General features: G+C 50.5%; 1 gene segment (V, D, J or C); it reads right to left on the bottom strand.

The window, feature by feature from the left end:
* Nucleotides 1–20,527: 20,527 nt before the first annotated feature.
* On the bottom strand, nt 20,528–49,239 carry LOC148093966 (immunoglobulin heavy variable 1-3-like). The segment is given in 4 exon segments: nt 20,528–20,647; nt 21,403–21,411; nt 48,800–49,110; nt 49,194–49,239. Coding segments are annotated over 4 exon segments (486 nt in total).
* Nucleotides 49,240–71,808: the final 22,569 nt, after the last annotated feature.

Below are 71,808 nucleotides of genomic sequence, written 5' to 3'. Positions count from 1 at the left end.
CCTGCTCCTGGACGTCCTTGTGGTCAGGGCCCCTGAGCACCCTGGTGGCCGCAGCCTCTCCTGCAGGGAGGTTTGTGTCTGGGCTCCCAGTGACCTCCCCTCACTGTGCCCTTTGCACAGAAATACATGGCCGAGTCCTCAGATTTCAGGTTGGTCATTTTAAGAGAGACTGTGCTTGTAGGGTTGTCCCTGGAGATTGTGAATCTTCCTTGGACTGAGGGCGCATACCACTGATTTTTTCCAGTTGCCACCCATTCCCGGCCCCTTTCCTGGAGCCTGGAGGACCCAGATCATGCTGTAGTTTGTGAAGGTGAATTCAGAGGCTTTGCAGGAGAGGTTCAGAGACACCCTGGGATGCACCAAGCCTCCCCCAGACTCCACCAGCTGGACCTGGCACAGGCCACCTGCAAACACAGAGACACAGACTGAGAACTGCCCGTGTGGCCCAGTCCCCCTGAGCCTCCTGCACAGGGACGCACCTTGGACAGTGATGAGAAGGGCAGCCCAGGTGAGTGCAGACCCCATGGTGTGGACACGGAGGAGGGGCTCACAGTTGAGGGCTCCTGTCCAGGACCTTCAGGTACAGGAGTTGGGCAGCTTTTCCTGGGCAGGGCAGGGGCCACATTTGCATGACTTTCCCTGGGACCTGTCTGAGCTGCTAGCAGGGCTCCTCCCTCCCCATTTAAATCTGGGATCGCAGGTGGACAACAATGCCTGGGCCAGGGCTCAGGGGCACAGAGCTGGTCTGATCTTTCTAGTCGCTTGTCTGTGAATCGTGAGTGACACACTCCACCCAGATGGAAGGTGGGATCTTAAGGTTCTCCAGTGAAGGATGCACCTAAAATCCTGCAGGAGACGTCCTGGGACAGGCCTGTGGGGATGTCAGTGCCCCCTCATGGCCACTATGAGCCCCTAGTCTGACGCTCTGGTGTCTGAACCAGCTTCCTGAGACAAGGCAGGTGTGTCTGCCACAGGGATGTCATTCCTGGCGGTCTGACACGGTGGCAGCCCCCGTCCTGCCTCCTGCACACTGGAGATTCTCTGCAAGGACAGGCTGGCCTCAGGGCTCCCACCTGGAGTCAGGAGGAGCATAACCGTCCTCAGTGCCAGGGCCCTAGAGCCAGGTCCTCAGCCTGCAGGCAAGAGGAGCCTTCCCCCGACCTCTTTTCTCAGTCTAGTGTTGTCAGTGATGTCGGGGTTCAGAGGGAGGTTACTGACCATGGTTCCCAGCTTAGATTTTCCCACAGGAAAGGGAACTTCAACCCTGACAGGAGACCCTCCCTCCCAGCCTCCCCCTGTCCTTTCCCTGAGGACGGTCACTGTGCTCAGAGGTGCTGGGCTCTCCCCAGAACATTCCCGTCCTTAATGTAATGAACACATTCTCCCATCCGACACATAATACGGAAATGCACTCTCTGCGCAGGCTTGTCATTTAATCCCCTTGATGGGACACTTGGTGTCACAAATGATTTTACTTTTATTCAAGTTCAATTCATCACTATTTTCTTCCATGGGTCAAATTTTGGGTGTTTTTACAGCAACCACCTGAGAAATTGCTGAGCTCCCACTGTCCAGGCTGATTTTCTGCAGCAGCCACAGGGACTGGAGCAAGTTCTGGGACCAGAGTGGAGGCCGCAGGGAAGCTCCCCATAGATCTGGACGTGACTTTGGAGCTGGGTGAGGGGAGAATGCTGGGCTTGTTTTGATCACATGACAGAAATATGCCTGATTCTCATGGACAGAGTGTTACTGGACACATGGGTTTAGAGTCTCTTCCAGTGAAGACCCAGAAGGAAGCCCAGGGCAGGATGGAGACAGCTTATATCATCCCAGGAAATCCCTGAGTAATTCTGAACAGGAGCTGCTTAGAAAGAGAGACGTTACTGATGCTGCAGGCAGAGATCCAGAGACATAAGGAACCTGTCATTGCAAACTGGTGGAAATGGGATCCCCTGTTACCTACAGGCACACCCTCACAGTGTCACTAGGTGAGAAGTTCAGAGGTACAGGGGATCAGCAGTTGACCACATTGAGGTCATTACTCACATTGTGTCTCCATGGGTCACTCAGCTGCATAATTCATTGGGGTCCCATTTATGAATCAATTCTTAGAGGGAAGAGGGTACCGCCCTCCCTTTAGGAGCCCTTGTGATGGTGTGTCTGTAAGAGGGGCCATCATTTCATCGACCAGGGCCAGTGCCTCAGCACTTCACCATCACCATCACCATCATAATCATCACCATCATCACCATCATCACCATCACCATCATCATCACCAGCATCATCATCACCATCACCATCATAATCATCACCATCATCACCATCACCAACATCATCATCACCATCATCACCATCATCATCATCATCATCATCACCATCACCATCACCATCATCACCATAATAATCACCATCATCACCATCATCACCATCGTCACCACTTGCTTTCTGGGTGTAAGGGACTCAAGTAGCCAGGCCCTAGCTCTTGATGGGTGATGCTGACATGTCAGGGTTCATCCCTCTCACTTTCCCTGCACACGTGTGAAATCTGAAGATCAAGTGGGGAGACCCCTTGTGTCCTGCAGGTGGAACCTTGAAATCACACAAGCCCCTATTGTGATTCGGACCCTCGCTGTCCCCATTCCTGTCCCACATTGAAAACCAGAACCAGTGTCCTCCCCAGGCCGATGCAACCATTTCCGACCTGCTGAACAGCCTGTACTCTCTCAGCAGCATCCCCATGAACTGACAAGCCTTTGACTCGTCCCTCTGTGTGTGTGACGTCATCAGCCTAGACAACCATTCCCCAGGAGGGTGGGTCCCTCTGCCTCTGCCTGGTGTTACCTACTCTGGATGGTGTGAGCATGATGTCAAGTAAATGACCGTCACCTCCACGCTCTTTCTTCTCTAGCTTTGGGGTCACATGCCTCTGGTGCCCGCTGTCCAGCCCCCACGTGTCCAGCTGCTGGCTGAGACCCTGAGGTGTGCAGAGCTGAGCTGCACTGTGGAGTCAGCAGAGCCCCGTTTTGGATTTAGGTGACAGTGGTCAGAAGATTTGATGACTAATAGTCATTTGAATCCAAGAGTGTCTGAAAGAGACTCTCTGCCTGTTGTCCATGTGAGAAAGTCGTCTCTGTTTACAAGAGACTTTTCTAACTGAGAGACCTCAGAGGAAAGTGCAGAATCAGGAATACACAGAGGTTCCTGAGGGAAACTGTGCCCTGAAGAGGAAACCACCCAGGAAACAGCCCAAACCGCCCACTGCACCTGCTGTTGGGAGGGTCCTTGTGCTCAGGGACCCTGAGCACCCTCGTGGCTTCAGCCCCTCCTGCAGGGAGGTTTGTGTCTGGCTCACACTCACCTCCCCTCGCTGTGTGTCTTCTTTTGCACAGAAATACACGGCCGAGTCCTCAGATTTCAGGCTGTTCATTTGCAGATACAGCGTGTTCTTGGCATTGTCTCTGGAGATGGTGAATCGGCCCTTCACAGACTCTGCATAGTATGTGCTACTTCCATCAGGATTAATGCTTGACACCCACTCCAGCCCCTTCCCTGGAATCTGGCGGACCCAGTGCATGTTATAGCTACTGAAGGTGAATCCAGAGGCTGCACAGGAGAGTCTCAGAGACCCCCAGGCTTCACCACGGCTCCCCCAGACTCCACCAGCTGCACCTCCCCCTGGACACCTGCAAACACAAGACGTCCTGGTCAGGAAACTCTCACACATCCACTGTTACTCTCACTTATGTCCACTCACACACTCAGTGTCTCTTGTTCTCCATAAATTACCTCTTAATATAGCAACAAGGAAAACCCAGCTGAGCCCAAGCCCCATGGTGAGTGGTCTGTGTTCTGTCCTGATCAGGGAATGAGAACAGCTGGGCACCCGGGGGCTGGGCTCCTGTCCCAGAGCTGCAGGGTCGGGGCTGGGCTGGTTTTTATGAGCAGAGAGGGCCTTATTTGCATGGCTTCCTACTATATAGGGACCTCAGGGTTTAACCTACAGAGAAGGCAGTGTCTTCGTGTGGGTGAGAGTGTCCTGTGGCCTTGGGATGGCCATGGGAGATTTTAATTTACTAAATAAAGAATCCAAAGGGTTAATTGAAGTCCAACAGACCATATGTGGTACCAGTGAGCCTAGTATCTGGCCTGGGCTCCTCGACACTGGCCCGTATTGCTCTTATAAACCATCTCCATCTGCCCAGTGAAGGTGCCGAAGCCCATGTATATAACGAAACCATGGATGAAAGACTGTCTTCTGGTGTTAGCCACACTTCAGAGCTGGAGACAAGCACCTTCCTGGGAAAGAGATCTCACGCTGCAGGTCTTGGAGAGTGGACTCCGTGTACGTGGTGTGTTGGTTTCCTTGGTCCTGAACATCTCTGGCTTCCTGACCTTCAAGGAGACAAACAAGACTGAGTGTTGAGAAGATGCTTTTCTATCCTGGGGACCCAGAGACACTGAGTTGTTAGAGAGATTTATGGAGATCATGGAGGGACTGTGGTTTTTCAAGAACCAAAGGGACATTTACAGGGTGGCCTCTCTGCCTAGATAGTTATGAATATCCTTCTAGAAAATAATAAAATCAATAATTAGTGAAATAAATTTAAGTCAGGAAACCTATGATCAGTGAGCTTGCTCAAACTACAGGTTAATTACTCATGTATGAGATGGAGGCCTTTGCAGTTTACATTCAGTCAATGTCATGGTGATAGGAGTTAAGTTGATAAGAGCCAGGTGTTGGCCAGTTTGGTTATTACTATTCTGAGAGTTTATTGTGAAAAGAGGACAGATGTGTCTTTTTATAGTGTTTAGATAACTGTTTTGTTGAATCTACATGTAATAAAAATATTCGCAGCGGGGCTGGTGTGGTTCAGGTGTTGAGTGTCCACCTATGAACCAGTTCATGGTTTGATTCTTGACCGGACCACATGTCCGGGTCGCAGACTTGATTCCCAGTAGGGGGCGTCTAGGAGGCAGCCCATCAATGACTCTCTCTCATTGTTGGTGTTTCTTTCTCTCTCTCTCTGTTTCCCTTAGTCCTTCTGAAATCAATAAAAATAGGTTAAAATATATTTTCAAGGCATAGACATAAAAACTAAACTTTAGGCATGCCCCTAACGTCCTCGTGTGGGACATGAGCTCAGTGCATCCTCAGCACTCAGGGTTCATGAGAGCCCGTTTTTCTCCAAGGGCCACAGGGGTCTAGAGACACCTCCATTCATCCAGCTGCCTGTTGGGTTGTTTTCATCGTGAGCACTATGGACCCTGCTGTTCAGAGGACATCCCCTAGGTTCACTGGCCGTAGAAGCCCTCCCTTGGGTCCTCATGTCAGGAATGAGACATCAGCCCCTTGGGGAGTAGTGATAACAGACACTGTTTAATAGCAATAGCACACCCATGAGCAAGAGAGTCACCGGAGGAACCACGATGATGGTGTGTCTGTAAGAGAGATGATCATTTCATTGTGCAGGGCCCCTTTCCCCGGCTATCATCTTCATCATCACCATCATCTTCATCATCATCATCACCATCATCATCATCACCATCATCATATCACCACTTGTTTTCTGGGTCTTAAGGGGCATAAGTAGTCAGGCCCTATCTCTTGATGGGTGATGCTGACATGTCAGGGTTCAACCCTCTTCCATCTCCTGCACACGTGTGAAATATGAAGAGAAAGTGGGGGACCACTTGTGTCCTGCAGATGGGACATTGAAACCAACACATGCACCCTGTGAATAGGACCCACTTGGTCCCCACACCTGAACCACAGGGAAAACCTGAACCAGTGTCATCACCTGGCTGATCCAACCATTTCCTGCTGAACAGCCCGTATTCTCTCAGCAGCACCCCCATGAAGTGATAAACCTTTGACTTGTCCCTCTGTGTGTGTGACATCATCAGCCTAGGCAACCATTCCCCAGGAGTGTGGGTCCCTCTGCCTCTGCCTGGTGTCACCTACTCTTGGTGGTGTGAGCATGATGCCAAGTCAATGACCATCACCTCCCCAGTCTGTCCTCTCTAGCTTTGGGGCCACATCCCTCGGTGCCCTCTCTCCAGCAACCAGGCTTCCTGCTTCTGTCTGGTCGGGACCCTGAGCTGTGTGGAGCTGAGCTGCAGGGTGCAGTCAGCAGAGCCTCCTGTTAGATTTAGGTGACTTGGGTAGAAGATTTGATGATTAATTGTCATTTGGACACAAGAGTGTCTGAGACTCTGCCTGTTGTCCCCCTGAGAAACTTGGTTATCTTTACTGCAGACTTCACAGCCGTCTGGGCTCACACAGCCTTCCCCTCACTGTGTCCCTCCCACAGTAATGCACAGCTGGGTCACTCGCCTTCAGTATCCTCCACTGCAGGTGCCTGGTGCTGATGGAGTTGTCTGTGGAGATGCTGACCTGGCGTCAGAAGGATGGGCTGTATCTTGTGTGCGAGTCACTAGGACAGATCATTCCCATCCACTCCAGGCCCTTCCCAGGTGACTGGCCCACCCAGCTGACCCAGCAGCTGGTGAAGCTGTACCCAGAAGCCCTGCAGGAGATCCTCAGAGACTCCCCAGGTCTTCTCCTCTCTGATCCAGATGGCACCAGCTGCACCTGGGGGCAGACACCTGTGTGGGAGAGCACGACTCAGGTCGGGGCTGCCTCCTGCCCTCTCTCCTCTGTGACCCCAACACGTGGCCTGTGACTCACCTGGGAGGACAACCAGGAGCAAAGCGAGGATAATGGCCCAGCCCATCCTGTACAAGGACAGTGAGGGTTAGAGCTGGAACCTAGCTGGGTGGGGAGGGACACTGCACTGTGGAGGGGGACCCAAGATTTAAACTGATGGTGCCCCAACATGGGTTTGCATATTAACTCCCCTGCCCTCTAGGTGATACTTTTGATGGTTGATGACCCAGAAATTCCAGGACTTGGGGAGAGGTGCTCGTCTGAGCCTCCCCATAGGGAAGGCGACACTCTCACCCAGATGTGGTCCTGGCAGAAGGAAACCCCCATTAGAATCTAGGTGAATTCTGGTTGGGATGGATTCACACCTCCCAGGTGGACGTGGTCTGAAGTGATCACAGAGACGCCAACCTGTGGTGGATATTTCACGGCCTGGGGCCCAGGGGACAGGCAGGACTGATGTGTTTCATAATCGGCTGAGGCTCTCAGTGGGAGGAGTGCTGAAGGAAACCTCCATTCTCACAGATATTCATGAACAAGAAGGCAGCCTGAGTTCAGGGATGTTCCATGGAGATTTTCTCTAGGAGAGACAGGGGCCACTCTGAATAGAACAAGGACATGTTAGAATCAGGGTGGGGGAGCATGGTGGGGTCAGTGGATGGAAAAGTACTAAGGGACCAGCAGGGGTGAGAGGACTGGTCAATCCTCCTGACAGGCTTCTTGCTGAAGACAGGCCAGGGTGATTCCCCACCACCTGGGGTGTTGCTGGGTGGGGAACCCAATGAGGCCTCAAGGGTGATCATATACTAAGTGCAGGGATTTCTAGCCAAACCAACCTCACAGGGTTCTTGCTAATATTGGGCTGTGCAAAGATGGACCTTAATGAGTAGAGGTTGCAGCCTAGTTGGGTAGAGATTCCCAGGAGCCTGACTGAAGCTTGGTCAACGAGGGGCCCTTTCCATCACTTTCAATATTTCCTGCCTGTGTCTTCTGACCTGAAATGTTTCTCTTGAGAAACGTGCTGACAGTCCAATGGGAGCTGCCTTGTAGGGAAGTAACTGCTTTTCTCTTCCCTGTTTTAAAATTCTCTCCTTGTCTTTAACCTTTGCCATTGTAATTGTGAGGTGTCCTGGTGTGAACCTATTTGGGTTTGTCTTCTTGGGACTGTGTGTGCTTCTTGGACTTTTGTGTCTATTCCCTTTACTTAGTTGGGCTAGTTCTTGTCATTATTTCATCAACTAGGTTCTCAATCACTTGCTCTCTATCTTCTCCTGCTGGAATGCCTATGATGTGGATGTTGTTTTATTTAATGTTTCCCAAAGTTCACTTAAACTCTGTCATTGTTTTTAAATCTTTATCTTTTTGCTTCTGTGATTGTACGTTTTTCTACCTTCTCATTCAAATTCCTAATTAAATCCTCTGCTGCATCCAACGTTCTTCATATTCCTGCCAGCGTTTTCTTTTTTTTATAAATCCTTACCTGAAGTTATTTTCTCCATTGCTTTTCAGAGATAGTGGAAGAGAGAGAGGGAGAGAGAGATGGAAAGTTCTATGTGAATGAGACACAGCAATAGGATGTCTCCCACAGATACCCCTGACCTGAGATTGAGACTGCAACACAGGCAAAATCCCTTGATCGGGAGTTCAACCCGAAACGCTTCAGTCCCCAGGGAGAGATTAACCCAACAACATTTCTCAGCTGGGTGCTATGTGGGTGCCCAGTCTCAGCACTGGTGCTATAGCCTGTGGCCCAATCTTAGGTAACGGCTTCAGACCTCTCAGGGGAAGATTCCGCAGCTGAGACATCCCTTGGTAACCTCGGGGTCCCACTTGTGGGAGCAGGGCCAACCCCTTTCTCCTGTCAGCACATCTTCCCAGTTATGAGGTGGCTCCTTTTCCCAGTCCTTGGTTTAAAAGCTCCACTTCATAGAAACTGTAGGTGGTAATTCATGGTGGTTGATTACCAAATTTATTTGTAATTTCCACTGGGTTGTGGGAACTACTGAGAGTAAGATCCATCTAGAGCACCTTCACCTTCACCCCTCCCTCTGCATTTCTCTTCTGACAAACAGGAAACGTCACCTGTGCTGCATGTGAGAATATTGCTACTAATGTAAAAAAGCTGTTAAAATGCAGAGACTTCAGTGGTAGCCAGAGTGTCATTGTTTGAGGGAGACTCTTGGAGAGACAGCTGTGTGGAGAGGAAGCCCTGACCTCTCCGAGGAATCAGCCGAAAACACCGCCTGCAGATGCTTTTGAAGTGGAAATACAGACTTGTTGGGTCCTTAGTGATCCTTAGTTTCCTGAGAGTCTCTTGTAGCGCAGTCCTCAGTCTCCTTCAGGGAGTTTTGTTTCTGGCTCACACTGACCTCCCCTCACTGTGTGTTGTACAGTAATACACGGCCGAGTCCTCAGCTCTCAGGCTGTTCATTTGCAGATACACCGTGTTCTTGGCGTTGTTCCTGGAGATGGTGAATCGGCCCTTCACAGAGTCTGCATAGTTTGTGGTACTTCCATCAGGATTAATTCGACTAACCCACTCCAGCCCCTTCCCTGGAGCCTGGCGAACCCAGTGCATCCAGTGGCTACTGAAGGTGAATCCAGAGGCTGCACAGGAGAGTCCCAGAGACCCCCGAGGCTTCACCACGGCTCCCCCAGACTCCACCAGCTGCACCTCACCCTGGACACCTGCAAACACAAAGACGTCCTGGTCAGGAAACTATCACATATCCACTGTTTTTCTCACACACGGCCACCCATACACTCAGTGTCTCTTGTCACCCATAAATTACCTCTTCAAATAGCAAGAAGGAAAACCCAGCTGAGCCCAAGCCCTATGGTGAATGGTCTGTGTTCTGTCCTGATCAGGGAATGAGAACAGCTGGGGATCCCGGGGCTGGGCTCCTGTCCCAGAGCTGCAGGGTTGGGCCTGGTCTGGTTTTTATGACCAGAGGGGGCCCTATTTGCATGTCACCCTACTATATAGGGAGCTCTGGAGTGAGCCTGCAGAGAGTCAGTGCCTCAGTGCAGGTGAGAGGGTTCTAGGGTATTTGTTTGCCACGGAGCTTTTCACTCACTAAACACAGAATTATACGAGGTTTGGGGTTTGTTGATGAGACCACACCTGGTAACAGTGACCCAGGCTCAAGGCTCTGATCCTGCCACTGGCTCCCATTGCTCCCCTAAACCTACTCCTGACACAGCTGCACCTGCTCCGTGAGGGAGCAGAACCCCTTGTATATGTTGAGAGCCTCAATGAGCCCCCCTGTATTCCAGTGTTACCCAACTTTAGGGCTGTATCCCGCTGTGGCCCCAGAGTCCTCCCTGCCATGGAGAAGGTTGTGCATCACCTGTGAGGTGGTCGTAGGTCATCTAAGGAGAGTCAGGTTCACTGAGATCTGGGAGGTACAACTGAAGTCTCTGTTGGGCACAGAAGTCTATCAAGTGACACAAGAAATCTGAGTGATGAGGGGAACCTGAGTGACACAGGATGACAGGACCTCTGCTCTTGATACCATTGGGCACCTCCTGTCCCTCAACAATCCCCAAGTTCACTGGCCTTAGAAGCCCTTCCCTGGGATCTCATGTCAGGAATCAGACAACATCCTATTGGGAGTAGTCATAACACACTAGCCAGTAGCCATAGCACACCCATGAGTAACAGGGTCCATGCTGGTCAGGAGTGACCTCCCCCTTTCCCTCTCCCTGGGAGGCGGGGGCTGAATTAGGTGGCTTCCCTTTCCATGGTTGGAGGGGTGTCCATGGTGGGGCCATGGTGACAGGTGGGTGTCCTGTAAGATCCTATCAACTCAAGTCCTGGAGGGAGGATCTGGGTCAGCCTCTGAGCCCAACCTCAGGAAACCCAGATATGAACAGAGATGGCACTGGAGACACTAGAGCAGCATTGGATGGACCACCTCACGTCACTGAGCTTTGATCTCTTGACCTCTGACCCAGCAGAGTAGCCTTCCTTGCTTGGGGCTGCAGTCTCAGTCTGAATATTAATGCATTAAATTGGACTTTACAATGTTAAGTACTTGAGAGTTTAGACAGTATGTTTCATTAGATTAGGCTCCTAGAAAATTTAACATGAAATATAATCCAATAGAAATGATCACAGGAAAGGGCGTGATAGAGATGCACACGGGAGGTTCCTGAGAGAGCTACCGGAGGCAATTAAGTCCAGAGGTTGCACATGGTCACTGGGGACAAGGCTGTCAGGAGGCTGTGCAGAGGGAGACAGAGCAGAGGGGGAGCCATCTCTGGTGACCTGAGATTTGGTCTCTAATGGGACCTGGAGCCGGGCAGGCCCAGCGTACAGCAGAGCTCGTTAAACAGAATCCAGAGACTGTGGCATGAGGGAGAGGGTCTGCTGGGGCTTCACAGGTCATCGGCCTGACTTTTGCAGCTGCACCAGGAACAAGACACCTTGGAACTAAGAACATTGGACCTTGTCAATCATGAGCATTGCCAACCACCCAGTGTCTCCTGTCTGACATCTGAGACCATCACCCTGGGGGCTGTCACCAGACACAGGAGGGGACCCAGCAGGAGGGGTCATCTTCTTCTAGACCAAGGCCCTGCCTTCCCCAGAGACCTCAGCCCTGTGTGAGGAGAGAGCTGTGAGCCCCACAGCCTAGGGGAGCTTTTACCCTGGAGCCTGAAGGGACATTTGCATGTGGGGCAGCCTCTTCCTTATAAGTGGGGGGACTGAGGTCACTGCCCCATGTCCTTCTTGGTCCTGAGCACATTTCTTCCTCTGGACCCAATGGCATTGGTCAGTTATGGGAGAGTCCTTGGGTTATAAGGCTCTGTGGATCCAGATGAATGGATGGCCGCATCTTTCAAAGTTTAAAATTCGATGCTGGACTAGATGAATGGTTCACACTCCTTTAATCTCATGCCTAGTTTGGTTTGTTGATAATATGGATGAACATTTTATACAAACTTCTTTAAAGGTCGAAATACACCCATTAAGTAGACACAACCTTGCCATATTGGATAATCATAATTTCATACAAAATAAAATTTTTATATCAGTTTTGATGTAAAATAATTGGAAAGTAAATAAATAATTTGTGAAAAAAATTTAAGCCAGGACACCTATGAACCGTGTGGCTGTGTGAATTTAAGGTGAATTATTCATCTATGAGATGGAGACCTTGGCAGTTAAAATTCAGTCAATGCCATGGTGATTGGAGTGAAATTGATCCCATGGCCTGTATTTTGGCAAGTTCAGTTATTACCATTTAGAGTGTTTGTTGTAAAAAGGGGACAGCTCTACATTTCCATAGCATTTGGATAATTGTTTTGTACCATCTACATGCAATAAAAGCATATTAAAGTATATTTTCAGAGTATGGACATAAAAACTGAACACTGACATTCTTCTAACCCCCTTCCTCATGTGGGACATGAGCTCAGAGGATCCTGAGCACCCAGAGGTCCTCAGAGCACGTTTTCCTCCAAGTCTCACAGAGTTTTAGAGACCCCTCCTCTCATTCAGCTGCCTGTCAGGTCCCTTCCAGCAGGAGCACCTTGGACCCTGTTGTTCACAGGACGTCCCCTCTGAGTTATTTCCATCCACTGGCCCCTCCCGCTGCTCCTTGGCGGTCAATCCACACAGGTCTCAGCTGCATCCCAGGTGAGCCCTGTTTCTCTCCTGTGGCTATGACCCTATTGCAAGAGCCTTGGACAGAATCTCCTTTCCAATTTAGCGACTGTCAGAAGAGCTTTTCTGTAGTAACAGAGAGAATACAGTGAAAGGGGCTTCAGACTCAATACTCCACAGGCAGCAGACAGGCTGAGGGACGTGCTCTGCTCCAACCCCTGCACCTTCAGGAGGGGGGATCCGAGAGCAGAGCCCAGGCCCGGGGTTGGGGTCTGAGCCCCAGAAGGCTGACCCCAAGCCCTGTGTGGAGTGGAGGTTGCTCAGGGGGATGTCACGGTTGTCTCAGGATGGTGATTTCTTCCTAAACTCCATTGATCTCCTGGGAATGGAAATGTCTCTAACTATCCTACGCCTGCTTCTCAGCTGTACTTTAGGGGGTAAGCTGCCGTCTAGTATCCCAGGTCTACAGGTGGAGAGAATATTTTCACAGGATGAATCCCCCCAAATTGCCACCCATACCTGACTTAGAGATGGGATTTTCAGACGATGATTTTAGGGGGGATTTAGGACCTGAGTTCAGGCTTTTATGAGTCTGCATTTCGGGGGATGTAGGTTTGTGATGAAGGTAAGTGTCCTGAGGGATGGATGTGAGTCTGGGGAAGGTTGAGGGGAGCTGTGGTTGTCTGGCTCAGGCTAGCAGCCTGTGGAGGTTCTATGGAAAATGGGACCTTGTCAGGTTTAAATAATTTATAAATCGTGACTCTGGAGAAGATCCAGGAGCAAGTGTCAGAGGAAGAGGAAACCCCAGAGGACAACAGGGCCCAGGGATGCACCTGCACCTGCTCCTAGGCTGGATGTTCTTCCCTCTGTCTCCTGAGCACCCCCTGGTGTCCTGAGGGTCCCCTCCAGTCCAGCCCCCCCACTTCCTCAGGATGTTTTGTGTCTGGCTCACACTGACCTCCCCTCACTGTGTCCCTCGCACAGTAATACACGGCCGTGTCCTCGGCTATCAGGCTGTTCAGTGTGAAATAAACTTGGCTCTTGGAGTTTTCCTTGGTGATGCTGAGTCTGGATTTCAGGGTTGGATTGTAGTTTGTGCTTCCATCACCCCATATGGCTCCAACCCACTCCAGGCCTTTTCCTGGAGCCTGGCGGGCCCAGTGCACAGCATAGCTGGTTAGGGAGAACCCAGAGACCGTGCAGGTGAGGGAGAGGGTCTGCGAGGGCTTCACCAGTCCTGGGCCCGACTCCTGCAGCTGCACCTCGGACAGAACACCTGGGGACAAAGAACATAAGTCTCTGTCAGTCATGTGCAGTCACAACCCCCCATAGACCCGTGTCTGACATCAGAGACCCTCACCTTGGGGGGCTGTCACCAGGCACAGGAGGAGACCCAGCAGGCTCATCTTCTTCTAGATCAAGTCCCTGCCTCCCCTAGAGACCTCAGCCCTGTGTGAGGAGAGAGCTGTGAGCCCCACAGCCCAGTAGGATTTACCCTGGAGCCTGAAGGGACATTTGCATGTGGGGCAGCCTTTTTCTTATAAGTGGAGGGACTGAGGTCATTGCACCATGTCCTTCTTGGTCCTGAGAACATTTCTTCCTCTCGACCCAATGCCATTGGTCAGTTATGGGAGAGTCCTTGGGTTATAAGGCTCTGTGGATCCAGGTGATTGGATGGGTCTATCTTTCAATGTTTAAAATTAGATGCTGGACTAGATGAATGGATCACACTCCTTTATTCTCATGGATCATTCGGTTTGTTAATAACATGGATGAACATTTTATACAAACTTCTTTAAAGGTCGAAATACACCCATTAAGTAGACACAACCTTGCCATATTGGATAATCTTAATTTCATACAAAATAAAATTTTTATATCAGTTTTGATGTAAAAATAATTGGAAAGTAAATAACAGTCCTTTCCTTGACCTGGCTGACATCTCAGGTGACAGTGCAGCTTCCGCCTCTGTCTCAGTCCAGGGAACAGGCCACGCTGGTCAGGACCTGCCTCCCATGAGTCCAGAGCAGGTCATGCAGCAGAGGCAGGTCTCAGACTCTCCTTTCCCTCCTCTCTTCTCACCTCTCCCAGGGCAGTGCAGCCCCGCCCCACAGGTGAGCGCTCGGGAAGGTCTCTCAGGTCCTTGACCACAAAGAGGCTCTGAGGCTCTAAACTCATCCCCCAGAGAGACAAGGGCATTTACTCTGCACCAGCCTGGGCTCTGAGATGGGTGTGGACCACGTGACCTGCTCCTGGTCACAGAGGGTCATTGTGGAACCTGCCACCCCTGCCTTCACGTGAGACCCAGGGAGGAAGGTGTCTGGCGGCTGATTTGCTGGGAAGGGACTGTGAGCTCATGATGGCTCAGAATACAGATGGAGGGAAGGTCAAGAGCAAAGTGATTGTCTTTTCCTAAATCACTGAACTGAGTTTCATCTACTGAAGGAGATGTGAGGGGAGACGGCTTTGCACCTCCTAGAAGAGACCTGATCCTAGGTGTTAACCACAAGGTGGTGGTGAAATTCCAGAGTCGTCCCTGACCTCACACCTTACAGCTAAGGGACGATTTAGGTCCACACCTCTGAGGGCTGCTCCAGGCAGGACATCTGACTCAGGACCCTCAGAATCCTCTAGAAGCTGCAATAGTGGAAGCAAAAGCTGACCCATGACCTTTGGTACAAGGAGAGGGTCTCAGACAGAAGAAACTCAGTCACTGTGAGAACAAGACCCCAAGACTCCTCGTTTGTTGTATCTGCTGGTGTATGTCCCTGGTTGCTGCCCACCCCAAATGCATGAACATCTCCCTGCCCTTATTATTGCAATAGTTAGGTGGACACAGGGCTTTACCCCAGGCTTGGATGCTGGACATCTGACAGCTTTCAGGGTTCACCCTGTTTCTTCCACCTCAGCCCCCATCTGGACACCCTGAAAAGAAAGCCTGGTGATCTCTCCTCTGCTCCTGGAGGAGAGTCAATCCACACAAGCCCCTGCTCCACACAAGGACCCCACCAGGCCTCACTCCCTGACACAGCACACCCTGAGCCAGTCCCCTTTCCTGCTCTCTGAGGACATTGCTCCTGGTTGATGGCCCTGCCGGGATCTCCAGAGTTCTATATTATGTCGAAACTCAGGGTCCTCTTGTCCCCTGGTGACTGTAGCATCATCACACTCATCGTCTGTAGCCACTATGTGTGGGAGGCCCTCCTGGTGTGCAGAGAGCCCAGGGCATTGTCACTGTGTGCAGGGAGCTGGGACTATGACCCCCAAGGCCTGTCACCTTCTTTGAGAATGACCAGCTGTTTGGTGCTGAGTCTTCTGTTCTGTGTCCCGACCATGACTCTGGACAAGATCGAGGAGAAAATGTCAGAAGCAGAGAAAGCTGCTGAGTCGACAGGGACCCAGGACTTCCCTTCCCCTGCACCTGCTCCTGGGCTGGGTGCTCTGATCTCTGTCCCCTGAGCGCCCCTTGGTGTCCTCAAAACTCTTGCACCCCGGCCCCCCTCACTCCCTCAGGGAGGTTGGTGTCTGGCTCTCGCTGACCTCCCCTCACTCTGTCCCTCACACAGTGTTACAGGGGAAGGTAGGGCCCCTCGTAGTTGTCCCCGAGACCCGTCCCACCACCTTCGCTTTTTTGGATTTGTTCTTCTTACTCTTCTGGGTGGGTGTTTTCTGGTTCCTCATGTTCCAAATTGCTGATGGGATTCCCAGTGTCCTCTGCTCTGCCCCCGATTCCCGTAAATTATTCTTCCTCTCCGTCCTGTGGCCTTCCCTTCTGACTGGTGCTTTATTATGTGACCGATGGTCTCACTAGTTTCCTTAATGGTCTCACTGAGGTCCCGGAGCATCCTTATAACCACTGTCCTGAACTCTCTCCAGGGCTTGCTTGGCTCTATCTCATTTAGTTCCTCTTCTGAAGATTTCTTCTGTTCTTTCCTTTGTGACATGTTTCTTTGCCTCTGCATTTTGGCTGCTTCTGGGTGTTTGTTTCTATGTATTAAGTAGAGCGGCTGTGTCTCCTGGAATTGGTAGAGTGCCTCTGTGCAGTAGGTGTCCTGTAGGCCCAGGGGCCCAGCCTCCCCAGTCCCCTGAGTTGGGCCTTCTAGGTGCTCCCCTTTGTGGGCCGTGTGCACTGTCCTGCTGTAGTTGAGCCTTGGTTGCTGTTGGTGTCACTGGGAGGAACTGACCCCATGGCCAACCGGCTGTGAGGACCAGCTGCTGTGCCGGGGACACCCTTAGGGAGCAGGATTACTTTTGTGGAGCTTTGGTGATCACCATGTGAGCCCCTTGAGTGTCACGCGTGGATGTGGTAGGGTTGTGATCCAGCCTGGTCGAGTGTGAGCACCAGGTGCACTGTCTCTGGGTCCTCCCGGGAGGTACAAAGTCAGCCTGTGTCTGTGCCTTGCCCAGGGCCACCCAGCATGAGCTACACAGCAGTCCCTAGATGGCTGGTGCTTGTGCTGGGCTTGGAGGTGTCCAGTTGGGGCCAAGGTATGAACCAATGCAGCTGCCGCTAGTGCCAGGCCTGGGGCCACTTATCAAGGTGTATGGGGACTGCTGCTGGTGCTTGTTTGAGAGGTTTAGGAAAGTCCCAAGGATGACGGTAGAAAGGCCACTTGCATAGAAAAGCCCCTGGTAATGGCCTGGATGAGCCTGCAGGTGGGGAGGGGCAGGTTCTACCACCAGTATTACTAATGTGTGAGACCCACTCCAGCCCCTTCCCTGGAGCCTGGCGGACCCAGTCCATGCCATAGCTACTGAAGGTGAATCCAGAGGCTGCACAGGAGAGTCTCAGAGACCCCCCAGGCTTCACCATGGCTCCCCCACACTCCACCAGCTGCACCTTTCCCTGGACACCTGCAAACACAAAGACGTCCTGGTCAGGAAACTCTCACACATCTTCTGTTTCTCTCACTCATGTCCACTCACACACTCAGTGTCTCTTGACCTCCATAAATTACCTCTTAAAATAGCAACAAGGAAAATCCAGCTGAGCTCAAGCCCCATGGTGAGTGTTCTGTGTTCAGTCCTGATCAGGGAATGAGAACAGCTGGGGATCCCGGGGCTGGGCTCCTGTCCCAGAGCTGCAGGATCGGGGCTCGGCTGGTTTTCATGAGCAGAGGGGCCCTATTTGCATGTCCTACTATCAAGTGACACAAGAAATTTGAGTGATGAGGGGAATCTGAGCGACACAGGATGACAGGACCCATGCTTTTGATACCATTGTCCACCTTCATCACTCAACAATCCCCAAGTTCACTGGCCTTAGAAGCCCTCCCCTGGGATCTCATGTAAGGAATCAGACAAGATCCTATTGGAGAGTAGTTATAACAGACACTTGCCAGTAGCCATAGCACACCCATGAGTAACAGGGCTCGAGCTGGTCAGGAGTGACCTCTCCCTCTCCCTGGGAGGCGGGGCCTGAATCAGGTGGCTTCCCTTTCAATGGCTGGAGGGGAGCCCATGGTGGGTCCATGGTGACAGGTGGGTGTCCTGTCAGATCCCCATCAGCTCAGGTCCTGGAGGGAGGAGCTGGGCCATTCTGTTGGGCCTGACCTCAGGAAGCCCAGTTATGAATGGAGATGGCACTGGAGACACTAGAGCAAAATTGGATGGACCACCTAAGGTCACTGAGCTCTGACCTCCTAACCTCTGACCCGGCAGAGCAGCCTTTCTTGCTTGGGGCTGAGGCTCAGTCTGAATATTAATGCATTAAATTCTACTTTAGAGTGTTAATTACTTGAGAATATAGTCAGTATGTTTCATTAGATTAGGCTCCTAGAAAATTTAACATGAAATATAATAAAATGGAAATGATCATAGAAAAGGGCGTGATAGAGACGCACAGGGGAGGTTCCTGAGAGAGCTACAGAACGGAATTAAGTCCAGCGGTTTCACGTGGTCAGTGGGGACAAGGCTGTCAGGAGGCTGTGCAGAGGGAGACAGAGCAGAGGTGGAGCCATCTCTGGTGACCTGAGATTTGGTCTCTAATGGGACCTGGAGCCTGGCGGGCCCAGTGTACAGCAGAGCTCGTTAAACAGAATCTAGAGACTGTGCCATGAGAGAGAGTGTCTGCTGGGGCTTCACAGGTCATCGGCCTGACTTTTGCAGCTGCACCCGGGACAAGACACCTTGGAACTAAGAACATTGGTCCTTGTCAATCATGAGCATTTCCACCCACTCAGAGTCTCCTGCCTGACGTCTGAGACCCTCACCTTGGGGGCTGTCACCAGGCACAGGAGGAGACCCAGCAGGCTCATCTTCTTCTAGACCAAGGCCCTGCCTTCCCCAGGGACCTCAGCCTTGTGTGAGGAGAGAGCTGTGAGCCCCGCAGCCCAGGGGAGCTTTTACCCTGGAGCCTGAAGGGAAATTTGCATGTGGGGCAGCCTTTTCCTTATAAGTGTGTGTGTGTGTGGGGGGGGCTGAGCACCTGCCCCATGTCCCTCTGGTCTTGAGAACATTTCTTCCTCTCGACCCAATGCCATTGGTCAGTTATGGGAGAGTCCTTGGGTTATGAAGCTCTGTGGATCCAGGTGAATGGATGGCCCCATCTTTCAAAGTTTAAAATTCGATGCTGGACTAGATGAATGAATCACACACATTTATTCTCACAGATCATTCGTTTTATTAATAATATGGATGGTCCAAGACACCCATTAAGTAGACAGCCTTGCCATATTTCATAATCATAATTTCATATAAAATAATATGTTGATATCAGTTTTGATGTAAAAATAATTGCAAAGTAAAGAACAGACTTTCCTTGACCTGACTGACATCTCAGGTGACAGTGCAGCTTCCGCCTCTGTCTCAGTCCAGGGAACAGGCCACGCTGGTTAGTACCTGCCTCCGTGAGTCCAGAGAAGGCCATGCAGCAGACACAGGTCTCAGACTCTCCTTTTCCTCCTCTCTTCTCACCTCTCCCAGGGCAGTGCAGCCCCGCCCCACAGGTGATTCTCAGGAAGGTCCCCCAGGTCATTGTCCACAAAGAGGCTCTGATTCTCTGGACTCCTCTCCCAGAGAGACAGGGGCACTTACTCTGCACCAACCTGGGCTCTGAGATGGGTGTGGACCAGGTGATCTGTTTCTGGTCACAGAGAGTCATTGTGGAACCTGCCACCCCGGCCTTCACCTGAGACCCAGGGAGGAAGGTGTGTGGAGGCTGATTTCCTGGGAAGGGACTGTGAGCTCATGATGGCTCAGAATACAGATGGAGGGAAGGTCAAGAGCAGAGTGATTGTCTTTTCCTAAATCACTGAACTGAGATTCATCTACTGAAGGAGATGTGAGGGGAGCCGGCTTTGCACCTCCTAGAAGAGACCTGATCCTAGGTGTTAACCACAAGGTGGTGGTGAAATTCCAGAGTCGTCCCTGAGCTTACACCTTAAGGGACGATTTAGGTCCACACCTCTGATGGCTGCTCCAGGAAGGACGTCTCAGTGGGACACGGAAGCATGAACCATAGAGACACAGGCAGAGCCCCCGGGCCATGACCTTCAGGGGTCGGTGCTGACTGTGTAGCAGCTGCACTGCCTCATGTGCTGTGTTTCTCCTCTGGACCCTGATGGGAACCAGTTTCCTACCCTGGGGATGGAGAAATAGCTCTGTCATGACAGGTGTGTTTGGGTGAAGATGTGGGTAATGATTTGTGAGCAATGAGAATGTTGTTGCTGGAAACCTGGATGTTTTCATGGGCCCTTGGTATTGTGTGAACAAGTCGTGGGCTCAGCTTCGGATCACGTGTTGGGGACTCGTCCCCTGTTGGGCAGAGACAGGTGGACATGTGAGAGGGCAGCTGGTGGGTGGGGAGGGGCAGGTGCATTTCTCCAGTTGCAACTGTGCTGCTGACACTGTGGGAGGACCTGGGGAGAGTGAGCAGGGCCCCTGCCCATGGAGCTCAGGGTCCTGGACGGACCTGGGGAGATTGTAGAGAGCAGGGGACTGAGGGTGTTAGGCGGCTGCCTGGGGATACTGAGGGACAGCAGAGGTGGGTGTGGGTAAGGACGCTGTCCAGCTAGTTCTCATGACCCTGGGGGATTCTCCATGTGGAAGGCGAGAGCCTTGTGAGAACACAGCCCCAGGCTGCTCCCAGGGACCCACACCAAGTCCTTCCCAGCAGGGCCGTGGGGGACCGTGTCTGGGCTCATCTCCCTGTCTCCTCCACGTGGAAATCTGGGGGCTGCGTCTGGTCCTCAGGCTGGTTCTCGTCCAGGAGACTGAGGGAGGGAGACAGCCAAGGGAAACTCACATCAGGGTCAACCAGAGCGGATGCGGAGCTCGAGGTTCCACGGCCCCAGGGAGACCGAGGCTGCCATGGGGAGCCGTGCTGGAGGAAGCTCCTGGGGACAGTTCTCCTCCTGCCAGAGGACGGGCTCCTGCGGGAACAGATGAGTGTTTGTCTGAGAGCAGAGGGACTGAGCTCAGACCCTGGGCGCACGGGCTTCACTGGTGTTTCCCCCGTGGAAACTGCTTCCCAACCCCAGGGATGGAGACGAAGCTCAGGGTGGTCAGTTTTCAAAGGGAAAGTGGGTCTCATGGGAACCTAGGGCGATAACGGTCCCCGAGACTGGGAACAACTCACCTGGGCAAAGAGAATGTTATTTAAACCACTGGTGCCTTCAGTGAGAATGAGGGACCTTAGAGCCCAGTAACAATGGACGAGTGTCGCTGGGACTTGAACAGCAGACAGCAGGGGACCCTGACCACCACAGGACACTGGTTCTCAGCCCCTCCAGGGCCTGTCCCTGGGGTGTGTTCCTTGACTCCGTGGGTGCTGAGTGTCCTCTGGTGTCCAGAGTGCCCCTGGTGTCCTGACCCTTCCTGGTGGACCTGAGTGTCTCCTGCGGCTAAGTCCCTTCTGTCTCCCTGCAGGGAGATTTCTGTCTGGCTCAGGGTGTCAGACACCCTGGGGGCTGGGCTCCTGTCCCAAAGCTGCAGGGTCGGGGCTGGGCTGGTTCTCATGAGCAGAGGGGGCCCTATTTCCACATGCTCCTGCCATATAGGGAGCTCTGGGGCCCGACGCTGACATGAAGGACAGTCTTAGAGTCGATGTGTCCCAGGGCTTACGCCTGTTTAGAGTTAGCCAAAGGCCATGGGCCTCTGCTCCTCCCAACTTGACCCACCTGCTTACCTGGCTCATCTGCAGGACAGGTGGACGTGCCCAGTGAGGGTGTCAGCACTACCTGTGGGATGGGAGCCTGTGTTAATGTCATCAAGTGACAGCCCAGAAGGAAAATTAACGGAGTTGAAAAATGAGAGAAAGGGTGGAGATTTAAATACGATACTTTGGAAGGTTCCCTGGGTCCTCACATCAAGGGGATCACCCATCACACCCAGAGGGCAACTACAGTGGGGGACGGTCATGTTCCACCCGACCCTGATGTCCTCAAATGAGCTCAGAGTGAGAAGAATAACAGAGTGTGAAGCTGCAGAAAGTGGACAAGTGCTGAGTAGAGTGAGGGTCTGTGTGCGTCACGGGGACCCAGAAGCATGAACAACACAGAGAAACAGGAAAGTCAGATTCAGACACTGTGGATATGGATGAAAGTGAATCAAAACCAAGAGTTGTTTTATTAAGATGTCGGTAAAGATTTGAGGGGACTTAGGTGTAGGCTATGAAATGTTGTTGCTGGAAACCTTGCTGCCTGCATGGGACCCAGGGAACCCTGTCTCCATGTCCCCACATGATGGGAGGGAACTGGAACAGGGGCCTGACTCAGGGCAACACTGGGGGAAGTCAGCTGGGATCACGAATGGGGGACGTAACCCAGACTGAGGACACACCACCCAGGGTTCCTGCTCCATTCGGCTCTGACTCTCCTTGTTGTGTGACCAGTTCAAGTTTCCTCTCCTCACGTTCCTCTGAAATAGCCCCACACGTTCCCTAGAGTCATGAGACACTGTGGGGAGTGTGCAGGGCACCAGCCCCTTGTGTGCTGACCTCCTACCTCCCATTTCTCCTGGGCTCACTCTCTAGTTCTGTGAATCTCCTGGTGCAGTGTCCAGGGTTTTCTGTATAGCAGATCAGGAGGTCTGCCTACAGATGGGAAGCGATATTTTGTTCTCCTCCTCTCTGATTTGGACAGTTTCTATTCTATTTTTCTTTTTGCCTAATTATTGTGACAACAAGGTGCATTTCTGTGGAATAGAAGCAGTTACTGGGGTACCCTGGTGTTTTTCCTGATGTTACAAGAATTGCTTTGCAATTTTTTCAGTGGAGCACAATGCTAAGTGTTCTCTTCTCAAATGTTGCTTTTACTATACTGAGGATACTCAATTATCTACTTAATATATTGAGAATTTTTATCACAAAGAGGTTTTATATATTCCAGTGCCACTTATTTATATGAAGGTACAGTTAGTCCTTCATGCTGGGGATGAGCTGTGGCACATTTACTGGTTCCATGGGTTGCACCGTCCTTGCCTTCCTGGGGGATGACTCACTGATCATGGTGAATGACCCTCCAATGTGCTGTTAGGTTTCCTAGTGCCAGTGAGGTTTTTCCCTTTATGTTCATCAGGGATACTGACCTGTCATTTCTTTTTCGTGTCCTTACTTGGCTTTGGTTTGAGTGTAATGGTCCCGTCAAGACATCAGTTTGGAAGTGTTGTTTCCTCGCTTAATTCATGAAGGAGGGACTCAAAAGTTATCAATTGTTCTTTGAGATTTTGTGGAATTGACTCATGATTCCATTTGAAAGTGGGCTATTCTTTGTTCTGAAATTTTGATTACTATTTCAATTATTTTTTACAATTCATAGGAATCTAGCAATATTGGGAACTAATTCTTAATTTAAGCAACAGATAAGAAGACTGACATATACAACTGTTGGCTTTCAGAGGGTGTGGTCATTGCTGAAATTACAGTTGTTTGCAGACAACATGTTTATTTCACCTGATGTCGAAGAGAATTAAATAAAACCATGTTTCTAGTATAGAATTCATACAGTGTCCTGAGAATGCACCTCCCTTATCTCCAATTTCAGGAGCCCCAGGAATAGGCCCCAGCTGCTGCTCTGATATCGACCATGGTTTGTGCTGAAGACACAGCTGTGCCTGTTTCTAGACCATGTCAGGTCCACAGTGACACCAAGGCAGGGCCATGGCTGGGAAACCCAGGTGTCATCTGGAGGAAAGTTGTGGCTCAAGAATTCTCTGACCCAGTCGTTGGACCTTCCTGAACTGCAGGGAGCTTTAGACAAGTTCCAACTTTGTTGGGCAGGCTTTGATTTTGGGCTTAGAGTTCCCCCAGGCTCACCAACCCCTCAGAATTTTTCTTTTCCCACAAGTGATACGCGACTTTCTTGAATATGAGAGTGTTTTACCTATGTAGTAAATATTTTTAAATACAGAGTCCTCAGTGGTAACCACAAAATCATAGGTCTAGAGAGGCTCTTGGAGAAACTGTTGTGTGGAGAGGAAGCCCTGAGACTTCAGCTGAAACAGCTTTAAACACCACCTGCGACTGCTACTGGGGAGTCAAGACAGAATTCATGGGTCCTGAGCACCCTCTGGCACCCTTAGTCGTCGCTGCAGCTCAGCCATCCTGTTTCTCTCAGGGAGGTTTGTGTGTGGCTCACACTGACCTCCCCTCACTGTGTCTCTTGCACAGAAATACACGGCCGAGTCCTCAGATTTCAGGCTGTTCATTTGCAGATACAGCGTGTTCTTGGCGTTGTCTCCGGAGATGGTGAATCGGCCCTTCACAGAGGCTGCATAGTACTTCTGACTTCCATCATTCCATATCCTTGCCACCCACTCCAGCCCCTTCCCTGGAGCCTGGCGCACCCAGTGCATCCAGTAGTTACTGAAGGTGAATCCAGAGGCTGCACAGGAGAGTCTCAGAGACCCCCCAGGCTTCACCACGGCTCCCCCAGACTCCACTAGCTGCACCTCACCCTGGACACCTGCAAACACAGAGACGTCCTGGTCAGGAAACTCTCACACGTCCACTGTTTCTCTCACTCATGTCCATTCACACACTCAGTGGCTCTTGTTCTCCATAAATTACCTTTTAAAATAGCAACAAGGAAAACCCAGCTGAGCCCAAGCCCCATGGTGAGTGGTCTGTGTTCAGTCCTGATCAGGGAATGAGAAGAGCTGGGGATCCCGGGGCTGGGCTCCTGTCCCCGAGCTGCAGGGTTGGGGCTGGGCTGGCTTTTATGACCAGAGGGGGCCCTATTTGCATGGCTTCCTACTATATAGGGACCCCGGGGTTTAACCTACAGAGAAGGCTGTGCCTCGGAGCAGGTGAGAGTGTCCTGTGGCCTTGGGATGGCCCTAGGAGATTTTAACTAACTAAATAAAAATCCTAAGGGCTAATTCAAGTCCAATGGACCATATCTGGTACCAGTGAGCCTAGTATCTGGCCTGGGCTCCTCCCCTCTGGCCCCCAGTGCTCCCTTTAACCATCTCCAGGCAGATTGGCACCTGCCCAGTGAGGGGGCAGAATCCCAGCTATGTAATGAAAGCACGAGTGAAAGTTGCCGGGGCCCAGCCCCAGCGGTCCAGGGGTGCCCAGCGGTGTGGATGGCGTTGGCGAAGAATGAAGGTCACGGCGACAGCGTTGAGAACATCAGGACAACCATCTTCTCCTCCTCATTGCCTTGTTACAAGTGTATTTATACCATTTGATTTTATTGCTGGTTAAACTACATGACATCATGCTTTGTTCCAGTTTCTGTCTTGGCCTTTACCAGTTAATCAACATACCTTCTTATCTGACCTTTGCTAAGGAATTTACATGTGTTTAGGTCTGTTAATTTTAGTCTTACCTATTGTTTATATTTCTATAGGCTACTCTGCAGGTTAATCTCTAGTTTGTGATTTATATTCTGAAGTGACTGTTTTATTTATTGCTCTACCACAAAGCTAGAAGGAGAGTAACCCAGCCAGCTTTTCTTGTGTGAAGTTTTGCGAGTCCTAAGTACGGGCTCTGTAGCTTGCGGGATTCTTCTTAGCTATGGCGACTGACCGCCTGTCTGGCACCTGCCTTAGTCTCTCCGCTTGCATTCCCTGCAGCAGTCAGTCCTCACAGTAATGTCCTGTGTATGGTAAGGGTTCAGGTGGAGGTTGAAATAATCTCTTTCCTTGTGGGGATTCCCAGCGTTTTCCATTAATAGAAACATCCCCCAGGAATACATTCCTTGTGGGAACTCACTGGTGGCCTCCCTGTGGATGGCCCTGCGCCGCCCAGTCAGAAGGGGCCCCACCCAGGCCTCTTCCCGGGTGGGAAGGTCCCCAGGGTCATGGGCCTAACAGGCCCTAACTCTTCTGCTGAGTCTAAGTTCCTTACAGGCGCCACGTGATATCTTTTTAATACTTGGGGCTTTTACTGAATCATTGCCTTTTCCAGTTCTGTCTGACTCCCCTGCTAGGGAGAAGTTTCCAGCTAGGGCAGAACCCTTTTCTGGTGCAGTGACTCGGGGCGGGCACAGAGCGTCAGGAAGGGGAACAAGCATGGGACGAGGGACATGCCAGATACACCAAGTCCCATGGAGCACTGGCGGTGCAGATGTCTCCTCCTCGAAGGACTGTGTCAAGCAGCAAGGATGGAACGGCTTCCGGCAGAAAGTCTGTGTTCTGGTGTTACGCGCACTTCAGGGCTGGAGACAAGCACCTTCCTGGGAAAGAGACCTCAGGCTGCAGGTCTTGGAGAGTGGACTCCGTGTACATGGTGTGCTGGTGCCCTTGGCCCTGAGCATCTCCGGCTTCCTGACCTTCAAGGAGACAAACAAGGCTGAGTGTTGAGAAGATGCTTTTCTATCCCGGGGACTCAGAGACACTGAGAAGTTAGAGAGATTCATGGAGCTGATGGAGGGGCTGTGGGTTTCCAACAACCAGAAGGACATTTACAGGGGGTCTGTCTGCATAGACAGTAATGAAAATCCTTAAAGAAGATATAAAATAGGTAAGTATTGAAATAAATTTAAATCAGAATATGTATGATCAGTGAGGTTGCTGGAACTTCACGTTAATTACTCATCTATTAGATGGAAACCTCTGCAGTTTAAATTCACAGTCAATGCCGTGGTGACAGGGGTGAAGTTGATCAGAGCCTGTTTTTTGCCAAGTTTGGTTATTACTGTTCTGAAAGTTTATAGTAAAAGGCAGACATCTCTGTCTTTCCATAGCATTTAGATAAGTGCTTCGTAACATCTGCACGTAATAAAAAAAATTCAGAGAATGGACAGAGAAACTGGACACAGACATGCCAGTAAACCACCTCCTTGTGTGGGACATGAACTCAGTGGATCCTGAGCACCCAGATGTCCTGAGAGCACCTTTTCCTCCAAGGCCCACAGAGGTCTAGAGACTCCACCCGTCCTACAGCTGCATGTCGGGTCCTTTCCAGCAGCAGCACTATGGACCCTGCTGTTCACAGGACATCCCCTCTGAGTTATTTCCATGCACTGTCCCCTCCCACTGCTCCTTGGCCGTCAATCCCCAGGGGTCTCTGGTGCATCCCAGGTGAGCCCTGTGTCTGTCCTGTGGCTACGACCCTATTACAAGAGCCTTGGACAGAATCTCCTTTCCAATTTAGCGACTGTCAGAAGAGCTTTTCTGTAGTAACAGAGAGAACACAGTGAAAGGGGCTTCAGACTCAATAATCCACAGGCAGCAGACAGGCTGAGGGACGTGCTCTGCTCCAACCCCTGCACCTTCAGGAGGGGGGATCCGAGAGCAGAGCCCAGGCCCGGGGTTGGGGTCTGAGCCTCAGAAGGCTGATCCCAGGCCCTGTGTGGAGGGAGGAAGCTCAGGGGGATGTCACCGTTGTCTCAGGATGGTGATTTCTTCCTAAACTCCATTGATCTCCTGGGACTGGAAATGTCTGTAACTATCCTACGCCTGCCTCTCAGCTGTTCTTTAGGAGGTAAGTTGCTGTTAGTCTCCCAGGTCTACAGGTGGAGAGAATATTTTCATGGACAGAATCCCCCCAAATTGCCACCCATACCTGACTTAGAGATGGGATTGGAGACTTGTCAGAGGATGGTTTTTGGGGGGATTTAAGACCTGAGTTCAGGCTTTTGTGAGTCTGCATTTCGAGGGATGTAGGTTTGTGATGAAGGTAAGTGTCCTGAGGGATGGATGTGAGTCTGGGGAAGGCTGAGGGTGGCTGTGGTCGTCTGGCTCAGGCTGGGAGCCTGTGGAGGTTCTATGGAAAATGGGACCTTGTCAGGATTGAATAATTTATAAATCGTGACTCTGGAGAAGATGCAGGAGCAAGTGTCAGAGGAAGAGGAAACCCCAGAGGACAACAGGGGCCCAGGGCTGCACCCGCTCCTGCACCTGCTCCTGGGCTGGATGCTCTGACTTCTGTCTTCTGAGCACTCCCTGGTGTCCTGAGGGTCCCCTGGTGTCCTGAGGGCCCCCTGCAGTCCAGCCCCCCCACTTCCTCAGAAAGGTTTGTGTCTGGCTCACACTGACCTCCCCTCACTGTGTCTCGCACAGTAATACAGGGCCGGGTCCTCGGTGGGCACAGAGCTCAGCTCTAAAGAGAACTGGTTCCTGGACGTGTCAGCAGGATGGAGATCGGCCCTGGAAGGCTGGGCTGTAGCTGGTGCTCCTTTCCAGCACCCCATCCACTGCAACCCTTCCCCAGGGCTCTGGCGGATCCAGCTCCAGTAGTAACTGCTGGTGACCGAGCCCCCGGAGACAGTGCAGGTGAGGGAGAGGGTCTGCGAGGGCTTCACCAGTCCTGGGCCCGACTCCTGCAGCTGCAACTGGGAGGGGACACCTGGGGACAAGGGGCACCGGTCCCTGTCAGTCATGTGCAGTCACAACCATCCCATAGGCCCCTGTCTGACGCCTGAGACCCTCACCTTGGAGGCTGTCACCAGGCACAGGAGGAGACCCAGCAGGCTCATCTTCTTCTAGACCAAGGCCCTGCCTTCCCCAGAGTCCTCAGCCCTGTGTGAGGAGAGAGCTGTGAGCCCCATTAATTTATGATGTTATTCGATTTCAGGAACTACATCCCACGGCCCAGGAGGGATTTACCCTGGAGCCTGAAGGGACATTTGCACGTGGGGCAACCTTTTCCTTATAAGTGGGGGGACTGAGTTCAGGCTGCCCTGGTCATTCTGGGACCCTTGGGGCACCTCTTCCCTTGAGCTCATTCAGCGTGTAAGTGAGGGTTAGGGGGTTACCTAGTACGGGAGGCACATTGGAATTAGGTCATGGATGGACTGACCTCTCTGAAGATTAGAAGAAATGATGGACTAGATGAGCAGGTTGCTCCTAAAGTTTCCGAAACCCCACTTGCTAATGAACACACAACTGTGAAATGTGTCCTATAAACATAACTATTTTTATAAACATAATTTATATATACAAATGATGTCTACCTTGATATGAAAATCACAAAATGAAGGACAGTAATTTTTTAGGATGTTTGAAATTAATTTATGATGTTATTCGATTTCAGGAACTACATCCCAACAAGAGGGCTGTAGGAGACCCTTTATTCTTTTCTTAATAATAATTTTAAAGAGAGAGGGAGGTAGAGACTGAAACATTGATGTCAGAGAGAAACATTAATCTGTTGCCCTTGGCATGTGCCTCAGCTGGGGCCAATCTTGTCATCTCGGCATGTGGCCTGACTGGGAATTGATACCATGGCCCTTGGTGCACAGGGTGAAGCCCCAACCATCTGAGCCAACTGATGTTGGAAATTCTGTATTTGTGTCCACAGCTTCCTGCTCACATTCTTCCTTTATACAAGCCCTGGACCTACTCCAGAGACCCCACTAGTTATATCAGAAATAGTCAAGGTTTTAAATGGAGAAGAGACAAGAAATGAAAACAGTGACTCTGAATGTGTACAACTATGTGTTACATCCCTGTGTTAAATGATTATGGAAGGAGATGGCCCTCTTTTCTCAGTCTAGTGTTGTCAGTGATGTCGGGGATCAGAGGGAGGTTACTGACAATGGTTCCCAGCTTAGATTTTCTACCAGGAAAGGGAACTTCAACCCTGACAGAGACCCTCCCTCCCAGCCTCCCCCTGTCCTTTCCCTGAGGACGGTCACTGTGCTCAGAGGTGCTGGGCTCTCCCCAGAACATTCCCGTCCTTAATGTAATGAACACATTCTCCCATCCGACACATAATATGGAAATGCACTCTCTGCTCAGGCTTGTCATTTAATCCCCTTCATGGGACACTTGGTGACACAAATGTTTTTAGGTTTATTCAAGTTCAATTCATTAATATTTTCTCCCATGGGTCATATTTTGGGTGTTTTTACAGCAACCACCTGAGAAACTGCTGAGCCCCACTGTCCATGCTGATTCTCTGCAGCAGCCACAGGGACTGGAGAAGGTTCTGGCACCAGAGTGTAGGCTGCTGGGAAACTCTTCATAGATCTGCTGTGACTTTGGAGCTGGGTAAGGGGAGGATGCTGGACTTGTTTTGAGTCACACGACAGAAATATGCCTGATTCTCATGGACAGAGTGTTACTGGACATATGGGTTTAGCTCCTCTTCCAGTGAAGACCCAGAAGGAAGCCCAGGGCAGGATGGAGACAGCTTATATCATCCCAGGAAATCCCTGAGAAATTGTGACAGGAGCTGCTTGGAATAGAGACCTTACCGATGCTGCAGGCAGGGATCCAGAGACATAAGGAACCTGTCATTGCAAACTGGTGGGAAGGGGATCCCCTGTTACCTCCATGCACATCCTCCAGTGTCTCTGTCTACCAGGTGACAAGTTCAGAGGTCCAGGGAATCAGCACTTGGACACATTGAGGTCATTACTCACATTGTGTCTCCATGGGTCACTCAGCTGCATTATCTGTTGGGGTCCCATTTACGAATCTCTGAACCCTTAGAGCGAAGAGGGTACAGCCCTCCCTTGAGGAGCCCTGGTGATGGTGTCTGTAAGAGGGGCCTTCATTTCAGTTTTCCAGGGCCCTTGCCTCAGTCCATCACCATCATCACCATCATCACCATCATCACCATCATCATCATCACCATCATCATCATCACCATCATCATCATCACCATCATCATCATCACCATCATCACCGTCATCATCATCACCATCATCACCGTCATCATCGTCATCCTCATCATCATCATCATCAGCATCATCATCACCATCATCACCATCATCATCATCATCACCATCATGATCATCATCATCACCATCATCATCACCACCATCATTATCATCATCACCATCATCACCGTCATCACCATCATCCTCATCATCATCATCATCACCATCACCATCATCACCACCACCATCATCATCACCATCACCATCATCATCATCATCATCATGGCCTCAGCATCATCATCACCATCATCAATTGCTTATTTATTATCACTTTTTTCATTTTTGGTATATATCTTTTTTGTACACACATAATGAGCCATTATCTCAATTTCTGCTCATTTTCTATAATTGTTCCATGAAATTTGTAGCCAGAAAATATTTTGTCTCTTTTGTGACTGCTGACAGCTGATGGCTCATTCCTGCCTCTTCTCTCTGTCCCACTTGGGAATCTGTTAGGAAAGGTGAGGTCTCCTCTTTAGATGTCCTGGGGAGATTGAAACCACACCAGCTCCTGGCAGCAGAATTCCTCCCTCCCCACCATCTCGCCAAAATAAAAGCCCTGAGTCAGTGTCCTCTCCTGGCTCCACGAGAGCCCCTCTGACTTGCTGAGGGGCCTTCCTTGTGCTTCCCAAAGAGTTCAACTCTGTACGTGATAAACATCCTGTCCCTTGGTTGTGTGCTTGTCCTAAAACTAGACATTGGCACCACATCATCCTGGGTCCCTCTCCCTCTGCCTGGTGTCACCTACTCTTGGTGGTCTGAGCATGACGACAGGTCAATGAGTGTCACCACCGGGTCTTACTTCTCTAGCTTTGGGGTCACATGCCTCTGGTGTCCTCTCTCCAGCCCACACTTGTCCTGCTGCTGCCTGGCTGGGACCCTGAAGTGTGCAGAGCTGAGCTGCACTGTGGAGTCAGCAGAGCTCCCTGTTGGATTTAGGTGACTGTGGTCAGAAGATTTGATGATTAATTGTCATTTGAGTCTAATGGTGTCAGAAAAAGTCTCTCTACCTGTTGTCCACTTGAGAAAGTTTTCTGGTTACAACCGACTTTTCTAACTGCCAGACCTCAGAGGAAAGCGCAGAATCAGGAATCCACAGAGGTTCCTGAGGGAAACGGTGACCTGAAGAGGAAACCAACAAGGAAACAGCCCAAACTGCCCACTGCAGCTGCTTTTGGAGGGTCCTTGTGCTCAGGGCCCCTGAGCACCCTGGTGGCCTCAGCCTCTCCTGCAGGGAGGTTTGTGTCTGGCTCACACTGACCTCCCCTCACTGTGTGTCTGTTGCACAGAAATACACGGCAGAGTCTTCAGGTTTCACGCTGTTCATCTGCGGATACAGTGTGTTCTTGGCATTGTCTCTGGAGATGGTGAATCGGCCCTTCACAGAGGCTGCATAATATGTGCTACTTCCATCATTCCATATTACTGCCACCCACTCCAGCCCCTTCCCTGGAGTCTTGCCGACCCAGTGCATGTAATAACTACTGAAGGTGAATCTGGAGGCTCCACAGGAGAGTCTCAGAGACCCCCCAGGGTGCAACAAACCTCCTCCAGACTCTACCAGCTGCACCTCACCCTGGACACCTGCAAACACAAAAACGTCCTGGTCAGGAAACTCTCACATGTCCACTGTTTCTCTCACTCATGTCCACTCACACTCTCAGTGTCTCTTGTTCTCCATAAATTACCTCTTAAAATAGCAACAAGAAAAACCCAGCTGAGCCCAAGCCCCATGGTGAGTGGTCTGTGTTCAGTCCTGATCACGGAATGAGCGCAGCTGGGTCCCAGGGCTGAACTCCTGTCCCAGAGCTGCAGTGTCAGGGCTGGGCTGGTTTTTATGACCAGAGGGGCCCTATTTGCATGTCATCTTGCTATGTAGGGACTCTTGGGTTGGACATTGACATGAAGGACATTGTCTAAGAGTGTGACATATCCAACTGTGCATGTCTGCTAAGAAGTAGGGCCCACATCTGGGCCTGTGCAATTCTCACTGCACTTAGCTGCTTCCAGAGACCTGTACAAATTCCCAGGAAAGAAAACTGTCATAAAGAGAATGGAGAATAGTTTAACATGAGAGATGCTTTTCAGATTCAACAGTAATGATGCACGAGAAATCAACCATAACAGCCAGAGGAAAAAGTAAAAGTTCAGGATGTTGAAGTTCAAGGGAAGGGAAGCCCCATCTGACACTATTTCCCTCAAAGTGTTCAGAGGATGAATCAAGACCAGAGTGTGAACCTAGAGCCATGGACAAGTGCTGGGGAGAGTGGAGGGTCTGTGTGGGCCACTGGGACACAGAAGCATGAACCATAGAGACACAGGCAGAGTCCCCGGGCCATGACCTTCAGGGGTCGGTGCTGACTGTGTAGCAGCTGCACTGCCTCATGTGCTGTGTTTCTCCTCTGGACCCTGATGGGAACCAGTTTCCTACCCTGGGGATGGAGAAGTAGCTGCGTCATGACAGGTGTGTTTGGGTGAAGATGTGGGTAATGGTTTGTGAGCAATGAGAATGTTGTTGCTGGAAACCTTGCTGTCTGCATGGGACCCGGAGAACCCTGTCTCCATGTCCCCACATGATGGGAGGGAACTGGAAAAGGGACGTGACTTAGGGCAACACTGTGGGAAGCCATCTGGGATCACGAATGGGGGACGTAACCCAGACTGAGGACACACCACCCAGGGTTCCTGCTCCATTCGGCTCTGACTCTCCTTGTTGTGTGACCAGTTCAAGTTTCCTCTCCTCACTTTCCTCTGAAATAGCCCCACACGTTCCCTAGAGTCATGAGACACTGTGGGGAGTGTGCAGGGCAGCAGCCCCGTGTGTGCTGACCTCCTACCTCCCATCTCTCCTGGGCTCACTCTCTAGTTCTGTGAATCTCCTGGTGCAGTGTCCAGGATTTTCTACATGTAAGATCATGTCATCTGCGTACCGATGGGAAGTGATATTTTGTTCTGTTTCTCTCTGATTTAGACACTTTCTATTCTTTTTTTTTTTAATCTAATTATTCTGACAACGATGTGTAGCTTGTGGAATAGAAGCAGTTACTGGGTGCCCTAGTGTTGCTCTTTATGTTACAAGAATTGCTTTGAAATTTTCTCTGTGTAGCACAATTGCCGGAGCCCACTGGCAGAGTCGAACGGTCCTGAGGAAGGGGTGAGGATGAAGAAAAGACAGACACGAAAAAGATGGGATCGGGAGAGCTGCAGCTCGTGACTCCTGCCAGCTGCCAGCCCCGAGTTTATTTCCCAGCTCAGTTTATACAGACACTGTTGATTATGCTAAATAGCACCCTGCCCTGCATTCCTTTACCTTGCCCCTATGAATGCTCTTGAGAGTAAATATCTTGCCTCCAGCAGGAGCTCAGATCTTATTAACTATCTTTGTCTTGGCTTCTAATGGGAACTTTTGGGGAGGATTGTCCTAGGCTAGGTGTGTGGCTTGACTGCCCTTTGATCCTTCAGGCTGGGACAGCATCCTGATAGGCCTTTCTGGAATACATGGCCACAAGCTAAATCGGTATCCCCTTGGTGCCACAAGGACCGGGTCAGGAAGCAGTAGGGCACATCTGCAGCTCACCCAGGCAGCTCCTCCGTGCCTGGGGCCACAAGGGCTCCCCACACACAATGCTAACTGTTTTCTTTTCCACTGTACCATTTACTATACGGAGGTTCCTCACTTCTCTATGTAACACATTGAGAATTTTGATCATAAAGAGGTTTTAATATAGTCCATTGCCATTTATTTATATGCTGATACAGTTAGTCCTTCCTGCTGGGGATGAGCTGTGGCACATTTACTGGTTCCCTGGGTTGCACCGTCCTTGCCTTCCTGGAGGATGACGCACTGATCATGGTGAATGACCCTCCAAAGGCCTGTTGAGTTTCCTAGTATCACTGAGGATTTTTGCATTTATGTTCATCAGAGACATGACCTGTCATTTTTTGATTGCTCTTATTTGGCTTTGGTAGGAGTGTAGTGGTCACCTCAATAAAATAATTAGAAAGACTTTTGTCTTCTTGAAAGTCTTGGACGTGTTTGAGAAGAACTGACTGAGACAATACTATTTGTTCTGTGAAATTTTGCTAGAATTTACTCTTGTATCCACTTGAACATGGGATTTTCTTGTTGACAGGTTTAGATTAATACTTCAATTATTTAAATAAACATGAACCCATCTAGGAATGTCAGGGGCAAATTCTTAATTTAAACACCAAATTATGGACTGAGAAATACAACTGTTGATCTTCACAGGGTGTGGACAGGGCATTGTAATTCCCACATGGACACACCTGAACTGAGCAGTGAAACCCTAACAGGTGTCCTAAGTCTGGACGCCTCAGGTCGACCTGAGCAACATGAACTGACTTGGGAACCAATAGAGGTCCCCGCCTAGGGAAAGACCTGCCTCTGTGAACTGCAGCCAGGGGCTGGTCTCTGCAGGCTCTGAGGTGGGCAGGACCAGCTCCTACCTGAGACTCAGCAACTGCATGTCTGCTCTTCCCCCTGAAGTTGGAGGGATTTTCTCAAGAGGGGACAAAGTCATTCCCCTCAAGATTTCTGGGCATTAAGGGAACATGCTGAACATGGGAACAAGTGTTCTCAGCACATTTAACAATTCCTCCTGTGAGAGGCAAAACTCAGCCAGGACACCCACAGAGTTAAGGGACAATGTATTTGGGTCCAAGGAGGAAATTACAGTTGTTTGCCGACCACATGCTTATTTTATAAACCATCCAAGAGAATAAACTAAAATCACACTTTCTTACAGAGGTTTCATAAAATGACTTAGTGTTGAGAATGCACCTCCCTGGCCTCCATCTCCAGGGAGCACAGAGAACATGTCCCAGCTGCTGGTCTCTGAATTCCAAGGTGGTTTGTGCTGCAGACACAGCTGTGCCCGACCCACAGACCATGTCTGAGCTTGAAAGTGACACTAAGGCAGGGCCATGGCTGGGAGACCCAGGCGTCATTGGAAGGGAACACAGAGTGAAGAAATCTGTGACCCATTTGTTGGGAGGTCGAGAAATGCAGGGAGCTTAAGGCAAGTCCCACTTTTTGTGGACCGACTTTGATTGTGGGCTGACGGCTTCCCCAGGTTCACCAACCCTTTTGCAGTTTTCTCTCCCACAAGTGATACAATCCTTTTCTGCACGTGAGAATGTTTCTACTAAACTAATAACTACTTTAAATGCAGACCCATCGGGGGTAGGCACAGAGCACAGGTCTGGAGACTCTGGAGAGACTGTTGTGTGGAGAGGAAGCCCTGAGCCCTGGGAGGAAACAGCCAGAAACTCCACCTGCAGCTGCTCCTGAAACTGAGACAGAGTCTGAGGCAGTGAGCGCCACCTGGTGTCCTGGGGGTCCCCTGCAGCCCAGCCTCCTGTCTCCTGCAGGGAGGTTTGTGTTTGGCTCACACTGACCTCCCCTCACTGTGTCTCTCTAACAGAAATACACGCCTGAGTCCTCAGATTTCAGGTTGTTCATTTGCAGATACAGCGTGTTCTTGGCGTTGTCTATGGAGGTGGTGAATCGGCCCTTCACAGAGTCTGCATAGTATGTGCTACTTCCATCAGGATAAATTAGACAGACCCACTCCAACCCCTTCCCTGGAGTCTGGCGGACCCAGCTCATGGCATAGCTACTGAAGGTGAATCCAGAGGCTGCACAGGAGAGTCTCAGAGACCCCCCAGGATTCACCACGGCTCCCCCAGACTCCACCAGCTGCACCTCACCCTGGACACCTGCAAACACAAAGACGTCCTGGTCAGGAAACTCTCACACGTCCACTGATTCTCTCACTCATGTTCAATCACACACTCAGTGTCTCTTGTTCTCCATAAATTACCTCTTAAAATAGCAACAAGGAAAACCCAGCTGAGCCCAAGCCCCATGGTGAGTGGTCTGTGTTCAATCCTGATCAGGGAATGAGAACAGCTGGGGATCCCGGGGCTGGGCTCCTGTCCCAAAGCTGCAGGGTCGGGGCTGGGCTGGTTTTTATGAGCAGAGGGGGCCCTATTTGCATGTCCTCCTACTATATAGAGATCTCAGGGGTGAACGTACAGATATGTCAGTAACTCAGTGAATGTGAGAGGTTCCTTGTGCATTTGTTTGTCCTGGTAGCTTTTCACCCACTAAATACAGAATTATAGGAGGCTTGGGGTTTGTTGATGAGACCACATCTGGTAACAGTGACCCAGCGTCAAGGCTCTGATCCTCCCACTGGCTCCCTTTGCTCCCCTGAAACTACTCCTGGACAGAGCTGCACCTGCCCCGTGAAGCTGCACAACCCCTTGTATGTAATGAGAGCCTCAATGAGCCCCTGTATTCCAGTGTTACCAACACTTCAGGGTTGTATCCATCTGCGGCCTCAGAGTCCTCACTGCCATGGGGACGGTTGTGTATCACCTGTGAGGTGGTCCTAGGTCAGCTAAGGTGAGTCAGGTTCACTGAGGTCTGGGAGGTACAACTGAAGTCTCTGTTGGGCACAGAAGTCTATCAAGTGACTCAAGAAATCTGAGGGATGCGGGGAATCTGAGTGGCACAGGATGACAGGACCCCTGTTCGTCATACCATTGTCCATCTCCTGTCCCCGAACAATCCCCAAGTTCACTGGCCTTAGAATCCCTCCCCTGGGATCTCATGTCAGGAATCACACATCATCCTATTGGGGAGTAGTTATAACAGACACTTGCCAGTAGCAATAGCACACCCATGAGTAACAGGGTCCGAGCTGGTCAGGAGTGACCTCTCCCTCTCGCTGGGAGGCGGGGCCTGAATCAGGTGGCTTCTCTTTCAATGGCTGGAGGGGAGCCCATGGTGGGGCCATGGTGACAGGTGGGTGTCCTGTCAGATCCCCATCAGCTCAGGTCCTAGAAGGAGGAGCTGGGTCATCCTCTGGGGCCTAACGTCAGGAAGCCTAGTTATGAGGGGAGATGGCACTGGAGACAGTAGAGCAGCATTGGATGGACCACCTCGGGTCACTGAGCTCTGACCTCCTGAACTCTGACCCGGCAGAGCAGCCTTTCTTGCTTGGGGCTGAGGCTCAGTCTGAATATTAATGCATTAAATTATACTTTAGAGTGTCAATTACTTGAGAATATAGCAAGTATGTTTAGTTAGATTAGGCTCCTAGAAAATTTAACAGGAGATATAATTAAATAGAAATGATCACAGAAAAGGGCGTGATAGAGACGCACAGGGGAGGTTCCTGAGAGAGCTACTGGAGGGAATGAAGTCCAGAGGTTGCAGGTGGTCCGTGGGGACAAAGCTGTCAGGAGGCTGTGCAGAGGGAGACAGAGCAGAGGGGGAACCATCTCTGGTTGCCCCTGCTCCACACAGGGACCCCACCAGGCCTCACTCCCTGACACAGCACACCCTGATCCCGTCCCCTGTCCTGCTCTCTGAGGTCATTGCTCCTGGTTGATGAGCCTGCCAGGACCTCCTGAGTCCTCGATTATGTCAAAACTGAGGGTCCTCTTATTCCCTGGTGACTGTGGCATCATCACACTCAACATCTGAAGCCACTATTGGTGAGAGGCAGGCCCTCCTGGTGTGCAGAGAGCCCACGGCATTGTCACTGTATGCAGGGAGGTGGGACTATGACCCCCAAGGCCTGTTACCTTCTGCGAGATTGACCAGCTATTTGGTGCTGAGTCTTCTGTTCTGTGTCCCGACCATGACTCTGGACAAGATCGAGGAGCAAATGTCAGAAGCAGAAGAAGCTGCTGAGTCAACAGGGACCCAGGACTTCACCTCCCCTGCTCCTGCTCCTGGGCTGGGTGCTCTGATCTCTGTCTCCTGAGCAACCCCTGGTGTCCTCAAACCTCTTGCACCCCGGCCCCCCTCAGTCCCTCAGCGAGGCTTGTGTCTGGCTCTCGCTGACCTCCTCTCACTGTGTCTCTCACACAGTGTTACAGGCAAAGGTAGGGCCCCTTGTAGTTGTCCCCGAGGCCCCTCCCACCACCTTCGGGTTCCTGGATTTGTTCTTCTTGCTCTTCTGGGTGGGTGTTTTCTGGTTCCTCATGTTCCAAATTGCTGATGGGATTCTCAGTGTCCTCTACTCTGCTCTCGATTCCCGTAAATTATTCTTCCTCTCAGTCCTGTGGCCTTCCCTTCTGACTGGTGCTTTATTATGTGACCGATGGTCTCACTAGTTTCCTTAATGGCCTCACTGAGGTCCCGGAGCATCCTTATAACCACTGTTCTGAACTCTCTCCAGGGCTTGCGTGGCTCTATCTCATTTAGTTCCTCTTCTGGAGATTTCTTCTGTTCTTTCCTTTGTGACATGTTTCTTTGCCTCCACATTTTGGCTGCTTCTGGGTGTTTGTTTCTATGTATTAGGTAGAGCTATTGTGTCTCCAGGAATTGGTAGAGTGGCTCTTTGCAGTAGGTGTCCTGTAGGACCCAGGGGCCAGCCTCCCCAGTCACCTGAGCTGGGCCTTCTTGCTGCTCCCCTGTGTGGGTGGTGTGCACTGTCCTGCTGTGCACACAGGTGCCGCAGAGTCTCCGACACAGAGCCAGACGGGCCCCACAGCCATTCACCGTCCTGCAGACGGAACCTCATTGAACTATGGGACGCAAGGACGGCCAGCACGCGGTCACTGCGTGCGCAGGGGGGGGGGCTCCACACCTTCCTTCCCCGTCTGGGTCTTTTCATGTAATTTGTTTCCGAGGTGCTCTGGCTGGGCCCCTGCACCAGGCTGAGGGGCGTGGGGAGGGGGGCGACCTTGTCTGGCGCCTGAGCGTCTATGAAAAGCTCCATTCTCTTCAGCACTGAGATGGTGTCGCCTGTGGGCTCTCACACATGGCCTCTGCTGTGGGAGAGCCTCAGACGTCCGCTGTCCTGGCTCACATGTCCTGCTGGTTGGCTGGGGCCCTGAGCTGTGAGGAGCTGAGCTGCTCTGTGGAGGCAGCAGAGCCTCCAGTTAGGTTTAGGTGACGGGGGTCAGAAGACTTGATGATTAATTGTCATTTGGACACAAAAGAGTCTGAAAGAGCCTCTCTGCCTGTTTCCCCTGAGAAACTTGCTTCTCTTTACTGCAGATTTCACAGCCGTCTGGGCTCACACAGCCTTCCCCTCACTGTGTCCCTCCCACAGTAATGCCCGGCTGGGTCACTCGCCTTCAGTCTGCTCCACTGCAGGTTCCTGGTGCTGATGGAGTTGTCTGTGGAGATGCTGACCTGGCCTCGGAAGGATGGGTTGTATCTTGTGTGCGAGTCACCAGCACAGATCATTCCCAGCCACCTCAGGCCCTTCCCAGGTGCCTGGCCCACCCAGCTGACCCAGCAGCTGGTGAAGCTGTACCCAGAAGCCCTCAGGAGATCCTCAGAGACTCCCCAGGTCTTTTCGTTTATGCCCCAGACGGCATCAGCTGCACCTGGGCGCAGACACCTGTGTGGCAGAGCATGACTCAGGTCAGGGCTGCCTCCTGCCCTCTCTCCTCTGTGACCCCAACACATCGCGTGTGACTTGCTGGGGAGGACAGCCAGGAGCTTAGTGAAGATGGTGGGACAGCCCATCCTGTACAAGGACAGTGAGGGACAGAGCTGAGGACCCAGCTGGGTGGGGAGGGACACTGCACTGTGGAGGGGGACCCAAGATTTCAACTGATGGTGCCCCAACATGGGTTTGCATATTAACTGCCCTGCCCTCCAGGCGACACTTCTGATGGTTCACGGCCCAGAAGTTCGAGGGCTCGGGGAGAGGTGCTGGTCTGAGCCTCCCCAGAGGGAAGGCGACACTCTCACCCAGACTGTGGTCCTGGCAGAAGGAAACCCCATTAGAATCTAGGTGAATTCTGGTTGGGATGGATTCACACCTCCCAGGTGGACGTGGTCTGAAGTGATCACCTAGATGCCAACCTGTGGAGGGTATTTCTCGGGCTGGGGCCAAGGGGACAGGCAGGACTGATGCGTTTTATAATCGGCTGAGGCTCTCAGTGGGAGGAGTGCTGAAGGAAACCTCCATTCTCACAGATACTCATGAACAAGAAGGCAGCCTGAGTTCAGGATGTTCCATGGAGATTTTCTGTAGGAGAGACAGGGGGCAACTCTGAATAGAACAAGGACATGTTGGAATCAGGGTTGGGGAGCAGGGTGGGGTCAGTGGATGGAAAAGTACTAAGGGACCAGCAGGGGTGAGAGGACTGGTCAATCCTCCTGACAGGCTTCTTGCTGAAGACAGGCCAGGGTGATTCCCCATCACCTGGGGTGTTGCTGGGTGGGGACCCAATGAGGCCTCGAGGGTGATCTTATACTAAGTGCAGGGGTTTCTAGCCAAACCAACCTCACAGGGTTCTTGCTAATATTGGGCTGTGCAAAGCTGGACCTTAATGTGCAGAGGTTGCAGCCTAGTTGGGAAGAGATTCCGAGGGGCCTGACGGAAGCTTGGTCAATGAGGGGCCCTTTCCATCACTTTCAATATTTCCTGCCTGTGTCTTCTGGCCTGAAATGTTTCTCTTGAGAAATGTGCTGACAGTCCAGTGGGAGCTGCCTTGTAGGGAAATAACTGCTTTTCTCTTCCCTGTTTTAAAATTCTCTCCTTGTCTTTAACCTTTGCCATTGTAATTCTGCGGTGTCCTGGTGTGAACCTATTTGGGTTCGTCTTCTTTGGCACTCTGCGTGCTTCCTGGGCTTGTGTGTCTTTCCCCTTCAGCTAGTTAGGAAAGTTCTTGTCATTATTTCATCAAATAGGTTCTTGGTCACTTTCTCTCTGTCTTCTCCTGCTGCTATGCCAATGATGTGGATGTTGTTTTATTTTGTGTTTCCCAAAGTTTCCTTAAACTACCTCATCCTTTTTTAAAAAATCTTTATTTTTAAAAGTATTATAGGTGTCCCATTTTCCCCCCCAATTTACCCTGTCCACTTAGCTCCCACTCGCTCCCCAGGCCTTCACCCCGTTTTTAACTCTGTTCATGGGTTATGCGTGTATGCTTCTAACTTCTTTGATTACTCTCTTCCCACCCTCCACCTCTCTTCCCTCTTTCCTCTGAAATAGGATCGTTTGTTGCATGTGTTAATATCTCTGGATCTATTTAGTTCCTCAGTTTCTTTTGTTCATTAGCTTCTTCTTAAAGAAGACCCTTCAACAATTCCTGTAGTGCTGGTCCGGTGGTGATGAACTCCTTTAGTTTTTTCTTATAGGTGAAGCTCTTTATCTGACCGTCAATTCTAAATGATAGCTTTGCTGGGTAGAGCAATCTTGGTTGTAGTTCCATGTTTTTCATCACTTTGAATATTTCTTGGCACTCCCTTCTGGCCTGCAAGGTTTCTGTTGAGAAATCAGCTGACAGTCGTATGGGGGCTCCCTTGCAGGTAACTAACTGCTCTTCTCTTGCTGCTTTTAAGATTCTTTCTTTGTCTTTAACCTTTGGCATTTTAACTGTGATGTGTCTTGCTGTGGACCTCTTTGGGTTCCTCTTGTTTGGAACCCTCTGTGTTTCCTGGACTTGTAAGTGTATTTCTTTCCCCAGGTAGGGGAATTTTGCTGTCATTATTTTTTCAAATAGGTTTTCAATTTCTTGCTCTGTTTCCTCTCCTTCTGGCACCCCAATAATATGAATGTTGGGCTTCTTGTAGTTGTCCCAGAGGCTCTGTACACTATCTTCACATTTCTGGAAATTTTTTTCTTTTTGTTCTTCTGGTTGGGTGTTTTCTGTTTCCTCATGTTCCAAAGAGCTGATTGGATTCTCAGCGTCCTTTACGCTACTGTTGATTCCCTGTAGATTATTCTTCATTCCAGTTCCTGTAGCCTTCATTTCAAATTGGTACTTTATTATGTCACTGATTTTCTCAATTGTTTTCTTAATAATATGCTTGAGCATCCTTATAAAGAAAATTCTGAACTCTGTGTCTGTTAGCCACCTTGTCTCTATATCACTTAGTTCCCCTTCTAGAGATTTCTTCTGTTCTTTCCTTTGTGACATGTTTCTTTGCCTCCACATTTTGGCTGCTTCTGGGTGTTTGTTTCTATGTATTAGGGAGAGCTGCTATGTCTCCTGGAATTTATAGAGTGGCTTTGTGTAGTAGGTGTCCTGTAGGGCCCAGTGGCTCAGCCTCCCTGTCATCTGAGCTGGGCTTTCTACATGCTGCCCTGTGTGGGCTCTGTGCTCTGTCCTGCTGTAGTTGAGCCTTGGTTGCTGTTGGCTTCACTGGGAGGAACTCAACCCCAGGTCAATCAGCTGTGAGGACCGTCTTCAAGTACAGCCAGAGAGCTGCTGTGCTGGAGACACCCCTTGGAGCAGTATTTACTTCAGTGGGGCTTTGGTGCTCACCAAGTGCGCCCCTTGAGTGTGTCACTCGTGGATGTGGTAGCGTTGTAATCCAGAGTGGCTGAGCCTGACCCCCGGGTGCACTGTCTCTGGGACCTCCTGGGTGGTGCAAAGTCAGCCTCTGCCAGTGCCTTGCCCAGGGCCACCCAGCATGAGCTACACAGCAGTCCCTAGATGGCTGCTACTTATGCTGGGCTTAGAGGTGTCAAATTGAGGCCAAGCTATGACCCAATGCAGGCTGCCACTAGTGCCAGGCCTGAGGCCACTTACCAAGATGTATGGAACACACTGCTTCTTGATTGAGAGATTTTAGGAAAGTCCTAAGCATGATGCTCGAGAGGCCACTTGCATAGAAAAGCCCCTGGGAATGGCCTGGATGAACTTGCAGGTAGGGAGGGGCAGGGCATCTGGGAATCATGGGGTGTGGGGAAAGGTGTGAGTCAGGTGCTGGTGATTCAAATGTGGCGCCTGCATGCTGGCTGTGTTCGAGGAGGGCTTAGCAAAGGAGCCATGATCTCTGCAGCTCTTTTGCTTGGAAGAAATCTGCCCCTCCACCTCTTGCCCTAACTTCAGGCAGGTTAATTCCTGCCCAAGTGCCTAGGTTCCTTTCAGGCTGCTGCTGGACGCTGAGCTCAGAGGGAGCATGTCTGAGTGAGTCCATGCACGGGCCCTTTAAGAGAAGCTGTGGGGCTCCCACAGCTGTCGAGATCCTTAGCCACAGTCCCTGCTGGCTTCACAGCCTGGAGTTGTGGGGACGTCTCTTCCCTGCCCTTTAGCCTTGGGCTGGGGGACTGTTGTGGGCCTGGAACCACGCACTCCTCTGGGAAGCCCCCACCGTGAAGATGTCCCTCCCGGGTTTAAGCCACTGCACGTGGTGTGGGCTTGCAGCCGACTCTCTGCTACTGGGTCCTGATGCCCCCTTTTTCCCCCGGGTGCCCCTCCTCCCAGTATCGATGCTTCTTCACTTCCCTGGTTGTAGGGCTTCTGTTCAGCTAGATTTCAGGAGGTTCTGAGTGATGATTGTTCTGTATTTTAGTTGTGATTTTGATGTATTTGGGGGGGGCAGCTGGTACCTCGATTACCTATGTGCCCACCTTGCTTCCTCTCCTCATTATTTTTAAATCTTTGTCTTTTTGCTTCTGTGATTTTATGTTTTTTTCTACCTTTCATTCAAATTCCTGATTCAATCCTCTGCTGCATCCAACCTACTTTTATTCCTTCCTGTGTTTTCTTTTTTATAAATCTTTCCATGAAGTTATTTTCTCCATTGCTTTTCAGAGACAGTGGAAGAGAGAGAGGGAGAGAGAGAGGGAAACACCCATGTGAAAGACACACAGCAATTGGTTGTCTCCCCCAGACACCTGACCTGGGATCGAGACTGCAGCTCAAGTAGAAGCCTTTGATGGGGGGGTCTACCCGAGACCCTTCAGTCCATGGGCAGAGGGAAGCCCTACAGCATTTCACAGCTGGGTGCATTGTGGGTGCCTAGTCTCAGCTCTGGTGCTCTAGGATGTGGCATATTTTTGGATCATGGTTCCAGACCTCTCAGGGGGAACCTCTGTCTGAATATATCCCTTGGTAACCCCAGCCTGTCCCCCATGGGAGCAGGGCCAGCCCCTTTCGCCTGTCAGGACTTCCTTCCAGTCTTGAGGTGGCTCCTGCTCCCAGTCCTTGGTTAAAAGTCTCCTCTTCAGAGAGTCTTTAGTTGGTAATTCAGGGTGAAGGATCCCTATTTTGTCATCATTTCCACTTGGTTCCAAGAGCAGCTGAGAGTAAGATCCACCTACCCCTCCATCACCTTGACCCCGCCCTCTGCATTTTAGTTCCTAAAAAAGGAAATGCCCCCTGTGGTTCATGTGAGAACATTGCTGCTAAGAGAGTAAAACTGTTACTGCAGACCCATCGGGAGTAGGCACAGAGCCACAGGTCTGGAGGCTCTGGAGAGACTGTTGTGCGGAGAGGAAACCATGAGCCCTGGGAGGAAACAGCTAGAAACTCCACCTGCAGCTGCTCCTGAAGCTGAGACAGAGTGAGGTCATGAGCGCCCCCTGGTGTCCTGGGGGCCCCCAGCAGCCCAGCCTCCTGTCTCCTGCTAGGAGGTTTGTGTCTGGCTCACACTCACCTCCCCTCACTGTGTGTTGTACAGAAATACACGGCCGAGTCCTCAGATTTCAGGCTGCTCATTTGCAGATACAGCGTGTTCTTGGCGTTGTCTCTGGAGATGGTGAATCGGCCCTTCACAGAGTCTGCATAGTTTGTGGTACTTCCATCAGGATTAATTTGACTAACCCACTCCAGCCCCTTCCCTGGAGCCTGGCGAACCCAGTGCATCCAGAAGCTACTGAAGGTGAATCCAGAGGCTGCACAGGAGAGTCTCAGAGACCCCCCAGGCTTCACCACGGCTCCCCCAGACTCCACCAGCTGCACCTCACCCAGGACACCTGCAAACACAAAGACGTCCTGGTCAGGAAACTCTCACAGGCCCACTGCTTCTCTCACTCAGTGTCTCTTGTCCCCCATAAATTACCTCTTAAAATAGCAACAAGGAAAACCCAGCTGAGCCCAAACCCCATGGTGAGTGGTCTGTGTTCAGTCCTGATCAGGCAATGAGAACAGCTGGGAATCCTGGGACTGGGCTCCTGTCCCAGAGCTGCAGGGTCGGGGCTGGTCTGGTTTTTATGACCAGAGGGGGCCCTATTTGCATGTCACCCTACTATATAGGGAGCTCTGGGGTGAGCCTGCAGAAAGTCAGTGCCTCAGTGCAGGTGAGAGGGTTCTAGGGTATTTGTTTGCCACGGAGCTTTTCACTCACTAAATACAGAATTATAGGGATATTTGTGGTTTGTTGATGACACCACATCTGGTAACAGTGACCCAGCATCAAGGCTCTGATAATCCTCACTAGTCCCCATTACTACTCTGAAAAAAACTCCTGGACATAGCGGGACCTTTCCATTGAGGGTTCAGAGCCCTTTGAGTTAAAGGTGATCCTTAATGAGCCCCAGTATTCTAGCGTTACCCACACTTTGGGGTTGTATCCACCTGTGGCCCCAGTGTTCTCACTACAATGTAGAAGGTTGTGCAACACCGTGAGGTGGTCCTAGGTGAGCTAAGGGGAGTCAGGTTCTCTGAGATCTGGGAGGTACAACTGAAGTCTCTGTTGGTCCCAGGACCACTATGAAGTGACACAAGAAATCTTAGTGATGGTTGAAATCTGAGTGTCACAGGATGACAGGACCCAAGGTCTGTTCACTTTGTGCATCTCCTGTCCCCCAACAACCTCTAGGTTCATTGGCCGTAGGAGTCCTCTCATGGGATTTCATGTCTGCAATCAGATATCACGCTCTTGGTGAGTGTTATGATAGGTGTGGTCCAATAGGAATAGCACAACTGCCGGAGCCCGCTGGCAGAGTTGAACGGTGCTGAGGAAGGGGTGAGGATGGAGAAAAGACAGACACAAAAAAGATGGGATCGGGAGGACTGTAGCTCTTGCCTGCTGCCAACTGCCAGCCTCTAGTTTATTTTCCCAGCTCAATATATACAGGCACTGTTGATTTTGCTGAATAGCACCCCTCCCCACATTCCTACAAGGCCGTTTGAGTGCTCTTTCAGGGTAAACACTCTGCCACCTGCATGAGCTGAGACCTTGGTAACTATCTTTATCTCAGCTTCTAATGGGATCTTTTGGGGAGGATTGAGTCCTTGGCTCCAGAGCCTCAGGCTACGTGGACCATGTCCAGACATGTAGCGGGCTCTCAATATCAAGGGTCATTGTGGGGAGAGTCGAGTCCCTGACTCCAGACCCTCAGGTGGTGTGGACCATGTCCAGACATGTCACCGGCTCCCAACACACAACCATGAGTAACAGGGTCTGTGCTGGTGAGGAGTGACCTCTCCCTCTCCCTGGGAGTCGGGGCCTGAATTAGGTGGCTTCCCTTTCAATGGCTTGAGGGGAGCCCATGGTGAGGCCATGGTGACAGGTGGGTGTCCTGTCAGATCCCCATTAACTCAGGTCCTGGAGGGAGGAGTTGGGTCAGCCTCTGGGGCTCAACATCAGGACGCCCAGATATGAAGGGAGATGGCACTGGAGACACTAGAGCAGAATTGGATGGACCACCTCGGGTCACTGAGCTCTGACCTCCTGACCTCTGACCGGGCAGAGTAGCCTTCCTTGCTTTGGGCTGAGCATCAGTCTGAATATTAATGAATTAAATTAGACTTTACACTGTTAATTACTTGAGAGTTTAACCAGTATGTTTAATTAGATTAGGCTCCTAGAACATTTAACATGAGATATAATAAAAAAGAAATGATCACAGAAAAGCCACGGGGAGGCTCCTGAGAGACCTACCGGAAGGAATTAAGTCCAGAGGTTGCACATGGTCAGTGGGGACAAGGCTGTCAGAAGGCTGTGCAGAGGGAGACAGACTAGAGGGGGAACCATCTCTGGTGACCTGAGATTTGGTCTCTAATGGGACCTGGAGCTGGACTGACCGTGTTCGTCTGAGACGATTTCCCGAGACCCAGAGTCACCCTCTCAGGTGGGAGAACTGGACTCTGCTCATTTGAAACACACCCTCCCTGCTTCCTCCAGCTTCTGAAGTGCCCTCTGAGCCGATGACATTTCTGTCTGTTAATGTTTCCAAGAAAATGCTTCCAACATGGAGTCTGCTATCCATCCATCTGTGGGTCTTTCCCCAAAATGCTGGGCTCACAGATGTTCGCTGTATCTCTAGGCTGTGGTCACCGTGCACATAGGTGACTTTGTACTGACCAGCTAATCCAGGATGTTCAAGGACTGTGGTCTCCAACAGTCACCTATGGGCTTGTCCATCAGGGTGATGTGCATCTTCAGGGCCATCCAGACTATGGTGACACAAGTTGTGTTCTCTCCATGAGTCACCCAGCTGCATAATTCATTAGGGTCCCATCTGTGAATCTCTCATTTCTTACAGGAAATAGGGCAAACCCCTCCCTGGAGGAGACATGGTGTTTGTGTGTCTGTCAGAGGGGCCAGCATTTGATTGACCAGGGCCCCTGTGTCTGTCCATCACCAACATCACCATCATCACCATCACCACCATCATCACCATCTTCACCATCATCATCATCATCACCATCATCACCATCATCATCACCAACATCACCATCATCATCACCATCATCATCACCATCATCACCATCATCACCATCATCGTTTGCTTATTTATTATCATTTTTCTCATTTTTTAAGACATATTGTACACACATAATGAGTCATTATCTCAAGTTCTGCTCATTTTTTATAATTCAATGAAATGTAGAGTCAGACTCTATATTCTCTGTTGTGTGTTTGCTGACAACTGATGGCTCATTCCTGCCTCTTCTCCGTCTGCCCCACTCGGGAATCTGATAGGAAAGGTGGGGTCTCCTCTGTAGATGTCCTGGGGGGATGAAACCACACCAGATCCTGGGAGCAGAATTCCTCCCTCCTCACCACCTCGCCAAGATCAGACCATGAGCCAGTCTCCTCTGCTGGCTCCATGAGAGCCCCTCTGACTTGCTGAATGGCCTTCCCTGTCCTTCCCAGAATTTCAACTCTGTACGAAATAAACATCCTCTCCCTTGTTTTGTGGGTTTGGCCTCAGCCTGGACATTTTCACCAGGCTCTTCTGGATCCCTCTGCCTCTGCCTGGTGTCACCTACTCTTGGTGCTGTGAGCTTGACAACAAGTCAATGACTGACACCACTGGGATCTTCACCTGCCATCATGTTCACATGCTTCAGTTGCCCACTATCCATCCCCCATGTCCTGCTTCTGGTTGACTAGGACCCTGAGCTTTCAAGAGCTGAGCTGCACTGTGGAGCCAGCAGGGCCCCTTATTAGATTTAGGTGATGGTGGTCAGAAGACTTGATGGTTAATTGTCATTAGGGGACAAGTGTCTGAAAAACACTCTCTGCCTGTTGTCAGGTGAGAAAGTCGTCTCTGTTTACAACAGATTTTCTTACTAAGAGACCTCAGAGGAAAGCGCAGAATCAGGAATCCACAGAGGTTCCTGAGGGAAACTGTGACCTGAAGAGGAAACCACCCAGGAAACAGCCCAAACTGCCCACAGCACCTGCTCCTGGAGGGTCCTTGTGCTCAGGGCCTCTGAGCACCCTGGTGGCCTCAGCTCTCCTGCAGGGAGGTTTGTGTCTGGCTCACCCTGACCTCCCCTCACTGTGTGTCTCGCACAGAAATACACAGCCGTGTCCTCGGTGCTCAGTCGGCTCAGCTCCATGAAGGCTGTGCTGGTCGATGTGTCTCTGGTCATGGAGACTCTGCCCTGGAACTTCTGGGCGTAGTTTGTATTACCACCACCAGGGTAAATCCACCCCATCCACTCCAGCCCCTGTCCTGGGGCCTGTCGCACCCAGTGCATAACGTAGCTGGTGAAGGTGTACCCAGAAGCCTTGCAGGAGACCTTCACTGAGGCCCCAGGCTTCTTCACCTCAGCCCCAGGCTGTACCAGCTGCACCTGGGAGTGGACACCTGCGGGGAGGACACAGGAGTGAGAGGAAATCCCCCTTGACTGTCCCTGGTCCCCCCTCCATTCATCCCTGGGGAGCCCTTACCTGTAGCCACGGCCACCAGGAGCAGGGTTGTCCAGGTCCAGTCCATGGTGCGGGGCTGTGCTGGGCTCTGCTGGAGGGGAGGGTGAGCTGTGAGGATGTGCTCAGGGCACAGACTTGTCCACATAAACCCAGCCTTCCTTCTCTCATTTGCATATTCATGAGGCAGAGCATGTCATAGCTGAGGGCTGGACCCCACCTGAGAGAAGATGGAGACAAGGTGACCATGGCCCGTGGGAGCCTGAGGGCCCAGGTCCTACTCCTTGTCGGAGGGTCCGTGTCCCTGCCAGGTCCCTGAGCTCTGGGCAGACACAGCGCCTCCCGCTGAGCAACAACCCTCAGGACCTGCTCCTGTTTGTGAGCCCACCTTGGGTGACACAGGGACCACCTGGGCCAGCTCTGGCCTTTGACACCTGAATGTCTTATTCCTGGATCAGTGATTCCAAAATGCTGCCCCTAGTGAGTCACTAAGCCCCTCCCTGTGCCAGTCCCTACAATTCCGATGAGCAGAAGCCACAGGTCCACGAGCTTTGTGGGTGGCTCTTAGGGCTCATCAGTGGACAGACCTGCTCCTGGGAAAAACGATATTTATGGGCAAATCATCAGTCCCTGCCCATCTGTCAGGCTCTATTGATATTTCCCAGGAAGACCAGGCCCTGGGAGGAAACCCCTGCCCAGCTGCCCTGCACCTGCTCCTGGGGCAGCAGCCCCGGGCTCCTGGGTCCTGAGCGCCCCCTGCTGCCCAGCCCATGCTCTGAGGGGGGTCCTGCTGGGCTCCCAGGGCACTGACCTCTCAGCATCTCTAGTCCAGGAGTGAAGGCTGCGCCCGACTCAGAATGTTCCCTCGGGGACCCCACATGCTTTTGACATCTCTGGACAGAGGGACCTGGCCTAACTGAATCCCAATGGCTCTGCCTGGAGAACCCAAGACAGGGCTTTATGGAGCCCACAGGGACCCCTCCCTGGACCTGCCTGATGCACGGACACAGCCGACCCTCCTCTGAGTCCAGAAGCTGTCGGGGGCTCTGGGGCCTCTTATGTCCTCAGGTTCCTCTGGCTGAAGGTCCCATCTAAATATCCCCGTGTATGGCTCAAGTTTCACTGCTGCGATTCTATTATTCAATAAATTAGACAGACACTCTGTGGAGGATTTTCATCATAATGACCCTAAATGTCCCTTCTCGCCTGTACCCAGCACATGGGCGGGGCCCCCACACTGACCCTGACCTAGTGTGTGACCAGCTTCCACAAACAGGAAAGCGAACACCCTGGACGTGGAGACTGGAGAGAGCCCGCCCTGTGGTTTCCTGTTCTCCCAGCACCTGGGACCTGCAGACCCCACAGCGAGAAGGGTCCTGTCTGGTCCTGGGAGGGTCAGACCCAGGGGCCCATGTCCAGTCCCTGCAGCCACACTGACCCGCCATGTGGGGAGGGTCACACAGGTCTACAACCCTCTGGTGCCCATTGTGTGAGCACAGCCCTGAGCCCTCAGGGCAGGACCATGGAGGACACTGGACAGGGGTCGTCTCAAGAGGAAAACAGGTGTCGATGCAGGAACAGGGCCCTGAGCGTGGGCCTCGGTCATCACTGCCCCTGTGGAGCAGCATCAGGGTTGTCTCCACAGTGTCTCCTGATGTTCTGACTGCCTCCCTTTTGTCCTGATCACCCCCTGGTTGTACCTGGTGTCCCCATGATGCCTTGAGGGGACCCTGAAGGTATCGATGTCCTCTGAGGAATCCCGAGTGCCCCACGGATCTTGTAAGAGGCATCTGAATGACCTCAGCACCCCCTGATTCATGGGAGCCTCTGGAAAACCCCACCCCAGACACAGAAATGGACAAAGCTGTCAGCAGGCTCATGAGTCCACCCAAATCCTCAGGAGTCCACGTCGGAAACCCAAGAGGACACCTCCTCACTCCTGGTAGGACGGCTACGTGAGAAACAAACCAGAGAAAGCAGGTCCCGTGCTGGGGAGCGAGGGGAGGAAGGAGGCCTTGCACCCTCCTGGTGGGAAGGTGACGTCCTTCAGCTGCATGGGAAACGGCACGTTGGTCCCTCCAGAAATGGAAGGAGAAGCCTGTTCGACTGAGCAACCAGCCCTGGTGTCCCTGCAAGTGACCAAGACGGAGTGTGAAGAGGTGCTGCCCTGCCCACTCACTGGGCAGGAATCAGTCGCCCAGACGGGAAGCCACCCAACGTCCATCACGGATGAAGGGACAACCGGTGTCCTAATGCAGGACAGGATATCACTCAGCCTCCAAAAGGGGCAATCCTGCCACAAGCCCAGCGTGGGTGACACTGGGGCCAGTGAGCTCTGTGAAATGAAGACTCAGGTAAAGCCAAGTGTTGTACGATCCCAGGTAGGCTGTGAACTAAATTAGGTTTCCTTCCAGCAGAGTGTGGAGGAGCCCGGGGCCTGGGTGTGGTGAAGGCCGGTGCCAGGCACATGGAAGAGCAGAGGGTGGGCTGCCCTGGGGTCCTGGGCGCCTACAGGAGCAAAGTTGGAGGCCGCTGGAGGAGACAGCTCCTGGTAGGACGGACACCAGACCCTGACCACGGACACGAAATTCACAGGGGCCTGGGTGTGTTCGCCCCCGAGTGTGGAGCCGTCCATCCCTCAGGGCCCTGTGGACAGCAGGGAACCTTGGTGCACAGGGTGGAGCTTTGCCCTGGGAAGGGGGAGACAGAGGCCCCCCCAAACCAGAGCAGCCCCCTGGGTCGTCTCTGAGACCCGCTCCCTTCACTCTGAGCCATCACTGGGCCCACGGTGCTCACGTGGGCAGCACCGAGCCTTATTTCTCATGGCCGAGTAAGATTCCAGGGGTGGGTGTCCCCTGTTCTCTTATGTTATTCAGTTTGTCAACGTGTCAGTTCTAAATCCATACATAAAACATATTTAACCACAACATTCATGTTACATATCATGGTAGAATCATGTTCGATAACAACTCATAACATATTATATCACAGAGCACAGCTGGTAATGTCCTCACTGCATTTGCATGGAGAAAATGTGTTCTGTAGAGTAAGAGCAGTGCAGTAATTGATGCTAGTTTTCAAATGCAGTTTAGTCTGAATTATTGATGACATTTTAGTTTCCTCACTTGTAAACTTAGAAGACTTGGGGGTGTTTGTAGCTTCTAACACGAAGATGTGAATAATATTTTGATATTTTTTTGTATGAGACGGAGTCATGCTCCTGGAGGAAGCACTGCTGGTGGGACGGCTGAGGGGCATGTGAAGAACACGTTTAATTTCTAAGAAGCTGCAACTCGGGATGTGAGCAGAGAGAACAGGACCTGCAGGGGCTGGAGCGGGAGGGTCCCCGTCACGGCGGATGTGTCCCCTGAAACAGCAAGGTCACCTGCTCGCCTGTCGTCTGCAGGGAGAACATGAGGAATCAGAGCCCCAGGGGAAGAGCAGGACCCGGCCTGGGTGCAGCTGAGGGACCTGAGGGGAAATCCCTGCTCCCTACAGGCAGCCCCTCCGCCCTCCCTCTGCCCCTGCTCCTGGGCTGTTCTCTGGTCAGTGTGTCCTGAGGGCCCTGGTGGCCGCAGCCCCTCCTGCAGGGAGGTTGGTGTGTGGCTCACACTGACCTCCCCTCACTGTGTGTTGCACAGAAATACCCGGCCGAGTCCTCAGATTTCAGGCTGTTCATCTGCAGATACAGCGTGTTCTTGGCGTTGTCTCTGGAGATGGTGAATCGGCCCTTCACAGACTCTGCATAGGATGTGCTACTTCCATCAGTATTAATGCGTGAGACCCACTCCAGCCCCTTCCCTGGAGCCTGGCAGACCCGGCTCATATCCCTGCTACTGAAGATGAATCCAGAGGCTGCACAGGAGAGTCTCAGAGACCCCCCAGGCTTCACCACGGCTCCCCCAGACTCCACCAGCTGCACCTCACCCTGGACACCTGCAAACACAAAGACGTCCTGGTCAGGAAACTCTCACAGGCCCACTGCTTCTCTCACTCATGTCCACTCACACTCTCAGTGTCTCTTGTTCTCCATAAATTACCTCTTAAAATAGCAACAAGGAAAACCCAGCTGAGCCCAAGCCCCATGGTGAGTAGTCTGTGTTCAGTCCTGATCAGGGAATGAGAACAGCCAGGGATCCCGGGGCTGGGCTCCTGTCCCAGAGCTGCAGGGTCAGGGCCTGGCTGGTTTTTATGAGCAGAGGGGGCCCTATTTGCATGGCTTCCTACTATATAGGGAGCTCTGGGGTTGGACACTGTCACTAAGGACATGGTCTTAGTGTGTGACATGTCTAAATGTGCATGTCTGTGAAATTATTCACCATATCTTGTCCTGTGACCTCCGCACTGCATGCAAATGCTCCGGGTGCCCTGTATCAGGACTCTGGAAAATATTGTCATAAAATGAAAATAAGAGGCGTTTAAAATGAGAGATGCTGCCAGGGTGAGCGTGGCTCAGTGGTTGAGCCTTGTCCTAGAATCCTGTAGATCGCAGTTTAATTCCAGTTCAGGGGACAGGCCGGGATTGTGTGGTGGATCCCCAGTTGGGGGCATGCAGGAGGCTGCCGATCAATGTGGAGTCTGTCATCATTGATGTTTCTACCTTTCTCTCCCTCTCCCTTCTTCTCTCTAAAATTGATAAAGATGTATATATATAAAAAAAGGGAGATGCATTTCAGACTCAACAGTCATGGCACAAGAGAAATCAACCCTCACAGCCACAGGAAGAATTAAAAGTGCAGGAGGCTCATGTTCAGGGGACGGGAGCTCCATCTGACACTATTTCCCTAGAAAGTGTTCAGAGGATGAATCAAGACCAGAGTGTGAACCCAGAGCACGTGGACAAGTGCTGGGGAGAGTGGAGAGTCTGTGTGGGCCCCTGGGACACAGAAGCATGGACCATAGAGACACAGGCAGAACCCCCGGGCCATGACCTTCAGGGGTCGGTGCTGACTGTGTAGCAGCTGCACTGCCTCATGTGCTGTGTTTCTCCTCTGGACCCTGATGGGAACCAGTTTCCTTCCCTGGGGATGGAGAAGTAGCTGCGTCATGACAGGTGTGTTTGGGTGAAGATGTGGGTAATGGTTTGTGAGCAATGAGAGTGTTGTTGCTGGAAACCCTGCTGTCTGCATGGGGTCCGGGGAACCCTGTCTCCATGTCCCCACATGATGGGAGGGAACTGGAACAGGGGCCTGACTCAGGGCAACACTGGGGAAGCCACCTGGGATCACGAATGGGGGACGTAACCCAGACTGAGGACACACCACCCAGGGTTCCTGCTCCATTCGGCTCTGACTCTCCTTGTTGTGTGATGGGTTCAAGTTTCCTCTCCTCACTTTCCTCTGAAATAGCCCCACACGTTCCCTAGAGTCATGAGACACTGTGGGGAGTGTGCAGGGCACCAGCCCTGTGTGTGCTGACCTCAAACCTCCCATCTCTCCTGGGCTCACTCTCTAGTTCTGTGAATCTCCTGGTGCCGTCTCCAGGGTTTTCTATATAGAAGATCATGTCGTCTGCATACAGATGGGAAGTGATATTTTGTTCTGCTCCTGTCTGATTTAGACACTTTCTATTCTACTTTTTTAAAATCTAATTATTCTGACAACGATGTGCAGTTTCTGGAATAGAAGCAGTTACTGGGGTGCCCTTGTGTTGCTCTTCATGTTACAAGAATTGCTTTGAAATTTTCTCTGTGGAGCACAATGCTAACTGTTTTCTTTTCCAATGTACCATTTACTATACGGAGGTTCCTCACTTCTCTATGTAAGACATTGAGACTTTTGATCATAAGGAGGTTTTAATATAGTCCTTTGCCATTTATTTATATGCCGATACAGTTAGTCCTTCATGCTGGGGATGAGCTGTGGCAATTTACTGGTTCCAGGGGCTGCACCGTCCTAGCCTTCCAGAGGATGACGCACTGATCATGGTGAATGACCCGCCAAAGGCCTGTTGAGTTTCCTAGTATCACTGAGGATTTTTGCATTTATGCTCATCAGAGACATGACCTGTCATTGTTTGATTGCTCTTATTTGGCTTTGGTAGGAGTGTAGTGGTCACCTCAATAAAATAATTCGAAAGACTTTTGTCTTCTTGAAAGTCTTGGACGTGTTTGAGAAGAACTGACTGAGACTATACTATTTGTTTTGTGAAATTTTGCTAGAATTTACCCTTGTATCCACTTGAACATGGGCTTTTCTCGTTGACAGGTTTAGATTAATACTTCAATTATTTATTCATTTATTTTTTAACTTTTTATAATTTTTATTTTTGTTTAAAGTATTACAGATGTCCTTTTTCTCTCCAATGACCCATTCCCCCCCCTTCCTTCCCCCTCCCCAGTCACTCTCCCCACCATCGTCCATGATTTTGGGTTGTGCACATATGCACATAAATTCTTTGGTTGCTCTCTCCCCCTCCACCCACCCACCCTCCTCCATCCCTCTGACATTCATCAGTCTCATCTATGGTTCCATGTCATTGAATCTATTCTGTTCATCAGTTTATTAAGTTCTTCAGATTCCACATATAAGCGAGATCATGTGATGTTTGTCTTTCTCTGCCTGGCTTATTTCACTCAGCATAATATTCTCCAGGTCCATCCATACTGTCCCAAAGGGTACAAGATTCTTCTTCTTCACAGCTGCGTAGTATTCCATGGTGTGAATGTCCCACAGCTTTTTACCCACTCATCTATCGATGGGCACTTGGGCTGTTTCCAGATCTGAGCTATTGTAAACTGTGCTGCTATGAACATCGGGGTGCATATATTCTCTCTGATTAGTGTCTCAGGATTCTTAGGATACATTCCTAGGAGTGGGATCACTGGGTCAAAAGGCAGCTCCATTTCTAATTTTTTGAGGAACCTCCACACTGTTTTCCATAGTGGCTGCCCCAGTCTGCATTCCCACCAGCAGTGTACTAGGTTCCCCTTTCCCCACACCCTCCCCAGCACATGTCGTTTGCTGATTTGTTAATGGAGCCATTCTGACAGGTGTGAAGTGATACCTCATTGTGGTTTTAATTTGCATCTCTCTGGTGATTAGCGACGTCGAGCATTTTCTCATGTGTCTCTTGGCCTTTGGTATGTCCTCTTTGGAGAAGTGTCTATTCAGGTCCTTTGCCCATTTCTTAATTGGGTTGTTTGTCTTCCTCTTGCTGAGTGCTATGAGTTCCTTGTACACTTTGGAAATTAGCCCCTTATCAGATTCATCCTTGGCAAATGTGTTTTCCCAGACCGTGGGGTTCTTTTGTATTTTGAGGCTGTTTTCTTTTGCTGTGCAGAAGCTTTTTAGTTTGATGTAGTCTCATATGTTTATTTTTTCCTTTGTTTCTCTTGCCCTAGGAGATGTATCAGTGAAAAGTCCACTACGTGGGGTGTCTGTGACTTTACTGCCCATGTTTTCTTCCAGGATTTTTATGGTTTCGTGACTTACATTTAAGTTCTTTATCCAATTTTAGTTTATTTCTGTGTATGGGGAAGTTGGTGGTCTAGTTTCATTCTTTTGCATGTATCTGTCCAATTTTCCCAGCACCACTTATTGAAGAGACTGTCTTTACTCCATTGGATGCTCTTGCCTCCTTTGTCAAATATTAACTGACCATAGTGGCTGGGGTCTATTTCTGGGGTCTCTGTTCCATTGATCTTTATGCCTGTTGTTGCACCAATACCAGGCCGTTTTGATTACAGAGGCTTTGTAATACAGTTTGAAGTCTGGTAATGTGATCCCTCCCACTCCGTCCTTTTTTCTCAAGATGGCTGCATCTCTTCGGGGTCTTTTTTGGTTCCATATAAATTTTCAAAATGCTTGTTCTAGGTCTGTGAAATATGCTGTTGGTATTTTAATAGGAATTGCATTGAATTTATAAATTGCTTTGGGCAGTATGGACATTTTAATAATATTAATTCTTCCAATCCATGAGCATGGTATCTTCTTCCACTTGTTTAAATCTTCCTCTATTTCTTTTTTCAGTGTCACATAGTTTTCTGAGTACAGGTCTTTTACATCCTTGGTTAAGTTTATTCCTAGGTATCTTATTTTTTTACTTGCAATGGTATTGCTTTTTTAGTTTCTCTCTCTGAAGGTTCATTGTTGGTGTATAAGAATGCTATTGATTTATGGATGTTGATTTTGTATCCAGCTACCTTGCTAAATTCGTTTATCAAATCTGGTAGTACTTTGATGGAGTCTTTAGGGTTTTCTATGTACAATATCATGTCATCTGCAAATAATGACAGTTTTACTTCCTCCTCTCCAATTTGGATGCCTTTGATGTTTTCTTCCTGTCTGATGGCTGTGGCAAGGACTTCCAGTACTATGTTGAATAAGAGGGTGAAAGTGGACATCCCTGTCTTGTTCTTGTTTTTAATGGAAATGGTTTTAGTTTTTGCCCATTGAGTATGATGTTGGCTGTAGGTCTGTCATATATGGCCTTTATTATGTTGAGGTAAGATCCCTCTATTCCCACTTTGCTGAGAGTTTTTATCAGAAACGGGTGCTGGATTTTGTCGAATGCTTTTTCTGTGTCTAGTGATATGATCATATGATTTTTGTCCTTCATTTTGTTTATGTGATGTATCATATTTATTGATTTGCGGATGTTGTACCAGCCTTGCATCCCCGGAATATATCCCACTTGGTCATGATGTATGATCTTTTTAATGTATTGCTGGATCCGGTTTGCTAGTATTTTAGTGAGGATTTTAGCATCTATGTTCATCAGGGATATTGGCCTGTAATTTTCTTTCTTTGTAGTGTCTATCTGGTTTTGGGATTAGGGTGATGCTGGCCTCCTAAAAAGAGTTTGGGAGTTTTCCCTCCTCTTGAATTTTCTGGAATAGTTTGAATAGAATAGGTGTTAATTCTTCTTTGAATGTTTGGTAGAACTCGCCTGTAAATCCATCTGGTCCAGGACTTTTGTTTGCTGGGAGTTTTTTGATTACTGCTTTGATTTCATTAGTTGTTATTGGCCTATTCAGGTTTTCTGCCTCTTCTTGATTCAGCTTTGGAAGGTTGTATGTTTCTAGGGATTTGTCCATTTCCCCCATGTTGTCTAATTTGTTGGCATATAGTTGCTCATAATATTTTCTTACAATCCTTAGTATTTCTGTTGGGTCAGTTGTTATATCGCCTCTTTCATTTCTGATTTTATTTATTTGGGTCCTCTCTCTTTGTTTCTTAGTGAGTCTGGCTAAAGGTGCATCAATCTTATTTACCTTTTCAAAGAACCAGCTCTTGGTTTCATTGATTTTTTGTATTGTTTTTTTTAGTCTCTGTGTCATTAATTTCTGCTCTGATTTTTATTATTTCCTTCCTTCTGCTTCCTCGGGGCTTTTCTTGCTGTTCTCGTTCTAGTTCTTTTAGTTGTTGTGTTAGATGGTTCATTAGATCTTTTTCTTGTTTCTTGAGATGGGCCTGTAATGCTATGAATTTTCCTCTGAAGACTGGTTTCTCCGTGTCCCATAGGTTTTGGTTTGTTGTCTGTTCATTTTCATTACTTTCCATGAAGTGTTTGATTTCTTCCTTGATCTCCTTGGTAACCCATTCATTGTTTAATAACATGCTATTTAGCCTCCATGCGCATGAATATTTTTGAGTTTTTTTATAGTGGTTGATTTCTAGCTTCACTGCATTGTGATGCGAGAAGATGCTTGGTATGATTTCAATCTTCTTATATTTGTAGAGATTTGCCTTGTGCCCTAACATGTGGTCTAGTTTTGAGAATGTTCCATGTGCACTTGAGAAGAATGTGTATTCTGCTGCTTTGGGATGAAATGTTCTGTAAATGTCAATTAAATCCATTAGGTCTAGTGATTCATTTAAGGTCACCTGCAGCTGCTCCTGAAGCTGAGACAGAGTCTGAGGCAGTGAGCGCCCCCTGGTGTCCTGGGGGTCCCCTGCAGCCCAGCCTCCTGTCTCCTGCAGGGAGGTTTGTGTCTGGCTCACACTGACCTACCCTCACTGTGAGTCTGTTGCACAGAAATACACGGCCGAGTCCTCAGAATTCAGGTTGTTCATTTGCAGATACAGAGTGTTCTTGGCGTTGTCTCTGGAGATGGTGAATCGGCCTTTCACAGAGGCTGCATAGTATGTGCTACCACCAGTATTACTAATGTGTGAGACCCACTCCAGCCCCTTCCCTGGAGCCTGGCGGACCCAGCTCATGTAGTAGCTACTGAAGGTGAATCCAGAGGCTGCACAGGAGAGTCTCAGAGACCCCCCAGGCTTCACCACGGCTCCCCCAGACTCCACCAGCTGCACCACACCCTGGACACCTGCAAACACAAAGACGTCTGGTCAGGAAACTCTCACATGTCCACTGTTTCTCTCACTTATGTCCACTCCCACACTCAGTGTCTCTTGTCCCCCATAAATTACCTCTTAAAATAGCAACAAGGAAAACCCAGCTGAGCCCAAGGCCCATGGTGAGTGGTCTGTGTTCAGTCCTGATCAGGAAATGAGAACAGCTGGGGATCCCGGGGCTGGGCTCCTGTCCCAGAGCTGCAGGGTCGGGGCTCGGCTGCTTTTCATGAGCAGAGGTGCCCTATTTGCATGTCCTTCTACCATATGAGGATTTCTGGGCTGGAACATACAGAAAGGGCAGTGCCTCTGTGCGGATGAGAGTGTCGTGTGTTTGGGATGGCCCTGGGAGATTTTAATTAACTAAATAAAGAATTCTAAGGGTTTATTCTTGTCGAACAAACCATATGTGGTACCAGTGAGTTGAGTATCTGGTAGGGCTCTTCCACACTGGCCCCTACTGCTCCACTAAGCCATCTTCAGGGAAGATAGGAGTCTGTCTAATGAGGGTGCAGAAGCCCATGTATTTAATGAAAGCAAGAATGAAAGTCTGTCTTCTGGTGTTAGCCACACTTCAGGGCTGGAGACAAGCACCTTCCTGGGAAAGAGACCTCAGGCTGCAGGTCTTGGAGAGTGGACTCCATGTACGTGGTGTGTTGGTTTCCCTGGCCCTGAGCATCTCTGGCTTCCTGACCTTCAAGGAGACAAACAAGACTGAGCGTTGATTAGATGCTTTTCTATTCAGGGGAGCCAGAAACACTGAGAAGTTAGAGAGATTTATCGAGGTCATAGAGGGGCTGTGGGTTTTCATGAACCAGAAGAACATTTATAGGGGGTCTCTCTGCCTAGTTATGAATATCCTTATAGAAAATAATAAAATCAATAATTAGTGAAATAAATTTAAGTCAGGTTACCTATGATCAGTGAGGTTGCTCGAACTTCAGATTAATTACTCCTCTAGGAGATGGAGGACTTTGCAGTGTAAATTCAGTCAATGTCATGATGATAGGAGTTAAGCTGATAACAGCCAGGTGTTGGCCAGTTTAGTTATTACCATTCTGAGAGTTTATTGTGAAAAGAGGACAGATGTGTCTTTCTATAGTGTTTAGATAGCTGTTTTGTTGAATCTACATGTAATAAAAATATTCTCAGTGGGGCTGGTGTGGCTCAGGTGTTGAGTGTCCACCTACGAACCAGGAGTTCATGGTTTGATTGTTGACCGGATCACATGTCCTGGTCGCAGACTCGATTCCCAGTAGGGGGCGTCTAGGGGGCAGCCCTTCAGTGACTCTGTCTCATCGTTGATGTTTCTTTCTCTCTCTCCCTCTCCCTTTCTCCCTCTGAAATGAATAAAAATATGATAAAATATATTTTCAAAGCATGGACATAAAACCTAAACTTTAGGCATGCCCCTAACCCACGTCCTCATGTAGGACATGAGCTCAGTGCATCCTCAGCACCCAGGGTTCATGAGAGCCCATTTTCCTCCAAGGCCCACAGGGGTCGAGAGAACCCTCCATTCATCCAGCTGCTTGTCGGTTCCTTTCCAGCATGAGCACTATGGACCCTGCTGTTCAGAGGACATCCCCTAGGTTCACTGGCCGTAGAAGCCCTCCCATGGGTCCTCATGTCAGGAATGAGACATCAGACTCTTGGGGAGTAGTGATAACAGACACTGTTTAATAGCAATAGCACACCCATGAGCAAGAGAGTCACCGGAGGAACCACGGTGATGGTGTGTCTGTAAGAGAGACGATGATTTCATTGTGCAGGGCCCCTGTCTACGGCTATCATCTTCATCATCACCATCACCACCATCACCATCATCTTCATCATCACCATCACCATCATCCCCACCACCATCATCTTCATCACCATCATCATCATCACCATCACCATCATCACGATCATCACCATCACCATCATCTTCCTCATCACCATCAAGACCATCACCATCACCATCATCTTCATCATCACCATCATCACCATCACCATCATCTTCATCACCATCACAATCATCATCATCACCATCATCACCACATGTTTTCTGGGTCTTAAGGGGCATAAGTAGTCACTACCTATCTCTTGATGGGTGATGCTGACATGTCAGGGTTCACCCCTCTTCCATCTCCTGCACACGTGTGAAATCTGAAGAGAAAGTGGGGGACCCCTTGTGTCCTGAAGGTGGGGCATACAAACCACACACACGCACCCTGTGAATAGGACCCACTTGGTCTCCACTCCTGATCCACAGGGAAAACCAGAACCAGTGTCAGCACCTGGCCGATCCAACCATTTCCTGCTGAACAGCCCGTATTCTCTCAACAGCACCCCCATGAAGTGATAAACCTTTGACTGGTCCCTCTGTGTGTGTGACATCATCAGCCTAGACAACCATTCCCCAGGAGGGTCGGTCCTTTGGCCTCTGCCTGGTGTCACCTTCCCTTGGTGGTGTGAGCATGATGCCCAGTCAATGACCGTTACCTCCATGACCTCTCTTCTCTAGCTTTGGGGTCACATCCCTCGGTGCCCTCTCTCCAGCACCCAGGTTTCCTGCTTCTGTCTGGTTGGGACCCTGAGCTGTGTGGAGCTGAGCTGCAGGGTGCAGTCAGCAGAGCCTCCTCTTCGATTCAGGTGACGTGGGTAGAAGATTTGATGATTAATTGTCATTTGGACACAAGAGTGTCTGAGAATCTGCCTGTTTCCCCTGAGAAACTTGGTTCTCTTTACTGCAGACTTCACAGCCGTCTGGGCTCACACAGCCTTCCCCTCACTGTGTCCCTAGCACAGTAATGCCCGGCTGGGTCACTCGCCTTCAGTCTCCTCCACTGCAGGTACCTGGTGCTGATGGAGTTGTCTGTGGAGGTGCTGACCTGGCCTTGGAAGGACAGGCTGTATCTTGTGTACAAGTCACCAGGACAGGTCATTCCCATCCACTCCAGGCTCTTCCCAGGTGACTGGCCCACCCAGCTGACCCAGCAGCCCTGCAGCAGATTCTCAGAGACTCCCCAGGTCTTCTCCTTTCTGCCCCAGAAGGCAACAGCTACACCTGGGCGCAGCTGCACCTGGGCGCCGACACCTGTGTGGGAGAGCACGACTCAGGTCAGGGCTGCCTCCTGCCCTCTCTCCTCTGTGACCCCAACACGTGGCCTGTGACTTGCTTGGGAGGACAGCCAGGAGCTTAGCGAGGATGGTGGGACAGCCCATCCTGTACTAGGACAGTGAGGGACAGAGCTGAGGACCCAGCTGGGTGGGGAGGGACACTGCACTGTGGAGGGGGATCCAAGATTTAAACTGATGGTGCCCCAGCATGGGTTTGCATGTTAACTGCCCTGCCCTCCAGGTGACACTTCTGATGGTTCATGTCCAAGAAGTTCCAGGGCTCGGGGAGAGGTGCTCGTCTAAGGCTACCCAGAGGGAAGGCGACACTCTCACCCAGACTGGTCCTGGCAGAAGGAAACCCCATTAGAATCTAGGTGAATTGTGGTTGGGATGGATTCACACCTCCCAGGTGGAGGTGGTCTGAAGTGATTACCTAGACACCAACCTGTGGAGGGTATATCTCGGGCTGGGGCCGAGGGGACAGGCAGGACTGATGTGTTTCATAATCGGTTGAGGCTCTCAATGGGAGGAGTGCTGAAGGAAACCTCCTTTCTCACAGATACTCATGAACAAGAAGGCAGCCTGAGTTCAGGGATGTTCCATGGAGATTTTCTGTAGGAGAGACAGGGGGCAACTCTAAAAAGAACAAGGAAATGTTGGAATCAGGGCCAGAGAGCAGGGTGGGGTCAGTGGATGGAAAAGTACTAAGGGACCAGCAGGGGTGAGAGGACTGGTCAATCCTCCTGACAGGCTTCTTGCTGAAGACAGGCCAGGGTGATTCCCCATCACCTGGGGTGTTGCTGGGTGGGGACCCAATGAGGCCTCGAGGGTGATCATATACTAAGTGCGGGGGTTTCTAGCCAAACCAACCTCACAGGGTTCTTGCTAACACTGGGCTGTGCAAGGCTGGACCTTAATGTGCAGAGGTTGCAGCCTAGTTGGGAAGAGATTCCGAGGGGCCTGATGGAAGCTTGGTCAAGGGGGTACACTTTCCATCACTTTCAATATTTCCTGCCTGTCTCTTCTGGCCTGAAATGTTTCTCTTGAGAAATGTGCTGACAGTCCAATGGGAGCTGCCTTGTAGGGAAGTAACTGCTTTTCTCTTCCCTCTTTTAAAATCCTCTCCTTGTTCGTAACCTTTGCCATTGTAATTCTGCGGTGTCCTGGTGTGAACCTATTTGGGTTCGTCTTCTTTGGGACTCTGTGTGCTTCCTGGATTTGTGTGTCTTTCCCCTTCAGCTAGTTAGGAAAGTTCTTGTCATTATTTCATCAAATCTGTTCTCAATCACTTGGTCTCTGTGTTCTCCTGCTGGTATTCCTATGATGTGGATGTTGTTTTATTTAATGTTTCCCAAAGTTCCCTTAAACTACCTCATGCTTTTATAATGTTTATGTTTTTTGCTTCTGAGATTGTACATTTTTTCTACCTTTTCATTCAAATACCTGATACAGTCCTCTGCTGCATCCAACCTACTTTTTATTCCTTCCAGTGTTTTCTTTTTTATAAATCCTTACAGGAAGTTATTTTCTCCATTGCTTTTCAGAGACAGTGGAAGTGAGAGAGAGAGAGATGGAATCATCCATGTGAAAGAGACACAACAATTAGTTGTCTCCCACAGACAACCTGGACCTGGGATCCAGACTGCAACCCAGGTAGAATCCCTTGACGGGGAATTCAACCCCAGACCCTTCAGTCCATGGGCAGAGGGAAGCCCTACAGCATTTCACAGCTGGGTGCTATGCGGGTGCCTAGTCTCAGCTCTGGTGAGCTGGGCTGTGGCATATTTTTGGGTCACGGTTCCGGACCTCTCAGGGGGAACCTCTGTCCTAATATATCCCTTGGAAACCCCAGCCTGTCGCCCATGGGAACAGGGCCAACCCCTTTCACCTGTCAGGACTTCCTTCCAGTCCTGAGGTGGCTCCTGCTCCCAATTCTTGGTTAAAAGTCTCCTCTTCAGAGAGTTTGTAGGTGGTAATTCACGGAGATTGATCACCAATTTAGTTGTAATTTCCACTTGGTTCTGGGAGCTGTTGAGTGTAAGACCCACCTTCACCCCATCCTCTGCATTTCTCTTCCTACAAACTGGAAATGTCGTCTGTGGTTCATGTGAGAATGTTGCTACCAATAGAGTAAAACTGCTAAAATGCAGAGCCATCAGTGGTAGCCGGAGAGTCATAGGTCTGGAGAGACCCTTGGAGAGACTGTTGTAAGGAGAGGAAGCCCAGAGTTCTGAGAGTAATGAGCCACAAACATAACATGCAGCTGCTCCTGAAGCACAGAGTTTGTGGGTGCTGAGCTCCCTCTGGATGTCCTGAGCACCTCCTTTAGCTCAATCCTCCCAGAGTGGAGGGTGCTTGGAACTACCCACAGATCTGAATGTGACTTTGGAGCTGGGTGAGGGGAGGATGCTGGACTTCTTTGGAGTCACAAGACAGAATTATGGTGAATTCTCAGGGACAGAGTGTTACTGGACATATGGGTTTACAACCACTTCTAGTGAAGACCCAGAAGGAAGCCCAGGGCAGGATGAAGACAGCTTATATGATCCCAGGACATCCCTGAGTAATTGTGAACAGGAGCTGCTTAGAAATAGAGACGTTACCGATTCTGCAGGCAGGGATCCAGAGACATAAGAATCCTGTCATTGCAAACTGGTGGGAAGGGGATCCCCTGTTACCTACAGGCACATCCCCAAGGTGTCTCTGTCGACAGGGTGACAAGTTCAGAGGTCCAGGGGATTAGCAGTTGGTCCCACTGAGGTCATTACCCACATTGTGTCTCCATGGGTCACTCAGCTGCATAATTCATTGGGGTACCATTTATGAATCTCTGAACCCTTAGAGGGAAGAGGTTACAGCCCTCCCTGGAGGAGCCCTGGTGATGGTGTGTCTGTAAGGGGGGCCTTCATTTGGTTGACCAGGCACCTGCCTCAGCCCATCACCATTATCACCATCATCACCATCATCACCATCATCACCATCATCACCATCATCATCATTTGCTTATTTATTATCATGTTTCTCATTTTCTGTAGACGGTCTTTTGTACACACATGAGCCATTATCTGTATTTCTGCTCATTTTTGGTAACTATTTAGAGAAATTTGTAGCCAGACTCTATTTTGCTTCTCGTGTACTGCTGACAACTGATGGCTCATTCGTGCCTCTTCTCTGTCTGCTCGACACGGGAATCTGATAAGAAAGGTGGGTTCTTCTATGTGGATGTCCTGGGTAGATTGAAACCACACCAGACCCTTGGAGTAGATTTCCTTGCTCCCCACCACCTCGCCAAGATCAAAGCCCTGAGCCAGTCTCCTCTCCGGGCTCCACGAGAGCCCCTCTGACTTGCTGAAGGGCCTTTCCTGTGCTTCCCAGAGATTTCAACTCTGTACGTGATAAATATCCCAATCCCTTGGTTGTGTGTTTTTCCTAAACCTGGACATTTGCACCATATCATCCTGAGTCCCTCTCCCTTAGCCTGGTGTCACCTAGTCTTGGTGCTGTGACCATGATGACACGTCAGTGAGTGTCACCACCTGGGTCTTTCTTCTCTAGCTTTCTGTTCACACCCCTCAGGTGCCCGCTGTCCTGAACCCACGTGTTCTGCTGCTGGATAGTTGGGACCCTGAGCTGTGTGGGCCTGAGCTGCTCTGTGGAGTCAGCAGAGCCTCCTGTTAGGTTTAGGTGATGGTGGTCAGAAGATTTCACGATTAATTTCATTTGGGGAAAAGAGTGAGTGCAAAACACATTCTGCCTATTGTCCACGTGAGAAAATCGTCTCTGTTTACAACGGACCTTTCTAAATGACAGACCTCATAGAAAAGTGCAGAATTAGGAATCCACAGATTTACTGAGGGAAACTGTGACCTGAAGAGGAAACCAGCCAGGAAACAGTCCAAACCGCCCACTGCACCTACTCCTGGGAGGGTTCTTGTGTTCAGGGCCCCTGAGCACCCTGGTGGCCGCAGCCTCTCCTGTAGCAGGTTTGTGTCTGGGCTCACACTGACCTCCTCTCATTGTGTCTGCTGCACAGTAATACACGGCCGAGTCCTCAGGTTTCAGGCTGTTCATTTGCAGATACAGCATGTTCTTGGAATTGTCTCTGGAGATGGTGAATCGGCCCTTCACAGAGTCTGCATAGTACTTCTGACTTCCATCATACCATATTACTGCCACCCACTCCAGCCCCTTTCCTGGAGCCTGGCGGACCCAGTGCATTCCAAAGCTACTGAAAGTGAATCCAGAGGCTGCACAGGAGAGTCTCAGAGACCCCCCCAGGCTTCACCATGGCTCCCCCAGACTGTACGAGCTGCACCTCACACTGGACACCTGCAAACACAAAGACATCCTGGTCAGAGAACTCTCAAATTCAATGTTTCTCACTCATATCCACCTACAGTCTCAGTCTCTTGTTCTCCATAAATTACGTCTTAAAATAGCAACAAGGAAAACCCAGCTGAGCCCAAGCGCCATGGTGAGTGGTCTGTGTTCAGTCCTGATCAGGGAATGAGAACAGCTGTGGATCCCGGGGCTGGGCTCCTGTCCCAGGCTGCAGGGTCTGGGCTGGGCTTGTTTTTATGACCAGAGGAGGCCCTATTTGCATGTCCTCCTGCTATATAGAGAGCTCAGGGGTGAACCTAGAGATAAGTCAGTAACTCAGTGCAGGTGAGAACTTCCTTGTACATTTGGTTGCCATGGTAGCTTTTCACCCACTAAATACAAAATTATAGGAGGGTTGGGGTCTGTTGATGAGACCACATCTGGTAACAGTGACCCAGCGTCAAGGCTCTGATTCTCTCACTGGCTCCCTTTTTCCCCTGAACCAACCTCAGGAAGGGGAAGACCTACCCAGAGAGGCTGCAGAACCCCTTGTATGTAATGAGAGCCTCAATGAGCCCCTGTATTCCAGTGTTACCCACACTTCAGGTTTGTATCCATCTGTGGCCTCAGAGTCCTCACTGCCATGGAGAAGGTTGTGTATCACCTGTGAGGTGGTCGAGGTCAGCTAAGGTGAGTCAGGTTCACTGAGATCTGGGAAGTACAACTGAAGTGTCTGTTGGGCCCAAAAGACTATCAAGTGACTCAAGAAATCTGAGGGATGCGGGGAAACTGAGTGACACAGGATGAGAGGACCCATGCTCTTGATACCATTGGGCACTTCTTGACCCCCAACAATCCCCAAGTTCACTGGCCTAGGGAGCCCTCCCCTGGGATCTCATGTCAGGAATCAGACAACATTCTATTGGGGATTAGTTAAAACAGGCACTAGCCAGTAGCAATAGCATACCCATGAGTAACAGGGTCCGAGCTGGTCAGGAGTGACCTCTCCCTCTCCCTGGGAGGCGGGGCCTGAATTAGGTGACTTCCCTTTCAATAGCTGGAGGGGAGCCCATGGTGGGGCATGGTGACAGGTGGGTGTCTTGTCAGATCTTATCAACTCAGGTCCTGGAGGGAGGAGCTGGGTCAACCTGTGGGCCCAAACTCAGGAAGCCCAGATATGAACAGAGATGGCATTGGAGACACTAGAGCAGCATTGGATGGACCACTGAGCGACGGTCACTGAGCTCTGACCTCCTGACCTCTGACCTGGCAGAGCAGCCTTCCTTGCTTGGGGCTGAGGCTCACTCTAAATATTAATGCATTAAATTGGACTTTACAATGTTAAGTACTTGAGAGTTTAGTCAGTATGTTTCATTAGATTAGGCTCCTAGAGAATTTAACATGAAATATACCGAAATAGAAATGATCATAGAAAAGGGCGTGATAGAGACGACAGGGGAGGTTCCTGAGAGAGCTACCAGAGGGAATTAAGTCCAGAGGTTGCACATGGTCAGTGGGGACAAGGCTGTCAGGAGGCTGTGCAGAGGGAGACAGACTAGAGGGGGAACCATCTCTGGTGACCTGAGATTTGGTCTCTAATGGGACCTGGAGCTGAACTCCATGTTCTTCTGAGATGATTTTCCGAGACCAAGAGTCACCCTCTCAGGTAGGAGAACTGGACTCTGCTTATTTGAAACACACCCTCCTTGCTTCCTCCAGCTTCTGAAGTGCTCTCTGAGCCGATGACATTTCCATCTGTTGATGTTTCCATGGAAGTGTTTCCAACACGACGTCTTCTGTCCGTCCTTGTGTGAGTCCATCCAGAAATGCTGGGCTCACAAATATTCATTGTATCTCTAGGCTGTGGTCACCGTGCACATAGGTGACTTTGGATTGACCAGCTAATCCAAGATGTTCAAGGACCGTGGTCTCCAATCGTAGCCCATGGTCTTGTCCATCAGGGTTATGTGCATCTGCTCGGGCCACCCGGACTATGGTGACACAGGTTGTGTTCTCTCCATGAGTCACCCAGCTGCGTAATTCATTAGGGTTCTGTTTGTGAATCTCTCATTTCTTACAGGGAATAGGGCAAACCCCTCCCTGGAAGAGCCACGGTGGTGGTGTGTCTGACAGAGGGGCCAGAATTTGACAGACCAGGGCCACTGTGTCTGTCCATCACCATCATCACCATCATCACCATCACCATCATAACCATCCTCATCATCCCCATCATCATCATCATTTACTTATTTATTAGCATTTTTCTCATGTTCTGTAGAACTTGTATTGTACACACATAATGAGCCATTATCACAATTTCTGCTTATTTTTATAATCGTTCAATGAAATTCATAGCCAGACTCTATTTTCCTTCTCCTGTGAGTACTGACAACTGATGGCTCATTCCTGCCTCTTCTCCCTCTGCCCTACTTGGGAATCTGATAAGAAAGGTGGGGTCTCCTCTGTAGATGTCCTGGGGAGATTGAACCCACACCAGACCCTGGGAGCAGAATTCCTCCCTCCCCACCACCTCGACAAGATCAAAGCCCTGAGCCAGTCCCCTCTCCTGGCTCCACGAGAGCCCCTCTGACTTGCTGAAGGGTCTTCCCTGTGCTTCCCAGAGATTTCAACTCTGTACCTGATAAACATCCTGTCCCTTGGTGTGTGTGTTTGTCCTCGACCTGGACATTTGCACCATGTCGTCCTGGGTCCCTCTCCCTCTTCCTGATGTCACCTAGTCTTGGTGCTGTGACCATGATGACAGGACAATGAGTGTCACCACCGGGGCCTTTCTTCTCTAGCTTTTTGTTCACACCCCTTCAGGTGCCTGCTGTTCTGAACCCACATGTTCTGCTGCTGGATAGTTGGGACCCTGAGCTGTGAGAAGCTGAGCTGCTCTGTGGAGTTAGCAGAGCCCCCTGTTTGGTTTAGGTGACAGTGATCAGAGGATTTCACGATTAATTTCATTTGGGGAAACGAGTCCCTGAAAGAAGACACTCTGCCTATTGTCCACGTGAGAAAGTCGTCTCTGTTTACAACAGACCTTTCTAAATGACAGACCTCAGAGGAAAGCACAGAATCAGGAATCCACAGAGGTTCCCTGAGGGAAACTGTGACCTGAAGAGGAAACCAGCCAGGAAACAGCCCAAACCGCCCACTACACCTGCTCCTGGAGGGTCCTTGTGCTCAGGGACCCTGAGTGCAGTTGGTGGCAGTAGACTCTCCCGCAGCAAGATTTTTGTCTGGCTCACACTGACTTCCCCTCACTGTGTGTCTTTCGCACAGAAATACAGGGCCGAGTCCTCAGATTTCAGGCTGTTCATTTGCAGATACAGCGTGTTCTTGGCGTTGTCTCTGGAGATGGTGAATCGGCCCTTCACAGAGGCTGCATAGGATGTGCTACTTCCATCAGTATTAATGCGTGAGACCCACTCCAGCCCCTTCCCTGGAGCCTGGCGGACCCAGTGCATGGCATAGCTACTGAAGGTGAATCCAGAGGCTGCACAGGAGAGTCTGAGAGACCCCCCAGGCTTCACCACAGCTCCCCCAGACTCCACCAGCTGCACCTCACCCTGGACACCTGCAAACACAAAGATGTCCTGGTCAGGAAACTCTCACACGTCCACTGTTTCTCTCACTCATGTCCACTCACACACTCAGTGTCTCTTGTTCTCCATAAATTACCTCTTAAAATAGTAGCAAGGAAAACCCAGCTGAGCCCAAGCCCCATGGTGAGTGGTCTGTGTTCAGTCCTGATGAGGGAATGAGAACAGCTGGGGATCCTGGGGCTGGGCTCCTGTCCCAGAGCTGCAGGGTCGGGGCTGGGCTGGTTTTTATGGCCACAGGGGCCCTATTTGCATGTCCTCCTGCTATATAGGGAGCTCAGGGGTGAACCTACAGATAAGTCAGTAACTCAGTGCAGGTGACAAGTTTCTAGGGCATTTGGTTGCCCTGGTAGCTTTTCACCCACTAAATACAGAATTATAGGAGGTTTGGGGTTTGTTGATGAGACCACATCTGGTAACAGTGACACAGCCTCAAGGCTCTGATCCTCCCACTGGCTCCCATTGCTCCCCTGGAACTACTCCTGACACAGCTGCACCTGCCCCGGAGTGAGCAGAACCCCTTGGATGTAATGAGAGCATCAATGAGCCCCTGTATTCCAGTGTTAACCACACTTCAGGGCTGTATCCAGCTGTGGCCCCAGAGTCCTCACTACAATGGAGAAGGTTGTGCATCACCTGTGAGGTGGTCCTAGGTCAGCTAAGGTGAGTCAGGTTCACTGAGATCTGGGAGGTACAACTGAAGTCTCTTTTGGGCTCTGGGCCACTATCAAGTGACAGAAGAAATCTGAGTGATGAGGGGAATCTGAGTGACATGGGATGACAGCACCCATGCTCTTGACACCATTGTCCACCTTCTGTCCCTCAACAATCCCCAATTTCACTGGCCTTAGAAACCCTCCCCTGGGATCTCATGTCAGGAATCAGACAACATCCTATTGGGGAGTAGTTATAACAGACACTTGCCAGTAGCAATAGCACAGCCATGAGTAACAGGGTCCGAGCTGGTCAGGAGTGACCTCTCCCTCTGGGAGGTGGGGCCTGAATTAGGTGGCTTCCCTTTCAATGGCTGGAGAGGAGTCTATGGTGGGGCCATGGTGACAGGTGGGTGTCCTGTCAGATTCCCATCAACCCAGGTCCTGGAGGGAGGAGCTGGGTCATCCTCTTGGGCCTGACCTCAGGAAGCCCAGTTATGAATGGAGATGGCACTGGAGGCACTAGAGCAAGATTGGATGGACCACCTAAGCTCACTGAGCTCTGACCCCCTAACCTCTCACCTGGCAGAGCAGCCTTTTTTGCTTGGGTCTGAGGCTCAGTCTGAATATTAATGCATTAAATTCTACTTTAGAGTGTTAA

Source organism: Miniopterus natalensis, chromosome 1 (genome assembly GCF_054644295.1).
Source record: "Miniopterus natalensis isolate mMinNat1 chromosome 1, mMinNat1.hap1, whole genome shotgun sequence".
Lineage (NCBI taxonomy): Eukaryota > Metazoa > Chordata > Mammalia > Chiroptera > Miniopteridae > Miniopterus > Miniopterus natalensis.
The sequence above is the reverse complement of the archived record's forward strand: the minus strand, read 5'-3'. Positions and strand labels throughout refer to the sequence as shown.